Source organism: Antechinus flavipes, chromosome 1 (genome assembly GCF_016432865.1).
Source record: "Antechinus flavipes isolate AdamAnt ecotype Samford, QLD, Australia chromosome 1, AdamAnt_v2, whole genome shotgun sequence".
Taxonomy (NCBI): Eukaryota; Metazoa; Chordata; class Mammalia; order Dasyuromorphia; family Dasyuridae; genus Antechinus; species Antechinus flavipes.
This window is the reverse complement of record NC_067398.1, coordinates 550964274-551036362: the sequence shown is the minus strand read 5'-3', so window position 1 is coordinate 551036362 and position 72089 is coordinate 550964274. Positions and strand designations below refer to the sequence as shown.

General features: G+C 35.5%; 2 protein-coding genes across 15 annotated transcripts in view; one reads left to right on the top strand and one right to left on the bottom strand.

Moving 5' to 3' along the window:
- PHACTR1 (phosphatase and actin regulator 1) overlaps positions 1 to 8474 on the top strand; it is a 635610-nt gene extending 627136 nt beyond the window's left edge. For all 13 annotated transcript variants that reach the window (XM_051970672.1, XM_051970675.1, XM_051970671.1 and 10 more), the window contains 2 exons: positions 5288 to 5364; positions 6906 to 8474. In XM_051970672.1, the coding sequence (XP_051826632.1) occupies positions 5288 to 5364; positions 6906 to 6921 (93 nt within the window). In that variant the 3' untranslated portion in view covers positions 6922 to 8474. The remainder of the gene's footprint in view (positions 1 to 5287; positions 5365 to 6905) is intronic.
- A 24975-nt stretch (positions 8475 to 33449) lies between these two features.
- On the bottom strand, positions 33450 to 61076 carry TBC1D7 (TBC1 domain family member 7). 2 transcript variants are annotated; one of them, XM_051970666.1, is made up of 9 exons: positions 60969 to 61076; positions 59537 to 59607; positions 58031 to 58148; positions 54128 to 54208; positions 51478 to 51665; positions 45126 to 45263; positions 40540 to 40685; positions 35682 to 35811; positions 33450 to 33716 (listed from the first exon to the last, which is right to left on the bottom strand). In XM_051970666.1, the coding sequence occupies exons 3-9, from the start codon at positions 58140 to 58142 to the stop codon at positions 33630 to 33632; spliced, it is 882 nt and encodes a 293-aa protein (XP_051826626.1). In that variant the 5' UTR covers positions 58143 to 58148; positions 59537 to 59607; positions 60969 to 61076; the 3' UTR covers positions 33450 to 33629. The 2 variants fall into 2 exon arrangements, with proteins under 2 accessions (XP_051826626.1, XP_051826628.1); XM_051970668.1 differs by lacking the exon at positions 59537 to 59607 and having other exon boundaries at positions 60969 to 61066.
- Between the last annotated feature and the right edge of the window lie 11013 nt (positions 61077 to 72089).

Genomic DNA, 72089 nt, shown 5'->3' with positions numbered 1-72089 from the left:
AAATGACTTGCTCAGGGTAGCACAGCTAGTATCTGAAGTTAGATTTGAACTTAGGCAGCTGAATCTTCCAGACTCCAGGCCTAGCACTTTATCCATTGTACCGTGTAGCTGCCCTAAAAGTAGCAATAACAATAATAATAATGTATATCTTGGTAACACAGTTGGCTCTCAACAAATGAGATATTAGGAAAGTCTTCAACTTAAGGTTAGATGACCACTCATGAATTGTAATATAGTGTGGATTCCTTTGCTGGTACAAATTAGGCCAAATAGACAGAAGGATCAGAAACAAAAGGAAAGTTTTGAGCTTAGGTAACTGAGAAAAAATGGTTTCATAAATACAAGTATATAATATAAATAATGTAAAATGATACAAATATTAATATAATATATAATGATATTAAGATATTGGATCCAGAAATAACAGAATTAGAAAAAGTTAGAAGATATCAGCTGGTATTGAAGAAAAGATAATGATCCAAATTCCAGTTTAATGTTTTATATTTTAGGATATAGCACATGCTATGTTGCATGGAATTTACCACTTTAGGGACTTGAGAGATAACTCATGGGCCACCTTCCATTGTTAAAGAAATGACAATCTGGTCATAATAAATATATAAGAAATATATCAACACATGTAGCAGAAATGTGTATATGGTTGCAATTAAACTTCATTCTTTGGAATTAAAGGGAAAGGAAAAAAGTATATTTTGCACAAGAAATATTGTGAATCTAAGTACCCTTTTTAACAGTTGATAATAACTAACATAGTAATCTAAGGTTTTTATATACATTATCTCAGTTAATCTTCACAATAACTCTAAGACAGTGATCAAGCATTTCGCTTTTAATTGTTTCCTATTATCCTATATATAAATTGCTTTATATGTGCATATTATCTCCTCAATTAGATTATAAACTCCTTCAAGGCAGGGATTTTTTTTGTCACTTTTTAGATTCCCAGAGTCTAGCACAATGCCTGCCATATAGTAGTCTCTTAATAAATGTATGATTATTTGATTGAAAACTTTAACCAACCTTTTATCTTTATTGACACTAGTTTCATAATTAGTGGAATTTCAATGAATTTTTACTGTTATTTTAATAGTAATCTTGTTTGCTAAGGAAATACTAAATGGCCAGATGAGCTTAGGATAATACCCTGACTATCTTACACTTTGCTCTTCTACTTTATATAATTTAATCAGTTAGAAATTCAACTAAACACCTTTTTGTGTATATACAAAAAGTCTCAAAAGTCTCTGTTTTCAAACTTAAGGCATTTTCATACATCCTATATTACACTAGGCTACTTGTTATATAAAAACTAATCTTTATTTAAAGGATATGCTTGCTAGGAGCCCCTCTGCATTCTAGTTCTTCACAGCTGTTCACTGATAGTCCAAGACTGCTCCATGTATTTTTCTCTTCTCTCTTCTTGCCAACTTTCTGAATAAAATCAGTGACACATAATTACATAGAGCACTTTTAACCTAGGCAGCTTGAGGCAGTAGGACCATATCCTTATCCAACCCTAATGCTTAAAGGATAAAGCAAGTTACAGTAATTTCTTCAGAAAAGCATACATTGTATAAGTTGGTGCCCACCCCAATCTGTGCCTAACTTCAGATGATCAGTATTAGTCCTTTGAAAGTAGGTGCTGTTTCATTCTTTGTACTTATAGTTCTGGCACCTAATTTGACACCTGATGCCTAATAGGTACTTAATAAATTCTAAATAAATTGAATTATAAATCACCAAATAAAAATTCAGTATTTTTTTAAGATTGCCAATCACTTATTGTCCTACATACATCTGTCCTCATCCTGGCCCTTAGAAGCATTGATGTGATGTTAGCTCTGTAAAACTTGTCTATCTGTGCTTAGATTGCACTGGTCCTTTTCCTCATAGAGTTAGCTTAGATGACTTAATATGGATAAAGTATTAGGCCTAGAATCAGAAAGACATGAGTTCAAATCCAGGCTGAAACATTTACTGGCAGTATAATCTTCAGCATATTGCTTAACCTCTGTCTACCATCATTCCCTCAACTCTAAAAGGGGATAATAATAGCACCAAGCTCCCAGAGTTGTTGTGAAAATCAAATGAAATAACAATCATAAAGCACTTACACAGTGCCAGGTACATAGTAGGTGCTTAATAAATGATTGTTTTCCACCTATATTAGTACCTTCGCTTTTAGCACCTACTGTCTCCATTAGTTTGAAGACAAGAGAAATAAATTCCTAAAGAATAACCAAATATTGCTAGTTCTAGGTACAATATAAGTGAGAACACTCTTAACAAGCATTTGGCTCCAGTGATGCCCATAGTACATCCTGTCCTTCCCACATTTCAGAGCAGAGAGAGTCAAAGACAGAGAGACAAGGAGATAGAGAGACAGAAATAGAAAGACAGAGACTAGTCACTCTGCGCCATGTCTTGTATTAGTGAAAGAACTCTAGGATATGCACTGATAAAAATGGCAACATCAAAACTTTGTTTTTGTTTAGGTCCTCTTTGGCCTTGTTCAAAGAAGAAATTCTTCCATATTTCTACTTAGCATTGCAGGTACTAAACATTTAGGCAAATTGGATCAGAGCTTCTGAAAGTAATTCCATGTCATGAATTCTTAAAGAATTCCTTATAAGAAATTTCTGAAGAGTAACTTCTTTATGATCATAGAAGTAGATTGTGGACAACCAGTACTTTCTGCATGTACTTGTCTTTTCTTTCTCTAATACATACCTATTATTGTGTGGAGCAGAATTATAACTAGGACAAGGTCATTGTCTAGAGCACCAAAATTTAGAGTGCACAAAAAATTAACACCTGCTTACTCCTTCAGGAGCATAGAAACCAATATAGTGACTGACCACTTCTCACTCCATCCCACTCCATCCCACTGCCACACACACTTAGTTGAATTTGTCTTAATTGCTTCTTGTATTATTTTCTTTTTATGTATTATAAGCTTTCATAAAAGGCCATCAGTCTTGTTCCTTTCCGGGTGAATTTATGAATGCTTTTCCTAAGTGTAAAATTTCTAGTTACATCTCTATATGAAGTTATGAAAGCAAAAGAACAAAATAATTTTTCCTTTCTATATGAGGAAAGCAATTTATATGGCCTATGTCTCTTACTAGCTGACACAGTAAATAGAGTGCTGAGCCTGAAGTCAAGAAGACTCATCTTTCCCAGTTCAAACCCAGCCTCAGATACTAACTAGTCATGTGACCATGAGCAAATCACTTAATCTTGTTTGCCTCAGTTCCTCAATTATAGGAAATGGCAAACCACTCCAGCATCTTTGCCAAGAAAACTCCAAATGGGATCACAAAGATTCAGATTGAAATGACTGAACAACAATAGCAACAGTCCTTTCTTACAATGGCTTTTGGACTTGGAACAGGTATTAAAACTGAGCTGCTCAGTGCCCAGCTCTCAATGTTCCTTCCTCTCACTTTTCTCTCACTGGTAAACTACCAAGAAATACTAAGAGCTCACATAAGATGGAATCATAGATTTAGAACTGAAAGGAACCTCAGAAGTCTAGTCCAAAATCCTTTGCTTTATTTTATTTGAGATTAAATGACTTGCCCCAGGGTCATACAGTAAACTGACTGAGGTTCAATTTGAATTTAGGTCATCCTGATTCTAGGGCCAGTGCTCTATCCCCTGTGCTATTTAACTGCCCCTTCCCCAAACCTCTTAATTCAAAAATAACAAAACTGAAACCCACAGAAGTTGCAGTCACATAGATAATACATGACAAAACTGAGCTTTGAACCTACATTCCCTGACTCCAAATCTAGCTCTGGAGTTTCCTATTATTTTAATTACTATAACACATAATGCAGATATCATCTTTTTTGAACATCATGACAACTTCCTAAGACATGTGGTATGAGAATTTACAGCAACAGAAACAGCTCAAGGAAGAGGCAAATGATTTACTAAATATCATATATTAGTATATGGTCTGGACTCAAACACAGACCATCCAACAGTTCCAAGTTCGGTATTTTTACAGTCATAGTATAGTGTGTCATTAGTCATCTCAAATCCAGGAAAAGTACCCTTCAGGAACAGGCTTAATGTCATTGATGTCATCATAAAACACATAACGACATTTCCATATGAATATGGAATGATAAAATGATGTATGAGTATTTAAGCAATACGATAACCTACTTCCTCAAAAAGTCCCCATTTGGCTAGGGACAGAAACATGAACAGGAAACAGAAGAGGAAACAGTAACACTCTGACAGATGAGCACACATTTGTCATAATCAGTTTGCTAGCTAAAGATAATGCTCTCTCTGCCACCACATCCTCCCCCTTTCTGCCTCTTTCTCCTTCCCTATGGGTCTGCTATAATCAAGAGCATGGTGGTTTTCCAAACTTCCATGCACTCAGAATATCTGTAAAATAAAACATGAAGGCCATATCTATTATGGTAGCATCTGTTTAAAGTCTTGACCTCTAAGTCTTGAACAGCAAGAAACTCTCATTGTTATTTTCATACTCCACTGCTCCCAGGCTCAATCCATCCTCTCCCCATTACACCCAATACTACCAGCCCCCCTAGGCACCCTCTGTTCTAATCTCACTATTGGACAGGGCAGTGGGAATGAATTTGTTAAGATTTATTTTTCCCCTAAAGATATACCTGCTTCTAGAAGTTAATGACAGTATCTTTACCTTGCAGCTGATAAAATAACGAGAGAAAGTATTCATAAATAAAGAGTGGGGGAGGAGGGTATGTGACAGGGGAACGAGGCGTGGAAGCAGTTGGTGAGCTTCTTGCTCTTCGCAATATATTTTTGCATTTTGTTCGTGAAGGAATCCTGGTGGTTGCCAAGAACTTTTTTTATTCACTTCAGTAAGAAGACGGGTTGACATTTAAGCTTGTGCATGCTTGAGACTTATCTCTGTAGATGTATATCCATTATTGATTTAATGACTATATGCTGTAGCAGGTCTCGAAAGAGACAAACAGACAGAGGCAAAAGGTGAGAAAAAGACAGAAAAAGATAGAAAAAAGAGAAAAGGGGGGGAAAAAAGAGAGAAAAAAGAAAACATTCTCCTCCATGATTTGCAATTTAGAGTCTACGTGTTCTTTTGTGGGTTCTAAAGGCTCCTTTCATATTTTGCTGTGTAAAGGAATCCATTTTATGGTCCTTTTATTGCCATTACTTAAGAAAATTTATTATTTTAAATTTGAATTTTTTTCTTTCCATCTTCCTTATTTACATATTTACGGACTACTCTTCATTTCAGGCTGCCATTCGAAAAGAACTCAATGAATTTAAAAGCACTGAAATGGAAGTTCATGAATTAAGTAGACATCTAACAAGGTAGGTAGTAGATGCTTTTAAAAACTTTTTAAAAATCACCACTGAGCAATGTAAGCTTCTAAACTTGACAGTTTTCCCATTTTCAAGATTGATGTTCTTGATGTGGGTTGTGAGCAATGATAATAATCATTGTCATTATTAATAATAATTGGTATTTAAAGCATATAGTACTTTTAAGTTTGTTGAGTTGCTTGACAAGAATGACTGTCTTTGAGTCAGTTAATCAATAAGCAATGTATTAAAGCACTTAAAACCTGCCAGGAACTGTACTGAGCACTGGGGGAATGCACAGAGAGGAAAAGAAAGGGACTGCCCTCAACAAATAGGCATTCTAATGGGAAAGAAATATGTGGATATCTTAGTATATATAAGATCTGCGGAGAACAGGAAGGTAAGGAAAGGAAAAGGGAAGCCATTAGCAATTGGGAAAATCAGAATGTGTCTCCTGCTGAAGGTAGGATTTGAACTGAGTCTGGAAGGAATCCAGGAAAACAAGTGTTTTGATTTGTGCATTATAATTTTTAAAATCTAATCTAATTTGACTATCCCAATAGATAATATAAAAATCAAGGTAAATAAGAGAGAGACAGATATAGAGGGATGAAATGAGGATGGAATATAAATACAAGGTTTCAAGGATCTTACATTTTAGAATAGGGAAGGAAAATATAAAAAGGATTCCAAAAGTTTGGGTGGGGGGTGGGGAGTGATATGTTGAGAAGACAACAAGGAAGTGGCATAGAATCCTGCTTCCCAGCAAAATAAGGTGTAAGTTCCTTCTATCAGACGTGGGAGATATCCAAGGTTAGATTCTTAGCTTCCAATGGGTTGCATATAAAGATGGCGGAGGAGCCAGAAGGCTTGTTGTATATGGGCCTAAGATCACTAGTAGATATTTCTCTTTACTGTGTGACAAAGAGAAAAGCTGAGGCTCACAGAGGGTAGTGACTTTTCCTGTGGTCCATTTCTTTGTCTTTAGTCACAAAGGAAAAAAGGCAAAAATGTCTTTGGCAGGTATTCAATATTTGGTGTTCCCTGACCTTAAAGAGTGATCCATCAGTTTTCTTTACCATTCCTTGGGGGTATTTGATCTTCCTTCAAACACAGAGTCATTGTGAGCCGCCTTCTTTTTTACACATTGAGCTAAAAATTGGATTCAGTGACAATCAACAATTATTAAATACTTTGTCTTTGAACCATGCTAGATGCGATACATAAAAAGTAAAGGGGGGGGAGGATTTTCACTTTAGTCATTGTCCTTAAAAAGCTTTATTATCCTATATTATTAATGCAAATTTCTCATCATTAGAAGCTTTCAAAGGCCGGATGATTGTTTTTTGGAGATTTTAGAATGTAGGCTTCCTGAGAGCAAAGACCATCTCATTTTTTGTCTTGATATCTCTAATGCCTGGAGCATTTAATAAATATTTATTGATATATAGGACAAGTATGCCTAAGCCCCATTTTGAGGAGTTAAGGGGTCATGTCATTATCTGTCTATCCACTCACTTCCCCTTTTTTTTTGGCTTTTGTTTCCTTAGGTTTCATCGACCGTAGCAGTTGAATTCCACTTGAGTACTATGCTGTCTTCAAAACATGAATTTATAAGAACCATAAGTGCTGGTATTATTCACTTCTCCCATTACCATGTAAATCTTCTGAACTGCCTTTTTTTAAAAGAAGAGAAAAGAAGAAAAATAAACATAATGAGGATTATATATATATTATACATATCTGTAAACTTGATGGTTACCATTCAGTCATCAGACCTGCTGACATAACTTCTGACAGTGAAATACCCCCCACCCCACCCCTGGCAGGGCCAAGGACAACAGCTTGGCGTCCTCATTTTAAGACTTTCTGGCATGTGGATGTGTCCTATTTGTCCAAGCCCAGCTGGTAACTGCATTCATTCTGTCTTCAGCCACCCTCATTCTCGCAAGTTTCTGTCACTCAACTCCAAAGAAAACTGAATGACTGTACAGAGTAAAAAAGTTCAGATTAGCCTTTTAAGTAAAATCCCAAGCACTTAAACCAAATGTGGCTTCTGGTTTGGGAAGCACCTTAGGAGGAGGAAGCAGTTGGGGAGTGCTGCTCTTAGTGACCCCTTTCCTTACCATTCCTTCCATCCCATACCTGTCTCCATCCTCCATACACTAAACACAAAGGAAAGCCCTTTTCTACCTGAGTTTATAATCAACTATTGGTCACAAGAGGGGTGTGCACTTTGAGGAGCTGAAAGTTCATCCTGGATAACTGGTAGAATTATCTCAGACCAAAGCTGTCTCCTTCCAGCAAAATTTGCTTAAAATGAATAAAGTCAGCATATTTATTTATTAATGAAAATGGATGATCCCCAATTGTTAAGAAATCAGAATGCCACTGGCATTCTCTCTCACACATACATAATAACTGAATGTTATTAAGGTACAATGGTTATATAGGCATGTATTTATAAAACTTGCTTTATGGACACAATGGTCTACCTAGCCACCCTGCTTGGCTTCTGTTCTCAATTTTCCTAATGTGCTCCAATGTTGGTTTTTGTAAAGTGCACCATTTCAAGATTATGTATGTCTTGGAAGTGAAGTGGGCACAGCAACAAAGCCTGAAGGGCTGGAAACAAGAGTTCATGCCGCCACCATTGGTCCTTAAATAACAGATGGGCCCCTCCTCCAAAAACACCACATTTGGCTTTCAATTCCCTCATCTTTTGCTTTGAAGAGTTCTCTTGGAGGCACATTGGTAATTCTATGTGAGCTCAGCATGCATCAGAACTGTACAGCTAAGAACACCAGCCATCCCATGGTGCACCCTCTTGATCCTTTAAAATCAGCATCATTTTTTTTCCCAACTCTTTTATAATGCAAATAAGAATGAGTTGATTTACAAAATGCTTGGCCTAATTGGCCAGTAAAAAAGAAAATGCACTAATCTTGAGGGAATATGGATCTCTCAATGCATTATGATGAAAAGACGCAACTCTTAAACAATCTCTGACAGTGGACATAGCTACTGTCCTTGAGGGAGTCATATTTACTTTAATTTTGTTTCTGAGAGAGCCAATAAGTCCGGAATAATAAAGCTCTCTACCCAGATATGTGTGAAAATCTGCTTGTCATTCTAATAATTTAATGTGATCCTTGCATTCTACACCTCATGTATATTTTACTTAGAGGTAAACTAACTAGGCTTACACACAAACAAAAAAAGAGTTAATCCCATCACCTTCCCCAAACACCATCACAATTGCCACTATCAACCCTAAAGATACCATATTTGATTTGTGGCAGGAGGAAGTCCTTTAAATTCTTGCCAGCAGCTGGGGTCATGCTGCTTTCAGGGGGACAGCACATATCTGGACCAGGTAGGAAGCTCCTCAGGGTAGAGTTCACCAGCTAAGGGATCCCCACTCATGAATTCCTCCAGGCCATTAGGAAAGTGCATCCCAAGAGTCAGTCTTGGTGTGTATGTTATTCCTGAGGCTTTTTGTGTTTATTTGAATGAGTTTCACTATCTATTGTTATGGGGAGACATTTTGTTTAAGGAGAATGTACCAGGATTTTAATTCAGCTGTAAATAAGATCTTCCCAAACGGTTTACTGACATGTGAATGTGCAAAGTGGCTTGATGAAAGAGTTAGGGCCATATTATTTGACTCCTATACACCCAGTATTAAAGGGTGCTGATATTGTGTTGGTTTCCAAGTTGAGGGAAATTGGTTTTTCCTACCCCTGTTAGGTCACCAGTAACTTGCAGTACTTCTTCATGATATACTATAACCCTTGGTTTTCCCTTAGAATAAGGGGGAAATTCTTCTGTGGGCTATGTTCCCCTCTCACCAATGGATTAATGTCTCCACTCTGCTTTTTAAGCCCTCTGAGGGCTCCATGTAACATTCCTAGATCTCATAAGGAGCCAACCAGCAACATAACCTGGGTTTTCTCCCTGAAGTGCCCAACTATTGCGGTCCACTTTATATATAGGAAGATTAACCAAATTTATTTTTGCCTTCCTGCAAAGCCCCTTTTCCCCAGACAACATTTGCACTGTTAGATGAGTATCATCACAACCCTCTGACAACAGTGGGAATTGTGCTTGCAGAGCCACAGTGGGATATTTCCAGCTTCACTTATGTGGCTCCTACACCACCTCACTCCCACCATCTACCATGGGTAGCATCAACAAATATGGACTGCAGGCTGAGGCCCTCTAATCTGTGGCTGTTTTTGCAATACCTTGAGTTCTTCATTGAAGTCTGTCATTTTTTTTTTACAACATTGCTTATGTCAACTGAGCCAATACACATTACTGTGAAGAGGGGTAGCCTAGATTCTGTTTAAACTGCATCTCTCTTCTAAGGAAGCTATAGTTTTTGACTGAAGGCTTCTATTATGGTAATATGAATTCCCAGTGCTCAAAAATCTATGGTGAACATCTGGATTATAATTTTTTAAAAAGATGTTATTTCTGAACACATATTTGAATATCTGGATTATTTTAAGAAGCAGGGAAAAGATGTTATATTTCTAGCCAAGGTTAACTTTACCAAACATAGACTTTCCTTAATGCTGGAAGAAAAAAGATTTCTATGTATATTTCTGATTGTTGGTTAGTTTGTTTTTGTTTTTGTTTTTTTTAATTCTAAAGCCAGTTCATCTTCAATTACAACAGGTTGGAATTGAAAAGGACCTTTAAAATCACCTAACTCTACTTTTAAATTTGAAATTCAGAGAGGTCAAAACTTTCCCCAGATCATATAGTAAATAGTGGCTCTAAGATTTGGACCCTCAAATGATACTGTTTCTGCATCCAGGACATAGTGGATCCCCTGAACTTGGGGCTTTCCATTCAATTAGCGAACACGCACAGTGAATAGTCAGTGAAATAGAAACAGTTGTCAATGTTTCATTCTTTTCTCTTCTTGAGAAAGGATTTACAAAGTGAAAAACTAATATGGTGGCACACACTCAGAAGAATGATATCTTTAACATTTCTTCATGCAGAGGATTAGCCGACGATACCTGAAATGGCTTTTTCCCATGTGTCTGTTACATCCAGAACCAGCTGCACTTTCCAGTTGCTAACCCAGTGTCTGTACATAGCTCATCTTTGTATAGGAGTGAATGTGGTGGCTGTCAATCCTGTGCTCTTCAAGTATTGTAATTGACCAGATCATGAAAAAAATTATCTGTAAATAGGAGAACAATTAAACTGGATCTCTTGTGTCCTGGGTTTTGTACATACAGAAACTGCATGGTATTTAAATTATTGTTTGTCTCTGATGATGTATGCAGTTTCTTTAACAATAACAATGAAAAAAGTTTTAAAAAAAAGTGTTTCAGTCTCCTGTCTGTTTTCCTCAGCTACGGGTCTCATTTTTTTCCTCAATAGTATTTTATATTTTCAATTACATGTAAAAAGTTTTCAACATTCACTTTTGTAAAATTTTGAGTTCCAAATTCTTCCTTCTTCCTCCCTTCCCAAGACATCAAGCAATCAGATATAGGCTATATGTGTACAATCATTTTAAACATATTTCCATATTAGTCATGTTGTGAAAGAAAAATCAGAACAAAAGGGAAAAAACATGAGAAAGATAAACAAACAAACAAAAAAAAAAAAGCTAAAAATAGTATGCTTCAATCCATATTTTGTCTCCATAGTTCCCTCTCTGGATGTGGATAGCCATTTCCATCTCACATATATTGGAATTATCTTGGATCATTGTATTGCTGAGAAGAGCTAAATCTATCATAGTTAATTACATAATCTTGCTGTTACTGTATACAATGTTCTCCTGATTCCACTCAGTATCAAATCATGTAAGTCTTTCCAGGCTTTTCTGAAATCAGACTGCTCATTATTTCTTATAGAACAAATATAATTCATTACATTCATATACCGTAACTTACTCAACCATTCCTCAACTGGTGGTCATCTCCTCAATTTCCAATTTCTTGCCACTACAAAAAGGGGCTGCATGTAAGTGTACATGTATCATTGGTACATGGAGTTCACAACTCCACCAACAAAGCTTTAGTGTTCCTATTACATCCTCTCCAACATTTATCATCTTTTCCTGTCATCTTAGTCAATCCTGATACATGTGATGAGGTTTTATATATATAGTTGTCTTAATTTGCATTTCTCTTATCAATAGTGATTAGAGCATTTTTTCATATGACTACATATGACTTTAATTTCTCCATCTAAAAATTGTTCACATCTTTTGACCATTTATCAATTAGGAAATGATTTATATTCTTATAAATTTGAATCAATTTTCTATATATTTTAGAAAAAAGGGCTTTATCAGAAATACTGAGTATAAAAATTGTTTCCCAGCTTTCTGCTTCTACAGATTTCATTCTTAACTTAGATACCTATAGGGTACTTGATGCTTTAAAGAAGGAGTTCTTAACTTTTTATGCCAAGGAACCCTTTGGCAATCTGGGAAAGCTATGGACTTCTCAGAGTAATAGTTATAAATTAATAAAAATAAAATACATAGGATTACAAAGGAAACAATCTATTGAAATATAGTTACCAAAATATTAAAACAAATTCACAGAAATGCCATCTCACCCCCAGTTAAGAACCCTGAGGATGAGAGGAGCTAATTTAAAAGCTAGAAGGGACTTCAAAGATCAATTCCAAGATCCTCATTTTACAGATAATTAAACTGAGGTTCCAGGCAAACTTTAGCAACTTGTTCCCAGTCATACAGCATCAGAAGATTTGAACCTAGTTTCTCTGATTCCATCAGGCTTCCTCTGATTAGTAGAGAAATGATATAGGTGAAAGAAGAGATACAGGAAAATTTCTCATCGAACATTCCCAGGGAAAGAGGAGAGCCATGTTCCAGATAACTGAAGCTTATCTTAAATTATTTTTTTTCATTTCATAACATTTAGGGTGGAAACTGCTCTAAAATGTATTATAATTCTTTCCTATCGTCTTTGAATATTATGACTGTAATTTAAACTTTGCTTGACATATCAGCACATCATTGTGAGCACTTGTTTTATACTGAAATAATGTGTTATAAATGCTAATATTAATAAGGTTCTTAGAACAATGTTTGACATATAGCAAGTACTTAATAAATGCTTATTCCTTTGTTCTCTCCCTACTATGTCATACAGTACTCTCAGGAGCTGTTGAATTACTGTTTTTTACTCCAGAACCATAAAATTCCAGTTTTGGAGCTAGAAAGGACTTGACTATATGTCTACTAGTACTACTACTAGGTGTTTCAAATTTTAAGTTTAAATATGGTTTTTAAAAGGTTGTTTTGTTTTGTTTTAATCTTCGCCCTTGCTGTCAGGCTCTTAATATTTACTAAGTAGGCTTGACTCAACTCAACCAACCCTCTTTCACTTCTGTATTAAAAGCACAATCTAGAGAACCAGAGAACCATGGTCTCTGTGATAACTATTTTGGCTACTGAAGGATTTTTTGGGGAAGAGGGCAGATATATATTTCCTGTTATGTTCCAAATAAATAAGGATATTGGAACTGATTTCCAGGTAAGTGGGGGTGTTCCCATGATTTTTATTCTGCCACTTTTTTATATAGAAGATTTTTGTACCAAAATCTTGCTCTGGAAGAAGATACATATTTTTTAATGAATAATTCAGATAGAAAAGTTTTTCATTTGACCTGCTAGTCACTAGCTCAGGGGAATAGATCTAGTGGGTTTGAGCTAAACAAGACCAGACCCTTTACACATAGCTTGTGACTTTGACCAAGTCCTTTTCCCTTTTTGGCTTCATTTCCTTATCTGTATAGCATAAAAACAAAGAAAAATAATATTTTAAAAATAAAATTAAATATATTTCCCTCATGTAGGGCCTTCCTATTAATTCTAAATCCCAAACCCTGAAAAATGTACTTATTTTGCTAGTCAGTCAAGGCATAACATTAAAAAAAAAAAAAAAAAAAAAAAAAAGGAAAGAAAGAAAGAAAAAGAAAAGAGGCAGCTAGATGGTGCTATGGATAGAAAACCAGCACTTGAATCAGTAGGATCTGAGTTCAAATTCAGCCTCAGATACTTAACACTTCCTATCTATGTGACTCTGGGCAAGTCAATTAACCTTAATTAGCTTGTAAATAAATAAATTATTTAAAATTAAAAAAAGAAAAGCAATTAATTAAATAGCATAGTAATAAAAGTAATAAGTTTTTCCTCCATAAACTTGGCGCACCTACTCTCCCATAAATAATCAATGGGAAGAATATGCACAATTTGGGAAGATTGTGATGGTGGTTGTGGTTGTTTAGGCATTTCAGAGCCTTTGTGACCTCATTTGGGGGTTTTTGGGCAAAGATACTGGAATGATTTGCCTTTTCTGTTTACACATGAAGAAACTGAGGCAAACAGAGTTAAATAAATTGCTCAACGTCTGAGGCCAGATTTGAGCTCTACAAGATGAATCTTCCTGCTTTCTGGCTCTAGACACTGTGTCACTTTGTTGCCCAAATGGGCATATACATAAATAAGGAATTTATGTGAGAATGCACACATAGAGACAATGTTAGGTTACTAATGCCTTACATCATATTGCTCCTGCTAGGCTGGTTTCCTCCTACTTTTAGTAGATTGCAAGTTCAAGATAAGTTAACACCATAATATGGCAGTCAAAAAAATCTAGTTATTCCTTCCACATTGAAACTTTCTGATCACAGTTTTGATATATCACCAGTCAGCTTGAGAAATCAAATAGGAATTTTGGGGGAGTTTTGCGAAGCCACAGACAACACATAAAGGCTAGCAGATGACATGGACTTTATGACCAAATATTTAACCCAAATTTTACAATAAGTCTGTAAACAACCTGCAAAAGAAAAAAATATTCACACTCTTTCCTCTAGTATGAAGGGAAGACCAAAAAATTTTATACAGATCTTCCAGATCATTGGGGCGCACTTTACCCTCACCCTCACCCCTACTCTCCACTCTGCCATGATGTAGAAGGGATAATTGTAGTTAACAAATTTTGATTGCCTCACCATAGTAAAAATACTGCCCTTGATGAAGTGATCAAGATCACTTTAAGATCTTATGCGTAGTTCTCAGAACTACACCAACTGGAAAGTATCCAGAGGAAAGTCTTCATAATCATAAAGAGACTCAAAGCAGGTGATAGAAAACTAAACGAAGGGCAGCTCTTTTTTTCTTTCCAGTTAAGAACAAGTCAAATTCCATTTTTACACACTATACTTTAACAAATTTGTAGTGATGCAGTTTGTCTTGATATTAGGAAAGACTTCATGGTTTCCTCAAAGAGGATTGATTGCCTCAGGATACTGAGACATTTCCTTCTTAGTGGAAGAGTTCAGGAAAAGATTGAATGTCTTTGCTTCAGGAATGTAAAAGAAGGGATATGTACTTCAGATGGGAGATGATAGACATGACTTCCAAAGACAGCTCTATACTGAGATTGTCTGATTCTAATCAGGTTTATCTAAAAGTGAATCCACAGCTGCACACATAGATTGTAAAACTTCCATAATTGTTCATGTCAGACAAGAAATATAGATTAAATACTTACAAGAATTTTTAATTATATGCAACCCAATAATGGACTGTTTAGGGAGTTGGGCTAAGAAAGACATGTTGGCTGAAGTTCAACAGGGAAGAACAACTCATCAATTCGTGTGTTTCTGTTTCCACTTCCACTCTTAAAGCCAATTGTCTACTCCTGTAAATACAAGGTTTTACTCAGACTACATGTTGTTAGTATAAATAAAGCTCTTTGTATTTCCTAGCAGAGATCCAGGACCATCAAATATGTTTATAGAGTAACACTGCCAAGACAAAAGACTTCAATGAAATTAATTCATAAACCAGTCTTTGAAAGTATATAACAAAGCACAGAGCTGGCAATTTTACTGGTAAAACTTCCCCATTGTGGACATTAGTCAAGAAAGAAGAGAAAGATATAATGGAACTCTATCAAACAATTCTTGCTATCCAATGGGCGAAGGTCCTTATAGGATTATGATTTCCCCTTTGCCAGATACAATGGAAAATGTGTTGGATTTGAAGTCAGAAGCTGCTATTTAGTTATCAGTATTATCTGACTCTGTGATCCCATTTGGAGTTTTCATGGCAGAAATACTGGAATGGTTTGTCATTTCCTTCTCCAGATCATTTTACAAAAAAGGAGGCAAATAGGGTTTAGTGACTCGACCAAGATCACAATAACTAGTATCTAAGCCAGATTTGATCTTCTAGACACTACAAAGATAGAAGGCCTGGGTTTAAATCTCAATTCTGCAGTTTGCTGCCTGTATGACATCTTGGGAAAAAAAGAAGATTGGACCAGATGATTTCTAAAGTCCCTCTAGCTCTAAATCTATGAATCACTTCTGGCAACATTCCAACACAGTCTCACAGTTCACCTATCAATTGTGTTACAGAAGGGTCTGCTGCATTGGCCTGGCTCTAGGGCTAGATGGTCTGCCAAAGATTTTATGAATCAACAGCAACCCAGGATTGAGAACACCAGGGCCCTATTCTGACTCCACAGTTGATTCATAAGAATAATGACTTTGGATTAAAGACTAGTTCAGTAGTTTAGTTTCCAAATTTTTAGATATGAGTAACACATAGGCAGCAAGAAGCATACTCTCTGCTTGGGGTTAGAGATCTAGAATCCAAGGATCACAGATACATTTAGACCAGTGCTTCTTAAACTTTTTCCATTTGCAACCCCTTTTAGCCTGAGAAATTTTTATGCAACTCCAGTTACATAAGCATATAAAATAGGTATACAAATCAAACATTTACTGATAATAAATCATAACTTTGCAACTTCACATTCAGTTACAAAATTCTACATGGGGTCAAAACCAACAGTTTAAGAAGCTTTAGCCTAGTACCACCTTATCATTATACAGATGTTAGAACTTGCCCAAAGTTAACTGAGTATCACAGGGGAAATTTCAATCTATATCCCTAACTCCAAAGTAAATTCTAACCCTGAAGGATGATGTTAGAAATAAGACTCTTATAGTTTGGGGTATTCTCTGAAGAAGAGCAATGTTGCATAATAACAATCTTCAGAGCCTTACAATTTACAGGGGCAAACATTTATAAACTATTCCTATTATGATAATGAATAGCCAACAGCAGCTTTGTGGCTTCAGCATATTATAAATTTGTAAAATTTATCTCAGTGAAAAAAATAATAAAATCTATTCCCAGCCTCAGCCTGAGTCAAATTTTCCTCCATCCATTAGAAGCTCCAAAGATAACCCTGGTTCCTTTAAGCTAAATATTTCCTTTTCAGTTTGTTCAGCAGTTCTTATTAGAGAACCACAAAGTGCCAAGGGATTCCATTGCTCCTTCTATAACACCTGGGCTTGCCTGTGGAGCGTTAACAAAGTACCCAAGGTGTAATAAACCTCCTCCTAGAGCAGAGACTGGGGTTACAATATCAAGTTCAAGTCTGACTAAGAGCTTCAGGAGAGACAGACTTCATCAGAGGCTCCAGAGAGTACTGCCTCTAGGTTGGGGCCAGTTTTCCAAGCCTTCATTAAAATGTCAACATTGGTCTCTGCCAACCCAGCCCCTTCCTTTCACGTTTCACACTGACTTTGGCAACAAGGGCTCCTTGTCGACAGCAAATAGTGTTTTTGTTTCATTTTAACTCCAGCTTCACTTGCCTGGTTGAGACAACTGGGGCAATTCCAACAATGGATGCCAAAGTGTTGGGCTGTCACCCCCGAGGCAACATTGTTACCCTTTGTAGAAAAGTACTCAGAATACAGTCCTACCCTCCTTCCACTTGGTTTATGATCATGTTCTCTGGAGCAAGGAGACCCTACAACATAAATAACAATGGATCAGACAACAGCTGGTCAGAGAAATGAACACAGACCCCAAGCTGTAATAAACCAGACAACAAAATGTTCCCATTTAGCCATTCTATAGCAGTTGTTCACTCCTGACCACAACAAACACATCTTGTGCACAGCAGGCTTTTCCCAGTCTAAGATGCGCTGCAGCCACAGGACCAAGAGGGAAGAGGGCTAAGGCTGAAGTTTTTCTGAGGGCTACATTTCATCCGTCCAATGGACTAACTCTTTGAGGAATATTTTTGGAGGAGAAAGGAGAGGGGGACAAGAAAGACTAAATCATAATGGACCTCAAGAACAAGCAAAAATCAGAAACCAGAAAGAAGGAGAATTACAGAGGGGAAAGAATGGAGAAGGAGACCAGGGAAAGTAGCGAGTAGCAAAGGTCAAGTCTGGGTGTTTTCTAAGTGGGACCTATTAGGGACATTATCAGGAAATAAGTCAAAAACATTTATTAAGCATCTACTTTTTTCAGGAGAAATTTTATATTTTTTATCATATTTCATTTTTCCCCAGTAACATGTTAAAATCATTTAAAAACTTTTTTTTGAGTTGCAGATTCTGTGCTTGTTCCCTTTTCTCCATTCTCCCTGAAATAGTAAGCAATATGATATAGTTTATACATTAACCACCTACTTTTGCCATGCTACAGAGTGAGGATAGAAAGACAAAAAAAAAAAAAAACAGCAAGAAGAAACAGTCCTTTCTTTCAAAAACTCAGTTTAATGAAAGAGATAACATGCAAAGAATATATGGAGGATAAATTAGATATAATCTCAAGGGGAAGGCACTAGCATCAAGAATAATAGGGAAAGGCTTATTTTTCCTTGCAGAAAGGTCAGAATTTAATTGAGAATTGAAGGAAGCCAGAGAAGGAAGAAGGTGAAAATGAAGAGAGAGAGAGACCAGGCAAAAGGAACATGAGTAAAAATGCCCAGAATCAGGAAGTGGAGTATCTCTTTCAGGTTAACAACCAGGAGGCCTGTATCACTGGATCAAAGAGTATGTGAAAGAAAAAAGAGGGAAAGAAGACTGAAAATGTAGGAAGGAGCAAAGTTGTAAAGGGCTTTAAAAATCAAACAGAGAATTTTATATTTGATCTAAAAGGTAGTGGGGAGCCAGTGAAGTTTAATGAATGGAGGGAGAGGGACATGATCAGGCCTGCTCTTGAGAAACATCAATTTGACAGCTCCCTGGAGGCTGCATTGGAGTAGGAAGAGGCTTAAGGCAGAAAGATCAATGCAATAGTCCAAGTATGAGAAGATGAACTTCTACACCAGGGTATGGCAAGTCAGAAGAGAGAAGGCGCCTTATTCAAGAAATGCTATGAAGTTAGAAAAGGACAACTGATTGAAGCAAAAAAAAAAAAATCAATAGTCAATAAACATTAATTAAATGCCTACATATGCTAAGCATTGTACTAAGTTTTGGGGATACAAATATAGAAAAGAAAGACACAGCATCTGCCTTTGAGAAGCTAGTAAATTCCACACATTAAAAATTAAATAATTCTTTTTAGAAGAAACTAATGGTCTAATTAGAATTTCTAATTAGAAAAAGACATAAAAGGAAGCTGAAGAAGGGTAAGTTGCAAGGTACCTGGTATAGGATACCTTGATGATGATGAAGTCCAAAGTGGTATAAAAAGATGGGAAATGAAAATATGGCTGGCCTGAAGATCTTCCTTAAATGAAGGTCTTCTACACTCCATTCTAAGGAATCCCAAGGTCAGAGGATATTTAATGTAGTCATAATGTAATGGGTACTTAGTAAAAATCGATTAATTGAGTTATTCTGAGAAAGTTCAAAATTTAAATCCTGGTGAGGTTTAGTAGCCTAATTTGCACTTCCAACATTTCAATATATGCAGGTGATTCTTAAGTGCAGTACTCAGTCCTACCCTACCCTACTCACCTTCACCTGTTTGTACCTCCACAAATTTGTGCCAAGAATAGGACCTTTTTGCTGGTAGCCATTTAATATGTGATTGAATTTTAAATTAATCAAAACTTCTTTCTCCATTCAGAAAGTCATCCTAATATTATTTCCAAATTGCCTCAAATCTCAACCTAACAACACAAAACTATATGATTTAACATAGTTCCTGCCATCTGTGATAGTGGTTTACCTAATGTCATGCATTAATGATGTTAGGCAAACTACATGGATATAAAGTTTCTAGGATATCTAGTAAAAACATAGTTTTGACCATTAAAAGAACTATAGAGAATATCTGTTATGGGCCAGAACTCTGAAACAAGGATTCTTACAAGGTGCTAATTCAGTGGAATTGATGAGACAATGGTTATCTAGTTTAGCATGGTGATTAACAATTCTCTAAGTTCAGTATGATTGATTTAATCTTACAACAAATAATGGTTCCCTAGTGATATAATGATTGGTTTATACTCAGTGTAGAGCATATAATCAGGGACTCAGACTAAAAGCTAGGGAAGACAAGCGGACTGGAGGCAGGAGCTCAAGGTCTCAGAGTCAAGGAGAGAGATTCGTTTCCATCTTCATCACTGTGTGGTGGCTGGCCTGTCCTCCTGCATTTTCTCCACTGAAACCAAGTCCCCTCTGAAGGCCACTAGAAAGCTAACTGAGCACCAGGAGACAATAAAGACTTATGGACTTTAACACCTGACTATTCTTGTGGTGATTACTGAGCTTAAAGGAAGGCTGCTCCAAGACCTCCAGAAAACCACCAAGAACACTACAAATATCTATCTAATTCATTTCTTTTTATGAATAAGGAAGGCCAACCTGGTAGGTGTGACTTACATTGTAGTAATAGCTATCTCATAAGATGAGACTATTATTTCTTGGTAATCTTCTTTATAGAGGAGGAAGAGACAGTGGGATAAATACACATTTAAAGCTTATATTAATCCCTGCTGAAAGAGAGCTTACCCCAAAGAACTTGACACAAAGATGACTTATCTTTAGAAAGGTAAAAATCACCTTTGAACCCCAGGGGACATTGCTGTCTTTTGAGCAGCCAAGGTCAACCCATGTATGTACCCAACCTGAAATTCCAAGAAGGGAACAAATCCTGCAAGAAAGATCAAGGAGAATGATTGATTATGGGCTCAATTCTGTGGCCACTATGTGGGCAAGTGACACTTTTGCTCAGGTTGTTTGGCTGTGATTGAGAACTTAACTTTGGTCTAAGGCTTCAATAAGAGACTTAAAGAATCTGTTAGTGATCTTAGGCAACTTGCTATACTGAAGCTCCAACTCTGCCACAAACCAATCAATTAATCAATAAACATTTTTAGACATTTATTATGTGCCAAGCACTAAAAAGGGTGCTAGGGATACAGGGAAATGAAAAACTCCAAGGCACTTAAATTACAAGGGGCAAGGCAGCATATACATATATGGAATGATAAATGTACATACCAAGCAGATATAAGGTAAATGGAAGGAAAGGAAGGGCTGAGGAAAGACTAACAGCTGGAGCAACATAAATCTTATATGTGACTCTGAAGACATCTCTTGCTCTCTCTGGATTTCAATTTCTTCATATATACAAGTGTTTCAGATTACACAAACTCTGAGGGCCCTCCTAGCTCAAATAGTCAGTGAATAAATGTATATACTTGAACCAAGATGATCCTGGATCCAAGGTCCCCTACTCTACAAATTGGTTCTCATCATTTTGATAGGACTGTTTTAGAACCTTTACTCAATTCCCACATCTTTCTCAGAAATGAGGCCTACTGTTGTGTCCATTATGAAATAAGGAAATTGGCCAAGGGAAGTAAAATGACCTCAATAAGAACAACATGTATAGGACAATTTGGTCACTTTCTTTCTTTAAAAATCAGATATCCATAGGACAGAAAAGCTAAATTAGTGAGACCTGCTCTCCCTACCTTTCTGTTTCTGTACCCCTTTCCCACTTTAGAGAATTCTACCTCCTTCAAAGAGTTCAGGATTCAAATCTTCTGAAAATCAGCTCTGGAAAAAGGACCAGATTTCAGTCATTCACAACTTAATGTTATGAATTAATGTTGTGATTTAATTAATTGTTTAACTGATTGAATGATTTATTATTTATAATTACAATAGTATGCATTCATTAATTAACTTAATGTTGTAACAACCAAAGTGTTTTAGAGAGCATGCTGGATTTGGGCTTAGAAGACCATGGTTACAATTCTGATCCCGCTAAATACCACCTATATAACCTTGGACAAATGACCTGACCTCTGTGGGCCTCTTATCTTTATCATGAAAGGATCAGACTAGGTGATCACTGAGGTTCCTTCCCATTCTAAATCCCACTTGAAATCAGGAGAATTTAGTCCAGAGAGTCAGCAATAAATACAGGACATGAATGAAGGGTAATAAGTCTGGGACTCTTCTCTCAAACTGAAAGCTCCAGGAGGAATTCACTAATAGAAGAAGAGGGAAATTTCAGATGAGGAAGCGTCTGAGGCATGGTGGCAAAGTCTAGAGAAATTCTCATTTTGCTGATTTATTTCTTCTGTAATCTTTGGCAGGTGGCAAAGTGTGGAGAATAAGAAATTCTCATTTTGCTGTTTTATTTCTTCTGTGATCTTTGGTAGGTGGCAAAGTGTGGAGAATAAGAAATTCTCATTTTGCTGCTTTATTTCTTCTGTGATCTTTGGCAGGTGGCAAAGTGTGGAGAATAAGAAATTCTCATTTTGCTGTTCTATTTCTTCTGTGATCTTTGGCAAATGGGACCACAATAGGTTTTTTTAAAAAAAGGCATTTAGCTACACACAATAGTGCAATTTACCAGATCAGACAAACAATATCATAGAGCCCTGAAAAAACTGGGCAGAGTGATTATATACACAATTTCTCTCAACTCTAAAAGTTCATGGAGAACAAACCATGTCTTTTTGTTCTCCTAGGACTGGGAAAATCCTCCTAAAAGGTAAGAGGATGGAGCCTTCAAACTAAGAAGACAAGAGAGATTGATTCCAGTTCCAGGCAAAATTTTATAACACATTATTAATGGAATGGTTCACAGAATTTGCAGAACTTCAGAGGTAGAATAGTTCATAATGGCCATTAAATCCAACCCATATCATTTTATGGGTACTTAAAATGGGAAGTAGCAATTCCTATGAGACAATATGGTTTCGTGCCAAATATATCTCTTAACTTTTTTTGATAGAATAACTGGAATAGCAGATCAGGAGAATGTTCTAGGCATAGTATGCTTATATTTCACTAACAAAATCTGCCTCATCCTATATATATGGGCAAGACAGGTAGATGCAAGTTAATTGATAATTAAGGTTAAGTGGATTGAAAATGGGTTAAGTGACTCTAACCAAACTATAGTCAATTATGATTCAGTGTTAACTTGGAAGGGAGTCTCCAATAGAGTGTTCAAAAGAGTGATCACTCACTGTAATGGCACTTGTTTTTCAACATTTTTATTGGTGACTTGGAAAAAGATATACATGGGCATATATATCATATCTATAGATATCACAAAACTGAGGAGAATCTCTTATATTTTAGATGACCATGTTATGATTCAAGTAAATATCCCAACAGTTTAAATCAATGGGAACAACTGAATGACTTGTAATTTAATAAGAAAAATGTGAAGTCTCTCACATTTGAAAAACCAACTTCATATGTACAAGACGGGGGAGATATGATTATACCCAGCTCAAAAAATCTGGGGGCTTTAGGGGATTACAAGCTCAAAATGAGTTCAACAGTTTTTAGAAGCCAGAAAAAAATTAAGTTAATGCCATCTTGAGCTGTGTTAAAAGAGGCAAAGCATCGAAAATAAGGGAGATGACAGTCCCTTTGTCTTCTGCACTTGTTAGTCCCAGATGGTACTTGAAGTATTGGGTCCAATTCAGGGCATCCTATTTCAGCTAGAACACTGACAGGTTGAAACATTACTGATGAAAATAACTAGGAACCTAACATACCATTTTACAAGCACTCAAATGAAGAAGCAGGGACCATCATGAGACAACATAGCTTCACCAAGATAAGGTCATGCCAAAGTAATCTCATTGCCTTATTTGAGAAAACAATTAGACTTGGCAGATCTGACCAGTTAAAACTGTTTAGAATTGAAACTACCTCGGGAATAGGAGATAGAAAGAAAGAAGAAGGGACTTGATATAAAGATGTATAAGCCAAAGGAAATTCACTACTTGTTGGGGATATTGAAGATTTCCTGTTCTTGTATGGTTTAGATTAGATGGTCTCTGAAAACCCTTCCAATTCAGAGATTCCATGACATTACTTCACCTCTGGGAATCTCTTTTTCCCATGCTAAATGAGAAATTTGGATCAGATAACCTTCTATATATGTCTATAACATACACCTTTACATTGAAACATGGGACTGGGTCTAGAAAATAGTCTAATTCAGGTAGTGAATTATAAGTACACCTCTATAAGCACACCTCTCCTGCCTTTTCTACCTACATCCACATCCCTTTAAAGGCAATTTGCTTAACTCCTAGAGTCTAGGAGTTGATGCATTCTTAGTCTAGGTTCATGAGGATCCTCTAAACCTATGATAATCTAAGTTTGTCCCTCTCAAGAGGGACCTTTTCCCTCTGTCCACTACCTTTCTTTGCTTACCCTTCTCACAGAAACATTCATTAATCCAACACCAAACCAACCGAAAGGAATTAGAACACTATTAGGAGAACACTATTCACACTGTCAACTGTCTATTGACATTCAACTCCCTGGGTTAAGTATCACAGCTACTACTACTACTATTACTACTAATAATAACAATAACAACAACAACAATAAAAATAACAATAATAACATTCAAATAGGATCTGTGATTCAACTGATTTGAGAATTCCCCCCAACAATTCAGTTGCAGCCCATCTGCACTTGACATTTCTGTATAACACCCATGCTCTTCCAAAAATTTGCCATAGAGGGTCTACACGATGTGCTGGAGGCCTTCCTCATGTTCTCCTGATAACTCCAGGGTACCAGGAAGCACTCAGACTAATCTAGCATCCTCCCTTGCCCTGAATATGTGAATAGACTATCTTCTCTCCCTATTATATATTATATATTTTATATATATTATATCTCCCCCATATATTACATATCTCCGCCTTTTCTTCTTTGATGAGACTCATTGGTTATATGTTGCACCCTATTCTGCATATTCCATGTTTCTCTCCAGTGACCTCTGCATGATTATTTTTCAATCTTTTAATTCTTCCAATACTATCATATTTCCTTTCTCATGCCATACAGAAAAATCAGTAGAATGCTAGTATTAACAGGGTGAATTTTTGTTTTCATAGAGAACTAGAGGCAATTAAAGAAGCTTTGCAATTTCCCACAGACAATCCAGCAAAGTCTCCCTTTGTACTCAGCTATAGGTCCAAATCATTTTCCATTTGTACTCTCTGTTTCTAATTAACAACTGATAAACGTCATAGATCATTCATCCAAATGCATGTCAAAATTTATTCTATATATAAACATACACACACACACACACACACACACACACAATCTATTTGGTCTTTTCTGAGTGGATAGTCAAACCAAACTCTTTTGAGTGGTTACAGATCTCCCAGGAGCTCTATAATGTTCTGAAACTGCATGCAATAACACAATATCCACAAACAGAAACTTCTAAAGAAATTTCTCTTCAAGACCTTTGTTGAACTTATTTCTCCCTGTTCTATCTATACATGCCTCCTCAGATGTGTAGTCATTGAAAAGGGTTATTTCTACTATTATAGTTTTTAAAGAATCTTGAATGATTTTGATGGATAGACAAGAGATACTTTGTTGTAAAAGAGTTTTTAAAGACAGTTTCACTCTAACAAATCAAAACACTTCCTCATAATCAACATCTGAGAGAAGTTATTTCTCTCATATTAATAATAAATTTTTGAATTACATTGAACTGAAAGGTATAGTTGATGGATGACATTACCCAAACCTCCAGGATATATTGGGTATATGTCTTCTGATCCTGGGTGGGAGACCCCACCCAACTGGAGAATATTAAAAAGAATTTAATCTAACTTGAATTCTATCCCATTGTGTTCCTCTCAGCCAGGTCTAAGGAGGGGAGGACCCCTTTTTCTCTAGATTGTCCTAGGCAGGGAAATGTTGGATAACAGATGTCTCCTAGTCCAAGACTTAGTGCTCAGTTCTGTCCCCTAGCTGCTCATTAGAATGAATCCACTTCTTATTATAATAGTCATTCTTCTGATCAACAGTTAACCAATCAGAGTCAACTGCTACTCTCAGAAACACTTACTCTTCCAATATGAGTGGGTTCCATGAAGAGTCTTTGGGACTTGACAGTGACACTAGCCCCTTCTATTAATTATTGCTTATATGATTAATAAAATAATTGATCAAAAACTGTCTTTCAAATTTTATATATATTATATAACTTCACCATTCCATGATTGACTAAAATGCATAAAGAAATAATAACAAGGGCAGCTAGGTGGCTCAGTGGATAGAGCACCAGCCCTGAAGTCAGGAGGACCTGAGTTCAAATCTGACCTCAGACACTTAACACTTTCTAGCTGTGTGACCCTGGACTAGTCACTTAATCCCAATTGCCTCAGCAAAAATAATAATAACAAAAATAGTTATTATTTTATTATAATCTTTAGAATTTCCCTCAATACAACTCCATGAGGAAGGTATCACAAGTTGATTATCCCCATTTTGCAGATGAGGAAAATAACATTAAAAATAATAAAAATTATTTTAATATAAACACATAAGTGATAAGTGGTAGATTTGAGACATGAGCCTAATACTTTTGGCTTTAGAATCTTTTGACCATACCAAGCAATCCACAGTAAAAGAGCAGAAAGCAATCAATTCCCTCTCCTCTCTTTATATTCTGAGCCAACCACAGAAACATTAACTTTGGCAAAGTAACATTTGATTTAGAAAGATATAGCTTATTCCAATATCCACAGGCCAGTTTCAATTGGCCACAAGTCCCAGGGAGCAAATGCTCTTTGTTTCATCCAGCAAAAGGAATTCTCCTAAACTCTACTATAAAAATTCCCTTTATCTCTTACATGCCTGGGGCAGGAAGGTGACATTTGAAATAATTTAAAAAAAAAAAAAACAACAACAGGAAAACAAAATAAAACAGATCCCTGCTCGAATACCAAAAAACTTATTAATCTTAATAAGCTGTAGCTTATAAACTGTGTATAAGCTTGTAAGCTGTGTAGACTCAAAGGCTGATTCAAAATGGAAAAGCAGGCTCCATTGTCTGCAACTCTGATTGAAATTAATGGGACCCAAACTTTTTGCAGTGCCAAAAGCTGAGTCTGACTCTGTGAGCCAGCAAAAGCAAAACTGTGGTTATAGATTTGGATATACATAATGACATGTGTAACTATCTCACTGGGAATCGGAGATATCTCTTAAACTCCAATCAAGACAGATGTGGTTCTTTTTCCAACAAACTTTCTCCAACTGGCACCGTCTTCTTAGAGAGTGATAAAATTCTGTTACATAAACTGGACAAACAGGATGGTTCCATTATGTAAGGGGACAGCACGTGTATAATAAAAGATAGGGAGTGGTTTGTGAGCCCTGTGTCATAAAACCTCAAGTAACTCTTTGTCTAATATTGTAATTTGGGATTTCCCTACTATTTAATAGTCAAATGTCTAATACAAGAAATGCACTATTACATCTCATAATTCCACAACTTCTGCAAAAACCCTGTTTTGTAATTTGCTGTCAGCTAACAGTTTGGGAAACATCCATTGTCTTTATTAGTAATAGTTTTTATTGGCATGTTTTGTTTTTATATCTACATTTCTTTCAATATCCCTTTCCTTCCCTCCTTCCAGAAAACTAGCTTTTCTAACAAAAAAATCAAAAATTCAGAATAAGAGAAAAAAATTTAGCAAAGCCAAAAACACTTTGAAAAACCAAACATACATATTGTTCTATACCTATGGACCTTCACTGTTGCGAAGGAACTAAAGGAGCTATGTTTTCATATCTCTTCTTTGCCTGTAGCACTCTTAGCAGAACTCTTTGGATTTGTTCTAGCCAGAATCTAATAAGCAGTTAATGAACTAGAAATGCCAAATAAAGTATATGAGAAGAAAATATTGACACCATGAAAAACTGACATGGTGGAAAGAACGCTGGAAGTGGAATATTATTATATAATAAATAATAACAAGTATAAAGAATCCAGAGAAATTTGAAAAAACTTGTAAGAATTGATGATGGAATAAATAGAGCCAAGAAAACAATTTATAACAATGACTATAATAATGTAAAGGGAAATCACATTGAAAGATATCAATACTTGTGGATTCAGTAAATCTTGACTTCAGAGATACTAAATATCTTAAACACAGGTCTCCCTTCCACAGAGAGGTGGTAGACCATAGGACGAGAAAGTAAGACAAAGCTAATGTATTGCTTCATTTTGTTTAACTATTTTTCTTTGTTATAAGGCTGGACTTTATGGGAGGAAGGGAAACGAGGAGTGAAAACTGGGAGGTGATTGCAATAGGTATAAGAAAGTAATGGGTTTTTTAAAAAGCCAAGACAAGAAAAAGAATGGACTTTAGATCCAGCTTTCTTCCAGTGAGTTATTTAATCTCTCTGATTCTTAGTTTCCTCTTCTGTAAAATGGCAATAAACTATTTACCTTACAGACTACATATGTAAGCACCTTATGAAAACCAGAAGATTGTCACATTGCAAAAATTTAGCAGCATGTGAGAAACATTGAGCAATTGAAGAAATTGTGACCATGCTTTCAAGCAGAAGGTAACAAAAGTTTAAGGAAGTCTCTCTGAATCACATGATTTGGTGTTTCCCCCACCAACTTATCAGTCCAACAACTAATCCAAAAACTGTCAAGTTCTTTTCCTCAGTAGAAGCAAGCTTCTAAAGGAAGCCTATTTCACTTTATTTTCCCAATAGCATACACAGTGACTGGAACCAATGTTCTAGACTAGGGATTACTTACCATTTTTGAATCATGGACAGCTTTGGAAGTCTGGTGAAGACTATTGCTCAAACAGTATTTCTCAAAATAATACTCAAATACTTCAAAAAATACTTTTGAAAGAATAAAATAAAGTATATAGGATTTACAAAGAAAACCAAATTATATTGAAATGCAGTTATTGTTATATTTTTTAGAAGAAGTTAAAACTTCACATTAAGAATTTCTTAGTGAGAGCATAAATAAATGCTTGTTGAATGAATGAATTATAATTTAATTTATGGCTTTCTCTGAATCTCTGAATCTTTCTCTGCATTTCTCTGCATTGCAATTCTCTGAATCTTTGGAATTTTCAGTCACCCATCCAAATTCTAACATAAGGAGTAATACAGTAAATATATAAAGCTATCTTTATCTCTCTTATCTATCTGTAAGCCATTAGGAGTCTAGAAGGGGAAAAAAAAAAAACTCCCTATAATTTTTGGGAGAAACTAAAAGAGAAACCCATCCCTCATCTCTGGCCCTTCACTCCTACAAATGCTTAGATAAAATCAGATGTTTCAACTTTTTCCTCCAAAGAATCTCCCTCTGGGCATATAATGAACACACCTTACCCCCAACTAGTTCCATCCATACAATTATTTTCTAATGGTTAAATTTTGTTGAAACAAAGCAGACAAACATAAACATGCACATAAATGATGAAGTATAGTCCTCCTAAAATAGCACAATTGTATAAAACTGACATATAAGAGACTGAGACTAAGTTTAAAACACTCTGTACTTTGGTAATTCACCATTTGTTCCAAGAAAGGAAGACTGCACATGCTCTCAGTTGAAAAAGGCAGCACCAATATTATACATTGTCCTTGATCTGAGTTTTGTGGCTATTTAATGCTATCTTCATTGACACAAAGATATTCAGCACGTACTATTCCTTTAGATTTCCTCTCACAAGTTTCCATCACTTTGCTGGATCTTTATCTAGGTAACACATACTAACTGTAAGGTGTCCCCCAAAGCTTCATCCTGACCCATATTCTCTTTTTTGCCTCTATACTCTCTTAACAATCATACCTGTTCCCCATGGATTACAATATCATGTTTACATAGATGATTCCTAGCCTTAACTTCTCTCCTGAGTTCCAGTGCTGCCTTTTGAGCATCTCAGAATGGCTATCTTCTAAGTAACTCAAAATCTAAACCAAAACTCAGTATCTTTCATCCTCCCTTTTTCCCCAACTTTTCTATTATGGTCAAATAAGATGTCACCACCATCCTCCCAGTCACCCAAGCTCACAATTTTAATGTCATGTTCATCTCCTCATTTGTACTCACATTACATATCCAAACCATTGGCAGACTTTCAAGTCCTTCCATCTTTATATCTCTTCTATAAATCATTTTTTCTCTGCTCATTTAGGTCTTGTTCATCTCTCTTCTATATTAAATCAATAGTCTTCTAAGTTTTCCTGCCATACTCAGCTGCCAAAGTGAGTTTCCTAAAGTATAGATCTGAACAAATCAAATATATACTCAATAACCTTCATTGGCTCCCAAAAGCCTACAAAATCTGCCTTCTTATCTACCCAGTCTTTTCACACCGTATTATTCCCTTCCATGTATTCTAAGATCCACTTATACTGGCTTCCTTGCTGTTTCTCGAGCATCATGTTTGAGAAATCTCCCATTTCCATGTTTATGCACTGACTGTCCCCTATGCTCTCCTCACCAACTACTCTTCCCTGGCTACTTTAAAACTTAGCTCAAGACAGATTTCAGAAAAACCTGGGAAGGCTTTTATGAATTGATACAAAGTAAAATGAGCAGAACCAGATTATTATACATAGTAACAGCAACATTGTGTGATGATCAAATATGATTGACTTAGCTCATCTCAGCAATGCAATGATCCAAGACAGTTACAAAGGGCTCATGATGGAAAATGCTATTGACATCCAGAGAAAGAACTGATAGTCTCTGAATGCAAATCAAATCATACTATTTTCACTTTCTTATTTTTTGTGATTTTATTGGTTTATTTCTTCTTTTAGAACTATGAGTAATATGAGAATATATATTACATGATTGCACATGAGGAAAAAGAGAGGGGTGAGGAGGGAGAAAAATTTGAAACTCAAAATTTTGGGAAAAGTAATGCTAAAAATTGTCTTTATACATAATTGGGAAAAAATAAAACACTGTTACAAAAACACTTGGCTCAATATCCATTTTCTAGAGGAGGTTCTTGTTGATGTGTTCTCCATCTATTCGACCAGGGTCTTCTCTATGAAATCACCTTCCATTTACACTGGATATATCTTGAAATGTATATAATCTTATGTTGTTGTCTCCTCAGTTAGAGTCTGAGTTCCTTGAGAATAGGGACCATGCTTTTCTTTTCTTTATAATCCCCAAACTTAGTAAATGTTTAATAAATGCTTGTTGATTGACTGATTAAGTTTGATCTCTGCTGTTACTATTAGTCAGATGCTATGTATCCAATGCAACATTTCTCCAGTAAACTCAGGTTCATGTTTCTACCAGGAAAGTCCATGCCCTTGCAATGATGACCTATTATAATGGTATCTTGGAGGCAAAAGTTAAAGAGATTTATCAGAATATGAGAGTGCTAACTATCTAGAAGTACCAAGTTCATTTGCCTTGTGAGACAAGTTCAAACTACAATGACATGAGTATAAGATTTTAGGGCCCTAGGGATGGTAGTCTTCTTTAGAGAGGGAGAAAAATCTGATGATTGTTTATAACTTGCTGAGTCCCTTTGTGTGTTTTCTGCTTTATGGGCTCCTGTGAATCCTTTATGTTGTTTTTCAAATTTTCAGTGAGGCAATATAAAGACTGTTCTATACCTGACATATGCATTGCTAACTTGTGTGCTTGAAGACTTGGAAACCTAGACACAATTTAAACACAAGCTATAATTCTGGGAGAGGATAAAATGTCAGAGACAGACAGTGATTTTTTTAGGACGGGGCTCAAGATTGAGTCTAATTTGTATAAGCTTATGGTAGAAATTCCATTTTGGGTCATGAGTTACACCTTAAAGAGATTCTTTTTTTTTTTTTTTTTAAAGTGGATGGGAATGATAAGTTATGGTAAATGAATATAATGGAATATTATTGTTCTATAAAAAATGATGAGCAAGCTGATTTCAGAAAAGTCTCATAAGGCTTTCATGAATTGATACTAAGTGAAATGGATAGAACCAAGAGGACATTATACACAGTAACAAGATTATATGATGACCAATTCTGATGGACTTAGCTCCTTTCAGCAATGATGCGATTCAATGCAATTCCAATAGACTTGTAAAAAGTACCATCCACATCCAGAGAGAGAACTATGGAGACTGTGGATCAAAGTATAGTATTTTCTCCTTTTTCTTGTTGTTGTTTGTTTTCTTTCTTGTGTTTTATTTCCCTTTCAATCTGATTTTTCTTGCTCAGTATGACAAATATGGAAATATCTCGAGGATTACAAATATTTCATCTATATTGGATTATTTGCTATCTTGGGGAGAGGAATAGAGAGGGAGAAAAATTTGGAACACAAAGTTTTGCAAAGGTGAATGTTGAAGACCCATGTGCAAAGATATTTGTAGCAGCCCTTTTTTGTAGTGTCAAGAAACTGGAGAATTATGATAAACCCAGTTTGCATTATTTTTTAAACATTTCTTCTTTTTTGGAGGTGGGGGGGGAGGTTGGTTTGCTGTCCTATGTTCTCAAAGAGGACCAAAATGACATCACTACATTAGAGACAACATACAGCATGTCTAATTGTTACTGATAAGACTGAAAGCTTGGAAGGCTCTATCACAGATTGGGCACAAAGTTTTGGGGATTTTTTTGAAAGATAAAATTCAACTATCCAGCCTATCATATATCTGATGTCTGGCTTAATATTTCTATATGCTGTGATCTTTTATACTTAGGTACAGATAGGTGGCACAGTGGATAGAGCACTGGGTCTGCTGAGTGGATAATGGATTAAAGTGGACACTCAAAAAGACCTGAACTCAAACTCAGCCTCAAACACTTACAGCGATGTGAATCTGGGCAAGTCTGCCCCAGTATCCTCAATTATAAAATGGGGGTTATAATAGCACTTACCTCCCAGGGTTCTTGTGAAGATCAAATGAGATAATATTTGTAAGCATTTAGCACAGTGGCATACGGCAGGTACTTGATAAATGACTACATCCTTTCTTTCCCCCACCCCCAATCTCAAGTCTAAAGGAGAAAAGGCAAATTTTCATTCAGCTCTGTCTCATGCTCTGGGCAGCCTATTCAATGCACAGCTGTCACCACAGGCACAATGCATCTAAGGGGTTATTAACCTCAATTTGCTTTCTTTCATTCTTGTTACATGCTGGGTATATCCCTGGGCATTTAATTATCTATCAACATAAAGTCTCAAACTGGACAAACAACAGCTAGGTGGCTTAATGGATAGATTATTAGACCTGGAGTCAGGAAGTCCTCAAATGTGGTTTTAGATTTGAGAAACCTAGTTGAGTGGCCCTGAGAAAATCACTAACCTCTTTCAGCCTCAGTTTCCTTAACTGTAAAATGGGGATAATAATAGCATCTACCTGCCAGAGTTGTTATGAAAATAAAATCAAATATTTATAAAGTGTTTTACAAATCTTGAAATGCTATATAAATGCTAGCTATTTTTATTTATTATTATTATTATGTGGGTTACATAGATTATTTCCAAAGAAGTAAATTTAGATTTAATTTGGTAAATGTTTCATTTCCATTGCAACTCAGAAGAGGAAAAAATGTAAATTTATTATTTTTTAAAAAAGCCTCTTTAGTAAGCTGAAACTTCCAGAGAGAGCCAGCTCCTTTCTCAAATAAGCAAATACAAATAAAGAGCCAAATTCTGAAGCATTAATAAAAGGAAGTAGCTTTTCTTTCCTGAAATAGACCTTAGAAAGTAACTAGCTTGATGCTAATCAGAGTGCCAAAGAAGTTTCATTCCTGACTCGCTTATTAATTTATCCGTTCTGATGGGGCTACGTTCCCCACCAGCCTTTAAAAAATACCCCTTCAACAATGAGCTTTGTCAGTTTGCCCATAGTGAAAGGTAAGCTCCACAAGGGCAGGAACATATCTTTATTCCCAGTAGCTAACACAGTGCAGCTGCAAATCCTGGGCACAGAAAATTGAATTTGTTTCTGAGTTTCCCAAAAGTATTCTGATCCATATTACAGAAATAACAGATGTTTTAGTTAAATAGTTTTATTGAAAAAATATTTACATTTCAACATTAGACCATAAAAAAAAATGAAAACAAATCCCAAAGCATTTTTAGTCAGTTCAGGAGATTGTTTGCAGTGAACTGTAGTCACCTCTGAAAAGCCCATGTTCAGTCAGTATACCATGTCTATGTTTAAAAGAAGGGCTCACATGGAATGCACTGGAGTACCACAGTGTTTATGCCATAAATCAATGGCTTTGCTCACAATTGCATCTGAACTATCTTGAGGGATCTGTGAAAAAATAGAAAGAAAAAAAAAAACATCTTGTGAAATCCGTACTTTTGCAACAGATAGAGCATTGGACCTGGAGTTAGGAAAAACTCATCTTACTGAATTCAAATCCAGCCTCAGACACTTACAAGCTGTGTGACCCTAGACAGTCACTTAACTCTATTTGCCTTAGTTTCCTCATCTGTAAAATGAGTTGAAGAAGAAAATGGTAAACCATTCCAGGATATCTGCCAAGAAAATCCCAAATGGGGTCATAAAGAGTCAGTCTCACCTGAAAAACTACTGAACAACAAATCACACTGTTAAATTGTATTAGGACTCTAGTGCACTAAAACCCCTAAGTTTTTTTCAGATAAACTGTTATCTAAAAATACCTTCTGGATCCTCATAAAGCTATTTTTGTTTTTGTTTTTAGAACAATAGAATTTTTTTAAAATTTTATTTTACCTAATAGTATTTTATGAAACTTTTTTAAACTAGCAAAGAAGTTTGCATTTATATTAATATATCAAGCATCTGTGATCCCATCTAAGTGGAGAGGAACTGAATCATCAAAGCAAAGGCATTGTTTATTGAAAAGTGACTTGCTCGTGGTTGCACAACTAATAAATACTGGAAGCAGGACTGGGTACCATCATCTGAATGACCGCAAGTTTAGCACTCCATTCATCTTCCACTCTAATGGTCCACATTTGGCATTTATCTTTTATTTCATTTCATCTTATTAGATTCATTCCAATGTTTCAGCTTGTCAAGACCATATTGGATCTCACTCTGTCATTTATTTAACACATTAGCTATCTCTTCCATTTTTGGGACTCTGCAAATTTGATTAAAAAATGTGATGCATGCCTTTTTCTAATAATTGATATGAACATTAATTGTACAAGGAAATGATGAGGGCCTTGAGACAATACACTCATAATTCTTTGTGAAACCAATAGTGACCTATTAAGCTACTTTGGGACTAGTCATTCAACTAGTTTCAAATCCACCTAATTACAGTAGCATCTAGCCCTCAATTTCCTTAACAAGATTTTGCAATATCCTATAAGTTCTCATAACTGAATATGCAAAATTGTTACTAATTATCAATAAATGTTTGATTTGTATATGTTATATACCTAGATACTAGAGGTCGTGTAAAAATTTCTCAAGAGAAAAGGACTAACAAATGGAAAAAGTTTTAAAAGCCCTGATCAAGCCCATCTCTTGTCATTTTATTCACAAGAACAGCACGAGAAATTTTGTCATTTGCTTTGCTCCCTTAACTACATACTTTATCATCCAATAAATACTATAATTTATTATTGGGAATAATAGTTTGTATACTGAGAAAATCTAGTTAAGTAGAGAATCTACTTTGTTTTGTTGGTCAAAATAAAACAAATGCTTCTATAAAAACCAAAGGACTAGACCAGAATATCTCTAAGGCTCTTTCTAGTTCTCTGTCTTTTGTCATCCATTGTTTTTGTCTCTTTAGTGATTCCATGAACCATAGTATGTCAATACTGTCCAAGGCAATTTTTTGGCAAAGATACTAGAATGGTCTGTCATTTCTTTCTCCAGTGAATTAAGGCAAATAGAGGTTAAATGCCACATAACTAATGACTGTCTGAGGCCAATTTTTTTAAGTTTAAAAAGCCTTGATCAAGCCCATCTCTTATCATTTTATTCACAAGAACAGCCCAAGAAATTTTGTCATTTGCTTTACTTAAATCCAGATTAACAGTATCTGTAGTCTTCTCCTTAACTATATACTTTATCATCCAATAAATACTATAATTTATAGTATGTATTATAATTTGTTATAGTATAATAGTATTATAGCATAATAGTCTTTTTTGAATTTAAGCCCACTTCTCTGTTCTCTAAGCCACCCAGATGCCTCCAGTTCTCTATCCCTGCTCCTAAAATTCTATGAAAGAGTTGCTGAATGAGCAAATGAAGGTAAAGTATACTTACATTTTCCAAAAACTTTGTGATTTTTTCAGAGTTGTTCAATGCCATTACTTTTATTTTAAAAGTTAATAAAATTTCCACAGCAACAAAAACTAAGATCTTGCAGGAACCACTTATAACTTTGTCCCAAATTCTACAAAAATAAAAATATTCAATGAAGTGATAATGCTGAATTTTAAATTATTAAAATTTCTTCAAAATCCAAAATAAAGTTATTCTTTATTTCCACTATTAATCTTGTCAGAGAATCATTTATAAATGGACATTCATTGGGGCAGCTAGGTGGCATAGTGGATAGAGCACCAGCTTTGAAGTCAGGAGGACCTGAGTTCAAATAAGACCTCAGATACTTAACACTTCCTAGCTGTGTGACTTTGGACAAGTCACTAAACCCCAATTGCCTCAGCAAAACAAATAAACAAATAAATAAATAAATGGACATTCATGAAGTATTTCAAGTTCAACTGAATTTATCTTAGATATGATTAGAAATAAGAAGAAAAGGAAAATACATTTACATACCAGCCTATAATAAATCTATTAAAATTCTTACCTCTAACGTTCCCCTTTGAAATTAGAGATTTACCTTCCCTCATTTCTTTGCAAAACTGGAGGATTACAGGGGTTATGCACTGTATATGTCAGAATTTTTTTCCATATCTTGGTTAATTTTACAAAACAAGTTTTCCCCCTCTTTTTTGTTCTTTGTTTTAAGGATGGTTCTTTGTAACAGAGAAGGAAAAGGGATATATGGAGAAATTTAAGTGATGTAAAAATAAAAAGCAAAAAAAATTATTTTTAAAAATATAATTAATGAAAATCAAAAGAAACTGATACTTAAATTAATGCTATAAAAAGCAATAAAGAAGTCATAATCTTTGACTCAGTGATTCCATTGCTAAAGAGGTTAATGATAGAAAGTTCTCATATGCATAAAAATATCCATAACAACTCTTTCTGCAGGACAAAGAACTAGGAGCAAAGTAGATGTTCATTTGGGGAATGGTATATGAACATAATGGAATACTACTGAAACACAAGAAATGTAGACTACAAAGAATACAGAGAAGCATAGGAAGGCTTATATGAACTGATATATAGTGAATTAAGCTGAACCAACAAAATTATACATGTCTACCATAAGGTAAATCGGAAAAAGTACAAAACTAAACTATATACTTATAATGACTCATCCTGGCCTTGGAGAAGAGTTTAGAAAACATACTTCCCTCCTTTCTTTGTAGAAATGGGAGATAACAGATGGGAAGCACTACATACATCTTCCAATGTTGTTGATGAGCAGGTTAATTTTGTTGAACTGATTTTCAGAAAATCTTTCTTTTCTGATTCTTTGCTACAAAAGATGGATCATTGGGTATGGCAAAGGATGTATTCAGACACAAAAATATTGTAAAAATAAAGGATACAAATAAAAATTATATTTATAGTTCAATACATGGGGATTGACTAGTATGGTGTTTGGAAGTGCAGCCTCAAGTTCAATTCATTTTCTTTACAAACCTGCTCATAGTGATACTGCAATGAAGTCATATATTTCTGGATCCATTCTTAGAACTGAGCTCCATGATATTTATAAGAAAAACTGCTCTTCTATTTAAGTCCTCAGTGTTGTGAGTTTTATAATTTCTTGTTGAGTTATTTCAGTCATGTCCAACTCTTCATGACCTCATTTGAGATTTTCTTGGCAGAAATACTGGAATGGTTTCCATTTCCTTCTTCAGTTCTTTTAATAGATAAGGAAACTGAGTAACAGGGTTAAGATACTTGCATAGGGTCACCCCAACTGTAAGTATCTGAAGTCAAATTTGAACTCAGGAAGAAATACTGGAATGGTTTCCATTTCCTTTTTCTGCTCTTTTAATTGACAAGGAAACTGAGTAACAGGGTTAAGTTACTTATATAGGGTTACCCAGATAAGTGTCTGAGGTCAGATTTGAACTCAAGAAAATGAGTCTTGCTGACTTCAGGACCAGCACTTTATCCTATTTTGCCATCTAGCTGCTCCTTTATGATCTGAGGACCCTCAAATAAGAAACCGTAATAAATCGTGCTATGCTATACTATCTTAATTGGAAGGAGAAATAGCATTGTTTACAAACAATGATGCTTCTAAATAATTTTTTTTTCCTTAGGAGAAAATTCATACTGTATTTAAGGAGCAGGAACATGTAGTTTATCTTCTTTTCATTCATTCATTCTTTTATTCATTTAATAAACATTTACTAAGTGCCTATTTTGTTCAATACACTGTGCCAGGTAATGAGGAAAATAAAATGACAAATAAGAAACAATCCTTTGAGGTGCCTGTTCAATCAAGCAATGAATTATTTATTAAGCTCTTACTATATATCTGGCATATAGGAGATTGGGACTACATATATAATGAATGATTATTATTGCTAATAATAATTAATAATAGGAATGGTTATATTTCTATTTTATTTATTATTTTATTAATATCTATACTGATATTAAATATAGTAAAAACTACTATTTATATAGTGCTTAAAAGTTTGCACAGTGCTTCATAGATATTAATTTCCTCTGATGCTCACAACAATCCTAAGCAGTAGCTGCTGTCATTATAATCCCCTTCTTACACATGAAGAAAAATGAAAGGGGTGAGCCGCTCACTGTTACAAAATTAGTTAGGGTCTGATGTAGGATTTGAATAGAGGGCTTTCTTCATATCAGTCACCCGAGCTCTATCAACAGCACCACCTAGCGACTTCCAAATGAAACAATTTTTATTCTCACTGGGTTTACATTGTAACAGGGGAAATAACAGGCACTTAATAAATAGTTACAGAATAAATACCAATAAATAAGTAGTTAAATAAAAGATAGTTGAAGAGAGAGGGCAGTAGTAGCTAGGGGGAAACCAGGGAAGGCTTCCTGTAGGAGATGGTGTTTAGCTGTGGCTTATAGTGAGAAACTAGGTAGCATGTACTTGGAATCAGGAATTTTTGAGCTCAAATTTGGTCTGGCACTTCCCAACTGTGTAACCCTAGATAAGTCATTAAACTCCCTGTTCGTAAGTGAGTTTCTTCATTTGTAAAGTGGGATCATAACACCTACCTCCTAGGATATTTGTTTTTAATCTTTTTTTTTTTTTTTTGGTAAGGCAGGTGGGGTTAAATGACTTGCTCAGGATAACACAGCTAGGAAATGTTAAGTATCTGAAATGAGATTTGAACTCAGGTCCTCCTGACTCCAGGATCAGTGCTCTAGCCACTGTATCACCTCGCTACCCCATAAATGACATATTTGTAAATCATTAAAGGTCTCATGCAAATTCTGGCTGTTATTATCATTACCAGCATCATCATCATCAAGGGATTTTATGAGGTAGAGGTGTGGAGACTGAATTCCAGGCATAGTCAATCAGCAAAAGCAAAGAGATGAGAAAAGGAATAATATAAGAAACAAAAATAATATAAGAAGCAAAGAGAAAGCTGTTTGAGCTGGTTCTCAAGAGTGTGAATTAGGGAGCAATGTCCAATGAAGCTGGAAAAGTAGGTTGTGGCAAGGTTGTGAAGAGCTTTAAAAACACTAAATAGAAGTGATTGTATTTGATCCTAAAGGAAAAATAAAACCATTTATTAAGTAAGAAAATACATGGTCTGTATTTAAAATCAACATGTATTCCTCACTTTGTGTCAACTTCCATGTCCAAGCTGTTGCCAAGGTTTGTTGATTTCAACTTTTCTATCTCTCCAATATGGTCCTTCCCTCCTCTGACACAGCCATAACTGTGGCACAAGTTCTCATCATCTCATGCCTTGATTATTGCAATAGCCTCCTGCTGGGTCAGTTAGCCTTAAGTCTCTCTCTACTCCAAACCACTCTCCATTCAGCCATCAAAGTGATTTTTTTCTAAAACATGTCAGTCCCCTACTCAATAAACTCCAGAGTGCCTCCAAGATCAAATACAAAATGCTCTGACATTCAAAGTCTTTCGTAATCACACACACACACACACAGACACACACACCCCTTCCAATCTTCTTATACCTTCTTCCTCAGTGACACTGGTGTCCTAATTCTTTCACACACAAGACACTTCATCTCTCAGTTTGGGCTTTCTCTCTAGCTGTCCTCCATGCCTAGAATGCTCTCCCTCCTCAGCTTTGAGTTTGACCTCTATGTTTTCCTTTAAATCTAACTTAAAATCTTATCTTCTAAGGAAGACTTCCCCAAGCCCTCTTAATTCTCATGTCTCCCATACATTAATTATTTCCTATATATCCTCTCTTCTCTCTCTCTCTCTCTCTGTGTGTATTCCAGTGCCTCTTCTGCCAATTTTTTTCTTATCTAACATGTAAATAGCTTACTTCCCATACATTTATCTGCATGTTGTTTCCCCTATTAGATTAAAAGCTCCTTGAGGACAGGAACCATTTTTTTTCCCTTTTTGTATCTTCAGTGCTTAGCACAATGCCTGACACATAGTAAGCGTTTATTAAATGATAGATGTTTATCGACTGACTGGAGTAGAAAGAGACTTGAGACAGGAGAACAATTAATAGGACTTGTTTGCAACTGTCCAGTGTCAGATGAGAATCTGAGCTAAAGTGGTCATTGTGTGAGTAGAAAGAAAGCGTCATATAAGAGAAACGTCATGGAGACAGAAGATTTGATAACTAGAAGAATGAGGAATTGAGAACAATGATGTTTATGAAGAGAATGGAAGAAGCTTTTGTCAGAGAAATCCAGAAGTGGGAAGGGCTTAAAAGGAAAAACAATGAGTTCTGTTTTGGACATGTTAAGTTTGACATGCCTAATACAAGCAATGTTGATCAACAACAGAGTCTTTACAATCTTCCAAAGAAATACTTGCCTCTGTAAACTGGATTCAGGTAAACAACCGGCAAAGCACTTCTGGAACCAGAGATCATAAGGCAGTTTGGTTATCGCAGAACACATCTTCATGTGATTCAGGAGACGGCTATCTTCAAGATTCAAGTACTGTTCAAAAACCTTTGGCTAAAGGAAACAGAAAGAGAAAGGATATAAATTCAATGATGTAAATTATATCAGCTGATGTATAGGACATGCTGAAAATCTTCTAAATGTTAAATAAAAACAAGTGCTATAAATAGCTAAAACCTTAATGTTATTCACACTTAACCTGGGCAGACATAGTCCCCCAAGCAAAAATCTATCAATTGGACTAAACTGATTTAGCAGTCCTTTTTTAAATTTCTGAGACTCAAAACTAGGGAAAGATATAAACAGTACAGAAGAGGAAACAAGAGAGAAAAAGATAAGAAGTGAGACATGAGAAGGGAGGTCTAGAAAAATTGGAAAAGAACAGAGAAACAATGTGGTAGACAGAATCCTTTTTTAGCCTCAGCAGCATCATCTATAGGGTGAGATGGTTGGAATAGGTGACCTGTGAGGTCTTTTTTGGCTCTAAACCTATCATTCTAAAATTCTACTGGATAAAGACTTAGAATCACTGGTGACCATGTCTTTGTCCCAGTTTAGACAGCAACTAGCTATGTGACTTTGGATTAATCACTTAATCTCTCAGATCTTTAAATTTCCAATCTACACTAAATTATGTGATTATGGATAAGTCATCTGATCCTCTGAGATTCAGTTTCTGCACTGAAAAATGGGGCTAGATTTTTGACCTTATAAATTTTGTCCTCATATATCATGACAAAAAAGTTTTTAAATTTGTAGAGTACTTTGTAGGACTTTAAATGCTCTATAATTCTATGATCCCAATTTGTATCTTTTTTATTTTTTTTTTTTAGGTTACACATGTACATTCATTTTTTACATATTTCCATATGAGTCATGTTGGGAGAAAAAATCAGAACAAAAAGGAAAAAAATCATGAGAAAAAAAAAAAAACAGAAGAAAAAAGGTGAAAATAGTATGCATTGGTCCACATTCCATTTCCATAGTTTTCTCTTTGGATACAGATGGCATTTTCCATCCAAAGTTTACTGGGATTGCTTTGGATCACTGAATTGCTGAGAAGAGTTATTCTTACATGTAGACCAAAGCATCTAAATCTATCATAGCTGACCATCACACAATTTTGTTGTTGCTGTGTATGGTGTTTTCCTGGTTCTACTTGCTTCGCTTAGCACCTGATTTGTATTTCTTAATTATAATTAGCACAAAGAAAACCACCAAAAATTAGCAGACCTCAGCAAGACATAGAGAAGAGAAATTTTAAAATGTTACAGATTTAAGAATAATTTAAAATGCATTTTTTAAAATGACAAATTAGCACCTTGAAAACAGTGAAATTTACACATTTTAGTATTCTAGTTTGGCCAATAAATAGAGAGTTCTTCCCAAAATTATATTTACTATGGTCTCAATAATATCTCCCATGCTTTCAAAGATTTCCTGAGTTTGGGCATAAGCTGCTGTGACTTCCAATAGGGTTAGCTTTAGTCGACAGTTTCCTGAACTGCCGCAAGCAAAAATTCATCACCAACTTCTAGTGATGAGCACAGCCTTTGAGAACTAAAGGTCAAATCCACATCACTTTGAAGCAATAGAGTATAATTTTAGCATAGGTTTTCAATGTCATATATTTGCAGTTTCAGGAAGAAGAAATGAGAGGAATTTAAGAAATTAATAATAACTTCTTCACAAAAATGATCCTATTAAAGCCTTATAAACATTAATATGTAAATAATTAGATTAGGAATAGTAATAGAAATAATAATTAATAGTAGCCAGCATTTATATGGTGTTTTAAGATCTACAAAGAACTTTGCATATTTTAATATCTATTTGTCATGGCATATGAAAACAAAAATCTAGCCCCATTTTATCAATTAGGAAACAGTCTTCAAGGAAGAAAATGACTTAGTTATCATTACACAGCTACTAAGTATCAGAAGTAAAATTTGAACCCACAGTTTCTGCCTCAAGATCTCTATCCACTATGCCATCTCAATGGCTGGTTTGGGGGCAAAGGATCAGGAAGATGAGAAGACAGGAAATAGTTTGAATTGCATGGAGTCTAATTTAGGTTAACCTCTGACTTCTCTCTGGCTTATTTTACTACTTATCTTGAGCTATACATATTTGTGCACATGTTACATTCCCTAGCAGAATATAAACAGGACATGTTTCATCCATCTTTGTACTCTCCCTGCATATGTAGCACAGTACAATAAACAATGATGCTGACCTAATGTTTATTGACTATAACTAGGAAAAAAGTCAATAAACTCATTTACAAAAAGCTTTTTTATCATGAGAATTTTTCAGGACTTAGAATAACTATGGCAAAAGGGAGGCATAGCCATTTTATAGCCTGAGATAATATAACTCAAAGGTTCTTAACTCTTTTTTGTTTCATACACCCCTTTGGAAGTGGAGTAAAAATTGTGGACCCTTTCACAGAGCAATAAATATATAATGTATAAATGCAAAAATATAGAAATAAAATACATAGTTTTTCAAAGGAAACTAATTATATTGAAGCAAACATCGAAATATGGAGGAGAAATATTTAAGGATCATAAGTTAAGATCCCCTGGTTAGATTACCTATGAAATCATGTTGTGCCTTATAGCTTTTTTGCAATTTTGACAAAATCCTTGTATATATGGCAGTGAGTTTAATCTATGAGAGAACAAGATTTCAGTGAGCCTTCTAAAGAGGAGCAAAGGTGTTGGTGGGATCCAATGATTCAGAACACTGAAATATAGTTAGGGTGCACATCACCCTGGTATGTGCTGTCCTTATTCCGATGACAAAAAGTCCTTTTTCTATCCATAATCCTTTAGATTTTGGAAAAATCTTTGCTTTGTGATTGCAATTTTGTTTGGCAAGGCTTTAAAAACCTAAGAAGATAACTTAAGAAGTTAATGATAACTGTAAGAGGATGGGTAGGAAAAATCCATATTGTAAATTTTTTAAAAGTTCATACTGTTTAACTGTGAGAATTTTTAAATCAGTGATATTTAAAGAATTATAATTTCCAAGGGGAAATAAATTTAGGACAAAGACAAATCTCAGCACAATCACTGGTCAGCTTTTATTTATGCTTAGCAAAGGCTTTTCTAAAAACTTCATAACTATTTAGTTCTACCAATATTAGATTCCATTGGAAATTTGAAACCTGTGAAATGTCTTGAAGAAAAATGAAATTACCATGGATTATAAGTGTACTACCTTTCTGATAACATATTTTCCCCTGTTCTTCCTTTAAAAGTGCTGACTATACCATTATTTCAACTTCAAGAATCTGGGAAGCGTTGCACTGTCCAAAGTCACTGGAGTAACTAGAAAAAGTAGCTAAGGAAGCACAGGCAAATTCAGGAGATTATAATTGAGTTTAGAAGTAAGAATTCCATTATATAAGATCATACTTAATAAATACAATCAATAAATATCCTCAACCTTATTTGGTATCCTTATGTAACAGTGATCTTTATACATACATATATACACATATATACATATATGTCCTTATACAAAGCAATCATGTCATTTCTCAAAAGGTGTTAATAGGAAAAAAATGAAAAGAGTAAGAAACAAAGAAAAAAAAGGCATCATGGCATAGTGGAATGAGTAATGGCTCTTGAGGCAGAAGACTGGGTTCAAATATTGGCTCTACCTCTTATTAACGATATCACCCTGAGCAATTCACTTAACATATCTGCATCTCAGTTTCCTCAACTATAAAGCAAGAGGGTTAGTTTAGCAACAGAATGACTTGTTCTGTTAGTTTGGTAGTCTGATTCTTTATAACCCAATCTGAGGTCTTATTAGCGAGATTCTAGAGTAGTTTGCCCTTTTCTTCTCTAGCTCATTTTGCAGGTAAAGAATCTGGGACAAACAGGATGAAATGACTTACCCACAATCCCTTAAGTGACCTTAAGGTCGAGTGATTTGTCCAGAGTTACACAGCTAGTACATATCCGAGACCAGATTTGAATTTATGAAGGTGAATATCCCCAGTTCCAAGCCCAGTGCTCTCTCTATTGTGCCATCTGTCTGCTCTAGTGGAATGACTTAGAAAACCACAAATGGACATTATTTTGCATTTTTATTTATTTTGTTAAACATTTCCCAATTACATTTTAATCTAGTTCATCTGTACTTGGGAGTTTTTCAAGCCTCAATCAACCTGACTGAGATAATCTCAAAATACTTTCCAGCTCTAAATCCAAGATACAATGATATTATGAAAAGCAAAAGGAAAAGAATCATTCCTCATCCTGACCAATATAAAAGTAGCCACTTAGTTGTGTATCTAATATTAGACCCCTTCTATAGGCACTTGGACGTGAGCCACAAATAATAGTTATTGGGGGAAGCAACTCTCGCCAGCAATAGCCCTAAAGGATCATAAGAGCTCTAGGACACCTGTTAGCCTCAGTGTCTACGTCCTACCCCCTCCCCAAGACCAAAAAAAAAAAAAAAAAAATCACTTCTCACCAGCTGGGGTAAGGAATCCCGGAACTTGTTATTTAATTGATTCACAAAGCATCTGATAAGCCAATAACAATCAACATTATCTTCAACCATCTCTTCCATAGCCTTGGCAATGGCAAGAAACACTTCATCTTCTGGTTCCTAGAAGAAAAAGAACACATTAATTAAATGGGAAGGAGGGAAAGAATATATATATATTTTTTAATAAAACTGCATTTTCTTTAATTTAATTGATTGGGCCTCTCAAAATGTATGTAAACAGAATGCTTTTCCTTGGTGTTGAGTTTTTGATCTTCACTCTCTTCCCTGTGAAGGACTTTACTCACTATCTCTCACTCCTTCTCACACATTAACTTCTCATACTCTTAACAAGAAGGAGGCCATCTCTGCCATTGTACTAAAACAGTTCTTTCTAATGCAGTGAATGACTCTTTATTGCAAATTCTAAATGACTGTTTTCAGTCCTCATGTTCTTGATCTTATTGTAGCTAATGATGATAGCTAACATTTATATAATATCAACGATGTGCCAGGCATTCTGCTAAGCATTTACAAATATTGTCTCATTTGATCATCACAACAAATATGTGTGTGTGTACATGTATAAACATGCATGAATGTATACATATATGTGTGGATACATGACATGAAATGTGTACGCATTATGCAATGCGTATATTGTATGCATGTATATGAGATATGTACATATGTATATGCATATAATGCCTGTTTTGTATGTTTATTCACACAGCATGTGTGCACTTATATGCCATTTGCAAGTACATGTGTGTACATGTATGTATGTATGTCTTATTGTATACCTATATATATCTATGTGTACTGTGTATGTGTATGTATGTGCACAGCTACAATCCTACACATATGTGATTGAATGAGTATGTGCAATGTGCACATGTGTATATCCATGCATGTTATATGCACATGTGTAAATATTTTTATTGAGAGACAAAACAGCGAATTTATATTATTCAATTGCTTAAATCATATGATCTGTGAGAATTTTTAAATCAGTGATATTTAAAGAATTATAATTTCCAAGGGGAGAGAAAACATTTTCAGTATGTTTTTGTTACAGAAAATACACTTGAACAATGATAAAAAGAAACACTTAAAGCTAGAAAGCACTTGACCTCTTTGGAAATGAAATCATCCTTTCATGGCAAAAAATAGAAAACTAGCTTAAGAAAATAATATTATTAGGAGCAGCTAGATGGTGAAGTGGATAGAGTGCTGGCCCTGAAGTCAGGAGGACCTGAGTTCAAATCCATCCTTAGACACTTAATATTATCTAGCTATATGACCCTGGGCAAATCACTTAACTCCAATTGCCTTTAAAAAAAAAAAAAAGGAATATTATTATCCCATTTTACAGATAAGGAAGGTGAGACAAACAGTTAAGTGGTTTGCTCAGGGTCACATACCTAATAAGTGTCTGAGATGCATTTGAACTTAGACCCAGTGAGAGCATTCACTGCACCATCTGACTGCCTCAGTAGCAGCTGTCCAAATTACATTTGCTGCTGCTGACAGTACCGTCTGTTCCCTGAACATCTGTGGCACTATATACTGTTATGAGTCTCCTAACTCTTTGCTTACTCCTTTTCTGTCTCTTTTGCTGGCTCTTCATCTTCCTTTTGACCCATAAATATGAATGTTCTTTTAAGAAGATATCTTTGGTCTTCTGTTCAAAAGAAAAAAAAAAATTCATGGCCACTTTACTCATTTAGCTGAAAAATTTAAATCAATATATCCACCAATTAAAGAATTGTAAGAATAAATCATAGTATATTAATGTAAAGCAATTATATGCTGCCACAAAATTATATGTATAAAGAATATAAGAAAACATGGAAAAACTTGAGGAGCAACAAACCAAAAAAAAAAAAAAAAATCCACCATTAAAAAAATAAAGATAACAAAGCACAAAGAAATGACATTTGGGATGGAACTGAAGGCAAACAAGGTAACCTTCTTTCTGTCTGTTTGTTTGATCATAGAATTACAGAATTAGAACTGGATGAGGATTAAAAACATGTTTTCTGGGACAGCCAGATGGCACAGTGGATAAAACACCAGCCCTGGAGTCAGGAGGACTTGAGTTCAAATCCTGCCTCAGACACTTAACGCTTACTATCTGTGTGACCCTGGGCAAGTCACTTGACTCTAACTGACATGCAAAAAAAATAAAATAAAATGGTGTCTTCTGGAAAACTGACCCTGACAGGTAAGGATAAAGACTCGACCCCAAGGAAAGGTACAACCCCAAGAAAAGGCACAACTTGAGAAGCCCAAAAGGACTATGGTAGTTCAGTAGGGATGAGAGGTCAGTAAAGGCTGGGTGACTTGACCAATGTCACATCAAATAATAAATGAAGAGAGATGGGATTTGAACGTAGAGTATCTCACTCTTTAATCCAGAAGTCTTCCTATTGTTCCATACTTTCATTGACTATACTTCATTAAAATGCATATTTTAAATTATCAATAGTTAAATTAAAGGCAAATTTATATAATATTTATCTATGCATAATTAATCCCAATTGAGTTTGCCCACACATACCTTAATAAAAATTAAAAAAAAAAACTGTTACAAATATGTGTAAAATTCAGTAAAAATGGGGGAGGAGGGGTGGGAAGCATGTTATGATATTGTAGGAAATAGATAAGGTGAAGAACTTACAGGAATGTATGAATTCTTTTTCTGTATTTTATTATTTCTGTGTCTCCCCTATGACCTGTATAATATGTGCAGGCTCATATCTACTTGAGCCTTGGCCAGATAGAAACATATTTACTTAACCTGAGTTGATGACGTTTATTGGTATTTGACATTTATCGATATTTAGTCTATTAGCTGGACCACTGTCTGCTTGATTAAGCCTGAAGGCCTGACTTTCTGTTTCCTAGAAATCAGGAGATTTCAGGGAAACAGAAACCTTCCATTCTCCCCAAAAAGCAACAACCAATTAGATGCTTCCCCCTCCCCTTCTAAGTGCTCTCTTACTTGTGATGTAATTTCTTGTATAAAAGCTATGTATCTTTACTACTTCTTTAGCCCTCCTACCGCGAGCTTTCTCTTTCTTATCTCACGATGGGACGGCTCATCCTCCAGAGGTTTTCAATAAACAACTTTTCTGCTTTCTACTGAGTGATCTCTGAGTAGTCATTTTGGGTAAGGGTCTTCTACATCCCTCACAATATCAACATTTTCTTTCTCCCTTCCTGATTGGTATAGAAATGTTTCAAATTGGAGAACTTTGGTTGGAAGTTGATTGCAGTTTGGGTATGGTAATTGGCTGAACAGTGCTTGATATAGCTGGGTTTATAGTGATAAACTTTTTTCACATCAAGTTCAACATTACAAAGAAAACTAAGGAAGGGTGTAAGAAGAATTAGAAGTTATAGAAGTCTAAGACAGTCTTGTAAACACTCTAAGCATTTGGTAAACCTAATACAAGTTCTATAATAGGTATACCACAGATAAATCATCAGCAATTCATTTATGTTTCAGAGATCATCAGGATTCCTTTTTTCTTTGTATACAGTTTAATTATGTTTACCTGTATACATATTCTTTCCCCCAACAGAATGTAGGCTGCTTGAGGAGAAAGATATTCAGGGGCTTGTTGGGGTTTGTTTTTTTGTATCCCCAATACAGTGCCTGACACATATTGATGGTCAGTTGTTTTCAGTCATGTTCAACCTTTCATGATCCCTTTGGGACATAACTGGCAAAAATCTACAGTAGTTTGCCATTTCCTTCTTCTGTTAATTTTACAGATCAGGAAACTGAGGCAAACAGAGTTAAGTGATTGCCCATACTATTACGTATCTGAGGCCAGATTTGAACTCAGGGAAATGAATCTTCCTGACTCCTGGCCCAGTACTCTATCTATCAAGACACCTAGCAGATTCTAGCCAACCTATAAGACATTAAATAAGTGCTAGGAGCTATCTGAATTACAAAAAGGTTAAGTGACTTAATTTGCTAATAAGTATCAGTGGAGTCACCTGTCAGTTGTACCATGAATCTGAAGACAGGAAATGGGGAACTGAGACATTTATTAGCCATATGATCCCTTGCAACTCACCTAGCCTCTTATGCCTTAGCTTATTCATCTATTAAATGGGGGCAATGGACCAGATGGCTTCTAAAGTCCCCTCTAATCTATGATCTGATGAATTCAGGGATTCTTTTTTTGGTGGGGAGGCAAGAAATTGGGGTTAAGTGATTCATTCAGAGCCCACAGTTAGTAAGTGTTGTGTTTATCACTTCAGGGCAAGTGCTTCAGCCACTGACTACCCCAAATTCAGGTCTTTCTGATTCAAGGTTAGCGCTCCATTCACTATGCCAAAATGTCTCTGTTATCAATATTATAATCAATGAATATTATATACTATCATGAGAACAAATAACAATATTTTAAAACAAATATAAAATAAAATATTTATAAAATTTTATTTATAAAGTAAAATAGTTTAAGAATATTTTAAAGTTTTACTTCTAGGCATTAATAAAGTCTATTTTATGCTATCTTTAAATACAAACTTAAAGTGACTTTGATCTGATAGACCCTAGAACCAAGATTATACAGATCAAAAGAATGACCATTTCCAAATCTTTCAAAATGACGTTCAAAACATGATAGTAAATTCCTTAAGTAAATTTTAGCAAAAGACTTCCGAGAGGCAAGAAAAATACATGAAAATCTTTTGTTCTCAAATATTATCCCCTGCTGAAAATGTTTTGGAATCTTATCTGAGTTAAACAGTAATGCTTCAAAGTTAAAACCAAACTAAATATTATCTTCTTACTCTGGAAAATATTAAATCCTTTCATTCTTTCATCTGTAGGCCTCCTTTTAATATGTTTCTGAGTTGTATACAAATTTAGATGTGTATGGAAACGAGCAAAAAAACACAACTTTCCTAAATCCATAATAGCATACTCATAAGACAGTTTTCTACTTAAAACGGGGGGGAGGGGATACCTTGTTTCTGACGGTATTCGATGTGTAAAAGTGGAGTGCTTTATGCTGGAGGTCCATAGGACCATTTAAGTAAAAAAGAATTTTAAGTAGAGATAGACCAAAAACTTTAACAGGTCTACCTACGACTAAGTATGTACTACTTGAACCAAGAGAACATTGTACACAGCAACAAAATTATATAATGATCAATTTTGATGGACATGGCTTTTTTAAACAATGAGGTGATTCAGGCCAATTCCAATGGTCTTGTGAGGAAGAAAGCCATTTGCACCCAGAGAGAGGAGTGTGGGGACTAAGTGCAAATCACAACATAATATTTTCCCTTTTTTTGTTGTTGTTGTTTGCTTGCATTTTATTTTCTTTTTGATCTGATTTTTCTTGTACAGCCTGATAATGGTGGAAATATGTATAGAAGAATTGCACATGTTTAATATATATTGAATTACTTGTCATCTACAGAAGGGGGTGGGGGGGAAAGAAGAGAGAAAAAATTTTGGAACACAAGGTTTTGCAAGGGTGAATGTTGAAAACTATGCATATAGTTTGAAAATAAAAAGCTTTTAAAAATATGTACTACTAATAAAAAATTAATCTTAAGAAGCTATAAAAGATATTAATTTCATTTTATTAATGCTAAGTAAAATTTAATGGAGATTGCTGAACATTCCTTTTTCCCTTGATGAAAATAATAAAGAATAAAGCTTTAATAAAAAAAAAGAAAAGAAAAAAACTATTATTAAACATATATATATATGATTTTTTTCCCTTCTTCTCACAGATTAGATAGCATAATCACTGGGAGAGACTACTAAATGCAGTGATTTGACTATCAGTTGTAGTGCTCTCCAGAATCAATTTAATTTTTTTTTAACAACATATTTGCCATGTATATTTAACTTGTTTTTTTATTTATAAAGTAAATGATGCAGTGCTACTGCATAGATATATAGACTTGTAGCTACTGATAGTTGCAAACCTTTATTATTTTCATCAAGGGAAACAGGAATACTCAGCAATTTCCATTAAATTTCACTTAGCGTTAATAAAATGAAGTTGATACCTTTTGTATAGGTTCTTAAGATTAATTTTTTATGAGTAGTACATATTTTTAAAGCTTTTCATTTTCAAACATAAGCACAGATTTTTTTTTAACATTTACCCTTGCAAAATCTTGTGTTCCAAATTTTTTTTCTCCCTCTATTCCCCACCTCATTACTTTCCTTAGATGCCTAAAAAGCTTTCCTACTTAATGACTTTAATTTTGTGATGGCCTTAAGATGGGTCCTGGTTGCTTATAAATATTTAAAGGCAAAACCAAGTGTCAAAGCAAAGCAGTCACCAACCAGAGGAAAGGAAGGACTTCGAGGCAATTTTCCAGATTCTAGCTGATACATGCGCAGGTAGACGTCCACCTGAGGAGTAGAGTCACTGACAAAACGGATGACTTTCAGGGCATGCAGGACATCTGTGTACTGTTCCTTCCGGTACATCATGACCTGAGTATGGGATTCATGATGAGGAGGCAGGATTCCTAAGAAAGAGGAGAAAGCCAGAGCTAGAATCAGAAATCCAAATTCTTTTCAAAGGGGCTGCTAGGAGGAAAATCCCCTGAAAACAAAAACAAAAAAGGTTAGTTCTCTTTGTCGAAGAAATCCAGGAAGTTATCATATTCTTAAAGCACTGAGGCTTAAGTTAATAACATCATTGTTGATATAGTCTTAAAATTACATGATACCAAAAAGATTCCATGCAAGCTCCCTGAGGGCAGGAACTTAAGTTTTATCTCTCTTTGTATTCCCAGTGCTTAGCACAGTGCTTGGCTCATAGTTGGCACTTAACAAATGCCCATTGACTGATTGACATATTCATAGGATCATAGATTTATAGCTAGAAGAAGATATCTAGTCCAACCTCATTTCTGTGCCTTAGAAAAGGTATTTTGACAGCTGTATGGAAAATGAATTGGAAAGGAGACATTAAAGCCAATTCAATTGGGAATAACCTAGAGAAGCAGGAAAGAGTCTGAACTTTGGTAGTAGAAGGGCAGTAGAGAGAAGGAGAATACTTAGGTACAAGGTTTGTTATGGGAACAACAATAATACTTAGCTTCTGATTAGTTACTTTAGGATGGTCCATAGGTAATATAAAAATAAAAGCCATCAATAAATTAATCAAAAAATGTTTTTTCTTGTCTTAGAAGAGAGGTAGAGGCCTACTGGGAGCTATATGCTACGCTGTTATTTTGTCATTTATTGTTGAATAACTTTTTTTCCTAGTTACAACTGAAGGATCAATAATGAAGAGGACATATAAGGAAATGACTTTGTTGTAAAAAACAAAAACCAATAATAAAAGAAAAAAAGGAATGAAAGATAATATGGTGGGGGCAGCTAGGTGGCACAGTGGATAGAACACCAGTCCTGAAGTCAGGAGGACTTGAGTTCAAATCTGGTCTCCGACACTTAACATTTCCTGGCTGTGTGACCCTGGGCAAGAAGTCACTTAGCCCCAATTGCCTCAGCAAAATCCCCCCACACACACACAAAAAGAAAGATAATGCGATAAAGAGAAAATAAAATTGATTAGAGTACCCCAGGATCTAGGTTCTACTCCCAGTCTTGTCATCATTTGCCATATAATCCTTGGCAAGAAACATCCTCTCTTCAGTTTTCTTATTTGAGAAATTAGGATGCCTTCAAATTCCAAATTTGTGATTCTACTTTTGAACACTATGGGCAATAATGTTCTGAATGTTCATTTACCTAAACATAATCTTTATTTACCTTAGTCATCTACATTTTGTCAAGCTGTGATTAAATCAAAAGAATATTAAAATATTCTCTAAGTTTATCTTATTATAGATTTAAAAGCTTCATTTGAACACCAACATAACCCCAAGTTCCTTTAAGTCTCTAACTCAACTACCTTCATACAAACACCAAATATTATTTGTGTATAGATAGTAAGATTGTTATCTAAGTGTTGAGTCTTTACTGTCCCTTTTTTGCAGCTTAACCCAAATTAGAGGAATCTTCATAAAGAAGAAATGCCAGGGTCTTTGGACAAAAATTTTTCCTTTGAAGAATTAAGAGTCAGCCTGTCTGATACAGAGTGAGATGTTTCTCCATCTATGACTCAAAACACATAAAAAAAAAAAAGATGTTTCTATTCCAAAGTTCTTGTTTTATATACAGTTTCTACATATTCATATATTACACTTAGGAAGAGGCATTTCTTTGAGCCTTGTATCTTTTTATCAGTTTGAATTTAAGCTCTTCTTATTACTACCTGTACAATTTTGATTAACTTCTCTAGGTCTCAGTTCTGAACTTATGATAGAAAATGAGGATCCCATTCTTTCTAGTTTCTGATGAGAGTCTGGGCAAATTTGGTTTCATCCATCACTGAATCTATATGAGTAACCATAGTGAACTTAAATGAATTACCACTGGCCCAGAAATGTACTAGCACCAAAATTTCTGCTGTTATTCACAAAACTGTCCAACACCCAGAACTCCCAGGAAATTGAGTCTAGTAGTGATTCTTCTTTCAAAGGTCTGATAAAATTAAAACTGATTATTTCCCATCTTATTAATACTCTGTACCAGAAACCAAAAGATCACCACCCCAATCTTTGAATTCCTCCAAAATTTTCCAACATTGCCACCAATTATTTCATCTTCTTCATGGAACTCCAACTTCACCAAGTTACAGTTACCAAACACAAGATGAAGGGGTGGCTGTTCTACATATCCTAACAGTGGCAAAAAGTTCATATGTACCTCTAGGCTTTTGAGGAATTCTCTTAGGGCAATGAAAAGACTAGAGTAATTAAATGACAAAATGGATAGAAGGCAGGGCTGGAGTTAGGAAGACTTCCCATGCTTAAAGTGGATCATTGCCCATTCAAGTCCATTTTCAATCTGATAAGAAATCATCCTAGTGCCCAATATGTCCCAAGATTAAATCTCTTGCAGCTCTTTAAAGTCCTACCTAAAAGCACCTTCCACACGAAGCCTCGGTACATGGATGGGAGAGGGAATCTCTGACTAAATGTACAAAGCTTCTCAATGTCTAGAAGAGAAAAAAAACAAAAAATTAGAATGAGACTTATATGAAGTTACTAACAGAATTAAAGAAGAAAGGAGTTTTTCCTTTCTTTTTTAAAAAGATATATTGATTTATTTTTTTTATTTTTATTTTTATTTATTTTTTTTTAATTTTTATTTTTATATTGATTTGAAATTTAAATGCAGAAATAAGAAAAAATAAAATAGAAAAAGGAAGAAAGACAGGAAAAAAAAAAACAAAAAAACATTGTCAAGTGCCCAGCAGGACATCAGGAAGAATTCAAAATATGTAACAATAGATTTCCATTTCAAGACATATATAAAAATAGAAGACATTATACTTATAACTGTCATCTTTTCTTTGCTTTCTTGTAGGTTTTCTTTTATTCTCCTTTGTGTATTTTTTATTTTATTATTTTTCCCCTTTTCTCCCCCCACTTCCTCAAAGCAGACTACAGTTACACATGGATATATTTATGTACATATGTACACACACGTACATATTTATAAATATACTCCTGTACAGAGACACACATATACATATATATGCCCACAATACATAGATTTAGATATATAGACATATGTACATTTTATACACACACACATACACACACATATATATACAAATATCTCTAAAACAATATTGATTTGGCTGATATAATGTACATTTCTCTGTTGATTGAATATTTTTGAAGTATAGTTTTTTTGAACAACTAAAAATATAATAACTCATTTCCTTAGACAAAGAGTTATTATCTGGGTAGATATGGAATTTTTGGAAATAGGAATTTTTGTATTCAGGGCACATAATACAATGAATATCAGTCTGATTAGGTATACACTTTCAGGGAAGACACAAGTCCCAGGTTAACACAAGGCCACTGCTATGGAGATACTTTACCTCCACTCCCAGAAGAATTGGTCTATTTGGTAACTTCCTAGGTAAATTAATTATTCTGTATAATAAGTTGATAAGGTCAATTGTTTCTTCAAATCTGATATACAAGAAAATTGATTATTTGGGAGTAAACTGGAGTGGCAACCCTTACAGAAAGTCAAAGATCCCTTAAGTTCATTTCATTCATAATCTATGACATTTCCAAATGAGCCCTGTTGACTGATGCTCAGGTACTAGACCTTAAAAAACTATGAAAAAACTCAAAGAGCAAAATCTGGAGAAAAGACAAAGTTCCCAAGGATCAAGAAAGCAGAAGTATTCTCAAGAAGCTCTCCAGCAGAACAAAGGTATTCTCTTTCTCCTACCTTGTTTTCCTCCTAATCCATAAAAATACTCCCCAACAGCATAGTCAGTGATATAAAAAAGCCTTTCCCAACCTTCTTCCTCTTCCCTGACAATTGAACTGCTAGATGGTCTTGGAATCACCACTCAGCAATGAGAAGATAATGAACTTTCTGGGCCATAGATAGGCATCTTTCATAATTTGGGTTCTACAAGGGCTGACTTTTATTTGAGATTCTTCCCCCGTGGGCCCAACTGTTACACCCCTATCATACTAGCACCTTCCTCTCAATACCGGGTTTCTCCTCATCTCCTCCCAAAATTAAATCACAGACTTTGCCCCATCTCTTTATTTATAAAGTTTTTTTGCTTTGTTTTGTTTTGTTTTGTTTTTAATCAGTAGCCCTTTAAATGTCCTCTCATGGGCAAATTTCAAACTCTTGGGTAATTTCTCCAATTTGAGACAAAAGCCCCATTTGGCTACTCTAATCTAGCTCTGCGGCTAACGAAATCTAGGCGCGTCCATATGAGGCAATTCAAAGAGCACAGCAGTAGGTATTGAGAAAACCAAATTCTAATTTTCACTCTGGCCTACTGCTTACCTCTCTGGGCCTCTAAGCTCAGCTCTCTTGTTGCCCAAATAGAGATAATAATTTTTATTCTGTAAACTGCTCAGAGATTGCAAAAGATCAGAGATGCAAGAAAGCCTTTTGAAAATTTTAAAGCACTGAAAAAGTTAAAGGTTTAAGTAATGTTGTTTATCTAGGTCTATATTAGGGTCTATGAACTTGTTCCTTTAACATTTTTATAATAGCTATTTCATTACAATTGGTTTCCTTTGTAAGCCTACATATATAATATATCAATATATCAATAGGTCCAAAACACACACACACACACACACAGAGAAAAGGTTAAGAATCCATGATCTCTAGAAAAACCATATACATCATTGCTGTTTGGACAGAATCCGAAATATGTGATCCACTGAACTCATTTAGCATTTTCAGAGCACAAGTCATGTCAAGAGTTACTAAAAATACACATTGTTATTGAAAACTTCCATTATGTTATATATTTACTAATGATAGACCACATCTTCCAAGGAAAAAGAAGAGATCAAGAGATATAGAGAACTGATATAGTGAGCACCTAGAGTAAATAAATGCTTATAAAAATGTTCAGCAAAAGGTTTGGCAATTGTCAATGCTTTAAATTATCCATGCATATAACTTGTAAGTAAAAAGCTATTAAAAAAAAAAAAAAGAAAGAAAGCAAGAAAGAAAAATGTTCAGCATCCCTGCAATTGTGTAGGGGCAGGTAGAAGGAAACTGGAGCTTTCTCTCTCACTAGATTGGAAGTACAATAGCCACTCATGGATGTGAGTCCATTGCTGTTCTGCATTGAAACTCTGACTTGCTCTGTTACCCCTCCTTAAGCAGCCTAGAGGGCCCCTGCTTTCAGTCAAATGCCATATTGTTACTAGGCTTCATACCAATCCGCCTTCATCTACTATAGATCAGAATTCCTAAGCTCCTAGATTCCACTAGCCTCAACTTCCCAACAGGGATTATAGTCCTATAGCACCATGCACAGTAACATAACTACATTAAATTGAAATACTTGAAGCTCTATCTCATACTCAAGCAATTAACAAAAATAAAAAGAAATGATAAAGCTCTATATTATGTGACTCTAAGGCAGGTAGGTGATGCAGTGGATAGAATGCTAGGCTTGGAGACAGGAAAATTCATCTTCATCTTCCTGAGTTCAAATCTGGGCTCAGACACTTGCTATCTGTGTGTCCCTGGACAAGTCATTTAACTCAGTTCCTCCTCTGTAAAATAAATGAGATGGAAATAGGAAGCCACTCTGGTGTCTCTGCCAAGAAAACCCCAAAACAGTGTCATGAAGAGTTGGATACAACTAAATTGACTCATCAATAGGTGTGATCCTGGTAGGGAAAATGAAAAATGCACACTTATTCATAGATAGATGTGAATGTACAAATTTACAGTCTTAGAGAAAAGGTAGTCAAATGCCAGAGAATTATTCTACCAGATTCGCAATATCGTATACGGGCAACACCCAAGCAAGAACCATAAAACTAGCCATATCTTTTAATACAGGAATCCTACTGCAAGTCTAGCCCAAGGGGGAATAAATGTAAAAATCAATTTTACAAAGATGTTTTCAGCGATACTGTATATATGGTTGGGGGGAGGGAATCGTTATTTTTGGTTTTGTGTGTGTGTGTGTGTGTGTGTGTGTGTGTGTGTGTGTGTGTGTGTTTGTGTGTGATTTCATCAATATGGGGAATTTCTGGCAAGGAAATGTCCTTTACTAATGCAGACTGGGAAATCATCTGAAACTTCTAACCCTAGGGCATTAAAGTACCACATAGTCTTTATGTATCAGAAATAATATTAAAAATAAAAGCTTGACCATTCAACTTTCCTTTCAAGATATAAACCTGTGGCTATCCTTCATTCAAAAACATATAAAGTGGCAATTATGGCAGATCTCTTTTAAGATTTTCATAGGATAGTTTGTCTTCATTTAGTTGAATTATCTTTTAAAACTCACCCAGAGGATCATCTTTGAGGAGTATTTCCAATGATTTCTTTTCTTCAACACCACGAAATCCAACTTTCTCATAATATACTGAACGAAAGTTTCTCTGAGAGTCTTCAGCCATGTTTTACTGTGGAAAGAGAGCAGAGCACAGAAGCACTGGAGAAGAGTCATATGAAATAAAGAGAATGAAAATTCTGTCATAACTAACTTCAACTTTTCAATCAAATTGAAATATGATAGCAATACATCTGCCCTTGTTTAAGAAATTTGTGAAAAGTTCCTTTCTTTTTCAAAATTACTAAATGTTATTTGCCATTTCTTTCTTCAGATCATTTTAGATGGGGAAACTGAGGCAAACAAATCATTTATCCAGGGTTTCACAACTAGTAAGCATCTAAGGCCAAATTTGAACTCAGAAAGATGAGTCCTCCTAATTCCAAGTCCAGTGGAATTCATTGTACCAACTAGCTGCCTCAAAGTCACACTGGCATTGAACTTTATCATTTCTACTTATTTGTATTAAATACATGAGTGTGAGATAGAACTTCAGGTATTTCCATTTTAATGTAATTATATTACTAGACATGCTGGTACAGGACTATAATCCCTATTACTGGAAAGTCGAACTAGTAGAAACTAGTGGATATTAAGAGCTCAGGAATTTTTATCTGTAATAGAGTGAAGGTCGATTGCATATTTCTGCTAAGACTAGTAACAATATGGCATTTGCCTGGAAGCAGAGGGCTCCTCCACTGCTTATGGAGGGGTACAGGTTGGAAACAGAGCAGGTCAGAGTTTCCAGACTGAACAACAATAAAATGAACAATAAGCCATGAGCGGCTGCCATACTTCCAAACTGGGAGAGATAGAAAGACTCAATTTCCTCCCACTATCTCACATAGATGTTCTTTCTTTGTACAAATACATTAATATCTCACTTAAGTGGAACTCAATTATCCAATAGCAGAACAGCCTCAAACCAGGAGGTAATCAAGGCCTCTTAATTGTAGTATATATTTGTTACATATTCATATATTTAACATAAACTCTAAATAATATGATATATGCTTATATTAATTTATATAGTATATGCATATCTATACATGTACATATATATAACATAGTCCAAATATATTGTCTCTCAATTACAAATCTGGCCCATATAAAGCCCTAGTGATAATAACACTGTTCTTATAATAATGATGATAATAACAATGTTCTTAAAAAGAAATTGGCAAAAGTGACAAAAAATGAAAAATGAAGAAGTGATGACAAAAAAAAGAAAAAAATCTTTATTTTAAAAGTCTAAAAGAATTTTCACAGTAAATGTACTTTTAAAATAATATTTTATAAATTTGTTCCGTGTATAATAAAAGATTTATATAAAGAAAAATAGCTTTTTCCCCCTTTCAAAGAGACACAAATTAAGGCAATATCAACAGGATAGTTCCTCTGAATTAAGTGAAAATCTATTTACTATTACTTTACTCATAGTTAACTGGTTTCCAAACTCACCAAAAATCAAAAGGAGATAGAAAGATTGCTTAAAGGCAAGTTCAATGTGAGCATCAAGCAATGACAGCTGGCTGGGAAGGAAGAGAGAAAAATTGTAAAAAGCTGATGAGAATTCAAAAAACTGAAAAAGGACTCTGAGGTCATAAAATAAAACAAGATCCTATATATGCCAATGCCCTTGGGGAATAATCATTCATCATTATGTCTCAACATAGCACAAACGGTAATTCTGCAATGTGGTATAGAAGACAGGGCAATGGATTTAGAATCAGCTCCTGAGTAACGCACTTAACTTCTTTTAGGCTCAGTTTCCTCATATGTACTGTATATCAAAGGTTTCTAAAGTCCTTTTCAGTGTTAATCTATGAATTACTAGAGTACATAAATGACATTCATAATGATTGTTGTTATAGATTCAGCGGTGTCAGACTCGTGACTCCATTTGAGATTTTCTTAGCAATACTGGAATGGTTTGCCATTTCCTAGTTCAGTTCATTTTTACAGATGAGGAAACTAAGGTAAACAGGGTTAAATGACTTGCCCAGAGTCATACAGCTACAAACTCTGAGAGTGGATTTGAACTCAGGTCTTCCTGACTCCATCTCTAGCTACTGCGCTAAGGTCCTTTAATGTTCTGTAGGATTAACATGCTTCCAGATTAACTAAAATGACAAAATCCCTTCTGAAAGAACACAGAGGATTTTCGCATGGAAAATCCATATGTGCAGCAATAAAATCAATCTTTTTCCGAGTCCCAAGCTTCCACAGGTAGGAGTAGAAAAGTGGACTTGGAGTTGGAGGACCCGATTTCAAATTCTCATTCTGCACTTATAATCGGTGTGAACAATCTTTGAGCAAGTCACTGAATCTCTCTGGGTCTGAGTTTCTTCTAATTCTAAAATCAGGGGGTTAGATTAAATGACCTTGAAGGTCCTTCCCACTTCCAAATTGGCAATCCAAAGAATTCTAAAACCCAAATACCCGCCCATTTTCTTGGAAGCCCCGCCCTCTCAAAGTATCACCTAATTTAGACAATTTAGAGATAAAATTAAGGAGGAAGCATCTTACGTTAACGGAGCATCTTGAAGACCTTCCCAAAATTTACCAAACTAATTCCCACTGCCTGAAGAACTCAGGCCACATGCAATCAGTCTAGGAAAACAACTAAACAATCACTCTAGGGACAGTGGCAGACCCAAAAGAGACTTCACTTAGTATCCGTCGCGATTATAAACCCAGAAGAAAGGGAGTGGAGGGGAAGAAAAGGAGGGCAATAAACAGGAAATGAAGGAGTGGGAGCAGATGCAGGGAAGCAGGTGAGAGAGGGCAGTCTTAAGACGCGCTCGGAATTCAGAGACTCCATCCTACACCTGGAAGAACAGAGGGACGGGATGCAGGCAAGGAGGAGAAAGCTCCCCAGGGGCTCAGTCACCTGCGGACGGCAGCGGCCCCGGGAAGCTGAGGAAGGCGAGGAGCAGGAGCAAGAGCAGCAGGACCAGCTGAGGGAAGTGACGGCAGCTCCGGGGGCTGGCCGGAGTGCGGGAGGCGGGCTGGGGGAAGGAGAGGACTGAGCCAGGTCCGCCCCTCTTCGCCCCGCCCAGCCACGATGGATAGATGGGTTGGGCTCTGGGAAGGACTGTAGCTGAATGCTTAAGATAGCTGAGGGTTGCGCCCTCCTACGATTGCTCTCCGTCTTTGAATGGGAATGGAGAAAAGTAGGTCTTCCCAGAAGACCTCTCCAGCCCTGGTCCTTCCCTGCCGGGTTCGCGCTTCCAGTTATCATTTAGTGGGGAAGAAGCATCCTCTGGGTTTGGAGTCTGGATGCTAGCAGTCCCCGTGCAAACATCTGCCAGACCCTTTGCTTAGCACCCTCTCCCGTCGGCCCTGAAACTCTAGGCAGAGCCTTATTTCCAAGGGACCACAGGAGTGGCGAGACCTCGTGGGGTTATGATTGACAAGAATAAAGAGAAAAGTTTTAACATTTTGTCCATTTGAGTTTCATCTCAAAACCAAAAAATGGTACCTTGGAAAGTGATTGAGAGGAATTGGAAGAGGGTCTGGGGGTAGATTGGTGGCAGAAAAGGACGATATATCATTCCTAAATTATGGAGCAAAGAGTATCAGTTTCTTTATCTGTGGAATGGAGATTAAATATTTGCATTGTGTCTTTCACAAATCTGTGATAAGGAAAGTACTTATTTAACCGTATACAAATTTGAGTTATTATAAAACTATAGTAATAATGTCATCAACAAGCATTTAAGTACTTACTATGTGCCAGGAACTATGCTAAATAGGAAGGGGAAAAAATATATTCTCAAAGAATATATTTCTCAAAGAAAGTCTTTTGTGGGAGACAATATACAAACAATTATTCACAAACAAGATATATACACAATAAATTAGAAGTAACCTGAGATGAAAAACAGGATAGCATTAAAGGAGGTCCAGAGCATCTTACAGAAAACAAGGTTTTTATTTGAGCCTTGAAGAAAGCCAAGGAAGTAAGGAGAGAATTCCAGAAATAGGAGACAGCCAGAGAAAAAGACACATCTTGGAAGATGGTTTGTCATGTATGAGTAACTAGAGCAAGGTTACTAATATTTTTTGGATCACACAGTAACTAAAGTGAATTAAATTGTAAAAAGATTTGGAAAGGTACGAAAGGGCCAAGGTATGTAGGGTTTTGAAAGCCAAACAGAGAAATTTATATTTGAGATAGTAGAGAATAATTGGAGGGGAGGAGAGGGAACACAGTGAATGACCATGGTCAAACTTATCCTTTAAGAAGAGTGAAGGATAGATGAGAGAGAATGAGAAATCAAAGATGACTCCTAGATTGTAAGCCTGGGTAGCAGTAGGATGATGGCACTTTTTAAAAGGTTTTTTAAACAATAGTTTTTTTTCCCCAAATATATGCAGAGAGTTTTTAACATTCACTTTTGCAAAATCATGTGTTCCAAATTTTTCTCCCTCTCTTCTTTTCTCCCTCCTTCCCTAGACAGCAAGCAACCTAAAATAGATTAAACATTCTTCTAAAGTTCTTTTTATAAAGTCCTTCTTCATATTTCCATATTTGTCATGCTGCTTAAGAAAAATCAAATCAAAACGGGAAAAAAACAAGCAAACAAACAACAGCAAAAAGGTGAAAATACTATGCTTTGATTCACATTCAGTCTCCATAGTTCTCTCTCTGCATGTGGATGGCTCTTTCCATCATAAGTCCATTGGAATTGCCTCCAATCATCTCATTGTTGAAAAGAGCCAAGTCTATCACAGTTGATCATCATATAATCTTGTAACACTATTTTCTTGGTTCTGTTCACTTTACTTAATATCAGTTCATGTAAGTCTTTTCAAGCTTTTCTAAAATCAGCCTGCTCATCATTTCTTATAGAACAATAATATTCCATTATATACATTTCCTTAACTTATTCATTCATTCCCGAGTGGGTAGGTATCCACTCAATTTTCAGTTCCTTGCCCCTGTAAAAAGAAGTGCTACAAACATTTTACACAAGTGGATCCTTTTCCCTTTTATATGAAGGACAATGTCATTTTCAACAATAATAAGGAAGTTAGGAAAAGGCAAGGTTTGAGGGAAAAGATAATAAATTCAGTTTTGGGCACATTGAATTTAAGATGTCTAAGGGATATCCAGTTAAGTTGTCCAAAATACATATGGAGATTTATTTTTGAAGGGTCACAATACAGATGAAACTTGATAATTAGATGTGAAAACCCTGCAATGTAAAACTTAGTTTTTTCTAGATTTAATAATGGCATATGGCAGGCCTCATTGTAATAAATTGCTTTGTAATTTTGCTGCCCTCTGGTGGTTAAACTTTTTAAAAATAGGAATTGTCATTTAGACAATCTTAGAGTCCTGAGATTGTATATAGAAGACTCCTTAGAAATTGTCTTTCAAAGATGATGAAGTAAAGGCAGGAACTTGCCAGAGCTTTCTCAAATTTCCCCTCAAAGAATTTTAAATAACACCTCAACACAAATTCTGGAGTTGCAGAATCCACAAAATGATACGGTAAAACAATTTTCCAGTCCAAGACAATTTAGAAGGTTGGCAGGAAACATCTGTTTGGTGAGAGAAGAATGCAGTCCAGTGTAGACCCCAGGAAACTAGCAATTTCACCTTGAGGTAATTGAATCAGTAGCTGCAGTAAAGTCTTCTGAAGATAGCCCACAGATAGTAAGGTAGATTCAAACAATTGGTCAGAAGGAGATTCCAGGGGCCCCTTTGCTGGCACCAGGGGCAGGACTCTGTTGCATTTCCCATAATTGGATTCCATCTTCTAACACATGAGAGCTTGCAGTGCCAAAGGAGCAGGTGTGCTGATCACAGATGAAGAGCAGAAAAGGACATTTGTGATCACTCAGAGGACAGTGCACAAGCCAGGAGAGTAGTAAACACATATCTCCCTACATCACATCACCTTGAAGAATCAAAAACTGATATAATCCTATAATTATTTCTGAAAACAGCTGCACAAAAACCCTAAAGCTTGGGACACTGCCCAAGCTTCACCCCTGAAACAGAACTCCATTTTAGGACAGAGATAAAAGTCAAGAAATAGGCTAGAAGAATAAGCAAACAACAGAAAAGGATTTTGACTATAGAGACAATATGGTGACAACAAAGATCAAAACACAAAGGTCAGAAGAATTCAATAAAGTCAAAACTACTAAATCCATAGTGTCTCAAAGAAAAATATGAATTGGTCTCAGAGCATGGAAGAATTCAAAGGGCTTTTTAAAATCAGGTCAGAGAGATAGAGAAAAAATTGGAAAGAGAGATCAGAATCACGCAAGAAAATTGTGAAAAAATAATCAACAGCTTGTTAAAAGAGGAACAAAAATATTGAAGAAAATAACACCTTTAAAATAGAATAAATAAAATGGTAAAAAGAGATACAAAAAATTCAAATGAAGAAAAGAGTGTTTTGAAAAGCAGAATCGACCAAATGGGGAGGAAAAAGACAAAAATTCATTGAAGAAAAGAACTTAAAAAGTAGAACTGTCCAAATGGAATACAAACATAAGAACTCACAGGGGAAAAAAAAGATTCTTTGAAAATTAGAATTGGAAAAATAGAAGCTAATAACTTTATGAAATATCAAGAAACAGTGAAAGAAAATCAAGAGAATGAAAAAAGAGAAAATATAAGATAGCTCATTGAAAAAACAACTAAGCTGTAAAATAGATCAAAGAGAGATGACTTGGGCAATTAGGTGGCGCAGTAGATAGAGCATCAGCCCTGAAGTCAGGAGGACCTGAGTTCAAATTTGATCTCAGACATTTAACACTTCCTAGCTATGTGACCTAAGGCAAGTCACTTTGACTTTTTAGCCAAACAAAAAACAAAAAACAAAAAACAAAAAACAAAGACAGATGATTTGAGAATTATTGGGCTAACTGGAAGTCATAATCCAAAAAAAAAAAAGAATCTCAACATCATTTTTCAAGATACTATTCAAAAAAAACTTTTCCAATAATCTGGAACCAGAAAATAAAATAGAAAATGAAAGAATCCACTAATCACGTCCTGAAAAAGACCCCAAAAAGAAAATTTACAGCAATATTTATAGGTGTATTCCAGATCTCTCAAGTCAAGGAGAAAAAAGAAACAATTCAAATATCATGAGGCTATGGTCAGTAAAACACAAGATCCGGCAGTTTCTACCTTAGAGATTAGAAAGCTTGGAATATGGTATTCTAGAGGACAAAAGAGCTAGGATTACAACCTAGAATCATCTATCCAGTAAAAGCATAATTTTTCAAGGAAAACAAATAGATATTCAACGAAATGAAAAGACTTTGAAGCATCACTGATAAAAAGATCAACTAGAGCAGGATAGAAAATTTGGCTTTCAAATACAAAAGAAGATAAAAAGGTAAACAGGCAAAAAAAACTATAAGATATTCAAGGTTAAACTATTTGCATTTCTACATCAGAAAATGATACTTGTGGCTCCTAAAAACTTTCTCATTATTAGGGCAGTTAGAAAATATATATATAAAGAGAGAGGACCTGGGTGTGAGTTGAGTATGATGGGATGATTATCTTAAAAAAAAAAAATGTAAAGGGTGAGAAATAGGAATGAACTGGGAGAAGGGGAAAGGAAGAGGTGGAATAAAGTAAATTATCTGGCATAAAAGAGATCTGAAAGAGCTTTTATAGTGGAAAGGATGATAGGGGAAGGGGAAGGGGGAGCATAGATGAACCTTACTCTCTAATAGGCTCAAAGAGGAAATAACATATACACTCAGTTGGATAAAGAAATCTATCTTACCCTACAGGAAAGAAAAAAGGGAAAGAGATAAGAGAAAAGGTGAGTGGGGAGTGGGGAAGAGAGATTGATAGAAAGAAAGATGGACTAGGAGAGGTAAAAGTCAGAGACAAAATACTTTTGAGGATATATAAAGAGAGAGAAAAGACAGAAAAAATAGCCAAAGAAACAGGCAGTTCAGGAACAGAGACAGAAAGGAAGAAAAAATAGGGAAAATAGGATGGAGGGAAATACAAAGTTAGTAATTATAACTGTGGGGGGAAATGTTATAATTTTTTTCTGAAAAAAAAACTCATTTATGGAGCAACTAGGTGGCACAGTGGCTAGAGCACTAATCCTGAAGTTAGGAGGACCTGAGTTCAAATGTGATCTCAGATACTTAACACTTCCTAGCTGTGTGACCCTGGACAAGTCACTTAACCCCAACTGCCTTAGCAAAAAAAAAAAAAAAAACACCAAAAAACTCATTTCTCAAATATATAGAAAACTAAGTCATTGAAACAGTAAAGCATTTGTTGTGGTGGTTATTATTCAAGTGTTTCCAGTCTTGACTGACTCTTTGTAACCCCATTTTCTTGGCAAAGATGTCAGAGCGATTAACCATTTCTTTCTCTAGCTCATTTTACAGATGAGAAAACTGAGGCAAACAGGATTAAATGACTTGCCTAGAATCACAAAACCAGTAAATATTTGAGACCACAATTAAATTCAGGAAAATGAGTCTTCCTGACTCCAGGCTTGGCCCTCTACCTATGGTGCCATCTAGCTGCCTTTTATAAATTCTTAAGAATGTCACAATTGAACTGTTTGAAACTGACTATTTTTCTAGATATATCAATGTACGATCCTTTATATGTCAAATACTTTTTTAAATTTAAAAAGGAATAAACCAAATCTGTCCTAAGATAAAAGATAAATAAATATAAATCAATGAATGAACAAATAAATAATAAAAGGATAACTATAATACTAAGTAGGAAGCAATGGAGTAAAAGGGGGAAAGGGTCAGAGATAGCTTCAGAGAGGATATGGCAACTGAAGGGAAGAAATCTTGATGTTAAAAGAAAAAAAAAGTATTCTTTTCACAATATTGCCCTAATTTAGCAGATTAGTAACTCGATTTACTTTTTAAAGGGTATGTAATTAATGAACCTTAATCCTCATCTGTAAACTGGGATAATGATACTTGCATTATCTTGCAAGACTAACATCTAAGTGGCTATGTGGACAGAGTGCTAGGTCTGAAGTCAAGAAGACTCATCTCCCCCATTTAAATTTGGCTGTGTGACCCCCCCCCCATCTCCATCCTTCACACTATCTTTCATCTGCTTTCTTGCCCTAGAATCATTCTGTCCCTGTGGTTATCTCAGCTTGGAAAATCCCTCTCCCCATCCATCTCTCTCTCTTTTCTGACCCCCTTCTGACTCTGGACTGTTGACCACACCCCGCTTTTTAGCTTTCTTTTATGTGTTATCTATCCTCATTAGAATATAAACTCCTTTTTGCCTATTTTCCAGTTCATTTGTTTTGTTATGAGATACCCTACATTTTATTCTATTTTTTTCATCTTTTAACTTAGTTTCCCTAATTCTTGTAGTCTCATGGACATTGGCTTCTATTTTATCTAACTTTTATGAAGAAGTGATTTTTATGAAGCAATGTTATGAAACTTCTGTACTACACAAGGAATTCTCTCTCTGATTCTTTTTTCTACAGTTCTCATCTTTCTTCCAGCTGCCAACTGTACACCAGCAGCTAGCAAAGCCTGTGGCTACAGAGGTTACAGAAAGATATCTAGATATTGATCTCCATCACTCCATTGCTCCCTAAGGTGCAATGACAGGCAGTTTTCTGCTTTGGCTACACATATGGTATGCTATAAATTCACCTGTGCAGTTCCCAATAGCCCCAAGGAGTCATTAACTGTGAGAATTACCATGTACATAGTATGTACAAAGAAAAACTATAGGTATGAGCAATTGTACATATAAAAGGACATCCACTAGATAAATGAATGGTCCCAAACAGAACCCCACAGCCGGTTAAAAGACATACACTAATCCTACATATAAGCACCAGCAGTGGTATGCCATAGTTTAAGTTTTATCCTTTGGCTGCCCGTCATCCTGAGGGATGAATTTTTATTTGGAGGATCATGAAGAAAGCAGTTCCTGAATATGAGACAAGCTTATTGGAGGTAATGTGAGAAGGGATGTTGTAGAAAGGAAAAATTCTTTTTGAGTACACATAATGAGCCAACTCAATTTTGGTGAGAAGTCCAGTGCAGGGAAAAAGTGGATCATCTGGATCTGAATGTCAAATGTTATAAATATAGCCTGATAATTCTGGGCCAAAGGCACATCCATAACGAAAAAGATTGTCATAAAGTATTTGAAAATCTTCTAGAATCTAAATAAAGACTTTATGTGGGATATTCTTCCTCCAATAGATCCATTTTAAAAGAGCTTGGCTGCTTCATTTTCAGGGGTAAACATAGTTCCTGACTATGGCATTTATCTAATGTATGTGTTACACATATGGTTATGGGCAACTTTTTGTCCAAAATTCTAGCACTTTCATGGCTCACCCACTTGGCTCCCTTTGCTTTATATGTCTTTTATATTTGATCTTAATGAATAACATATGCAAATATTTTTCCAATTAACTGCTTTCTTTTCTAAATTTTGTTATATTGATTTTGTTCATGAAAAAAGCTTAAAATTTTATATGCAATCTCAACTTCCTACTTTATCTTCTATGATTATCTCTATTAATATCTAACATTTATATGATAAAGGTTTGCAAAATACTTTACATATGTTATCTCTCTTGCTCCTTATAACAACCCAGTAAGTTGCTAATCATTACCATTGCATTTTACAGGCCAGAAAGCAGATATTGAGTGGTTAAATCAGATATGAAATTAATAGAGTGCTGGTTCTGGAGATAGGAAGACTTGAGTTCAACTCCAGCCTCCAGCACTTAACATGAGCAAGTCACTTAACTCATTTGCCTAAAACAAAGCCCCTCCTGTTTGACTGCCTTGATATGGCAGAGGAGACTGGTATAGCTCAATGAAACTTTAGAACTATGCTAAATAGGGATATTCAAGATACATAGGTCATAAAGGAGAACTCTGACCCCAAAAAAGAAAAAAAGTGATCCATTGGAGAAAAAAATGTCAAACCACTCCAATGTCTTTACCAAGAAAGCCCCATGGGAAAAAAATAATAATCCATAAGGTCACAAAGAGTCGGACTTGACTGAATGACTGAACAACAATATGTCAAGGACTGTGCTAAGTGGTGGGGATACAAAGAAAGCTATGTCATTTTCTACCTTCAAGGAGATCCCAATATAATAGTCAACACATAAATAGAAGCTGAAAATTCATCTTAAAGGGAAAGCCAACATATATATAGAAGCTGAAAATGATCTGAAGAGGCAAGAGTTTCTGAGTTGATTTCATCTTGCAGAATGATGAGTGTCTGGAGATCATGGAATCCAGGGAAGCAGCCCAGTAGAAAACAATGAGGTAAATTCCCTGGATACCCTCCTTAATGGTGAAGGATCTAGGAATAGCTCTCCAATGTCCGCTCTCCATTTTCTCTAATGAGAGAGAGAGAGAGAGACAGAGACAGAGACAGAGACAGAGAGACAGAGACAGACAGAGAGAGAGAGAGAGAGAGACAGAGACAGAGACAGAGACAGACAGAGAGAGAGAGACAGAGACAGAGACAGAGAGAGACAGAGAGAAACAGAGAGAGACAGAGACAGACAGACAGACAGACAGACCCCCAGGGGCAGAAAAAGCTGAGGAAGTTTGAGTTTCCAAACTGATGTCATATTACAGGACAAGTTTCTAGAGATCATAAAGTCCAGGAAAGTAGCTGATTGGAAAATGAAGTGTCTTGTCTAGGGTCACACAGCTAATAAGTATTTGAGGCGGAGTCTAGACTCAGATCTTTCTTTCTCCAAATCCAACTATCTATATATTAATGTTGCTTAACGACCCATCTCCAGTTTTGTTATTATTTTACCCTTAGTTAATAGTTCTACCCTTAGTCTTGCCCCTTAACTAACCCTTTAGTTGTGAAGAATTCCTCTTTATAGTCTTCTTTAATTTGATACCAAAAGTTTGACACTAAACTTGAGTTTCAAAGGAATTTCGTCATAAAGACATATAAGGGGAATATTTCCTTTAAAGTAGGGACAGGACCAGTAGACAGATAGCCCCACTAGATGAAAAACCACAAAAACTAGCTGAGGGGGAATCACCACAATGCCAAATATAACTAATTTAGTTTCATGGGGCAGCCCTTCAAATACTTAGAGATTGACTTCACATCCTATCTTTTCAGGAGAATGCTTGATACATTGCTAATCTTACATGTTAGAACCAACTTGACTGAACAAGTTGTGGTATATTATTGTGATAGAATGGTGCCACAAGAAATGATGAGCTCAGTCATCTTAGGAAAACATGTATAAACTTGCACAAAATAATAGACAATAAATGAGCAGAACCAAGAGAATGTTGTATAGAGCAACAGTAATATTGTTTTAAGATGGCTTTGAGCAAATACATTATTTTGACCATTACAAATATCTAAATTAATCATAAAGGATCTATGAAAGAAGATGCTATCTGCATCCAGTGAAAGAACTATGTAATTTTACAAACATATATGCATATATATGTATATATGTTTATGCATAACTCTTTTTAACTAATGGTTGCCATCTCTAGGTTAGGAGAGAAAAAAAGAAAAATAAATATACATGATATTGTATATAATAAAATTGCAGTTCTATGTGTAATCATCTTTTAAAATTATATTACATTATGGAAATGTTTGTTTTATTCCATAAATTAAAAACAAATAATTTTTTTAAAAAAAGAACAACTTTGAATAACTATGAAATGTATATAAGCATTCCTGAAAGCTGCATATTGACTTAGATAATCACATATTAACATTAAATGTGTTCTATTTGTTGTCAGCCCCTAGCCATAGCTTTGACATTTGCTCTCTAGTCCAGCCCATATCTGAACAGATAATCCTTTCTGCAACATCCTTGACCAAGTCATCTAGAATGTGTTTGAAGACTTCAATAACAAGGAATCAACACATTCTTTGGCAGCCAATTCTAGTAGTGAAGAGTTTCTTTCTTCCTTCCTTCCTTCCTTCCTTCCTTCCTTCCTTCCTTCCTTCCTTCCTTCCTTTCTTTCTTTCTTCTTTCTTTCTTTCTTTCTTTTTTTCTTTCTTTCTTTCTTTCTTTCTTTCTTTCTTTCTTTTTTTCTTCCTTTCTCTTTTCCTTCATTCCTTTCTTCCTTTCTTCCTTCCTTCCTTCCTTCTTTCTTTCTTCCTTCCGCAATTGAGATTAAGTGACCTGCCTGGGGTCACACAGCTAGTAAATGTAAAGTGTCTAAGGCTGGATTTGAACTCAGGTCCTCCTATCTTCAGAAGTGGTAGTCTATCCCCTGTGCCATCTAGTTGCCCTTTTTTTCTTTTTAAGAGTAGGTATCGCTATCTTGCCCATGGTGAAAATACAGCAGATAGTCACTGCTGGCCAAAGATCCTTCTCTGTTTCTGGCCTAGGCTAGTTTGTCTCTTTTTAGGCAGTCTGGTAGTCCCCTGCTCTCAGAGATATCCATTCATCTTAGCCCATTGCAGCTCAGAATTCCTGAGCTAAAATAATCCACTAGCCTGGGCCATCACAGCAGGAATTCCAAATTTGAAATTTTGGGATGTTTCTCCTTCCATAAAGCTAAAATTCTGCCTCATTGCTCTTGGTACTATCCTCAAGAGTTTTAACAGAAAAAATTCAATCCTTCTTCCAAGTGAAAGCCTATCAAATATGCAGCAGTTATATGTCTAGGTACCTATTAATGCTAAAAAGAGATAATTAAAAAAAACTATGATGTTTCAAACAAGATGTATTTATTAATTACCTAGCCTATTAATTACCTATATCAACTATAGGATGTCCTATAGCAGGGAACCTCAAAATATGGCCCGCGACCAGATAAGGCAGCTGAGGACGTTTATTCCCCTCACCCAGGGCTATGAAGCTTCTTTATTTAAAGGCCTACAAAACAAAGTTTTAATTTTTACTATAGTCTGGCCCTCCAACAGTTTGAGGGACAGTGAACTGGCCCCCTATTTAAAAAGTTTGAGGACCTCTGCCCTATAGGTTTAGATTGATGAGCCTATTACTCATGTGTCATGTATTATGCTAGATGC

Bases quoted from the DNA above. Each gene is read 5' to 3' on its own strand.
- TBC1D7 (XM_051970666.1), bottom strand. From the start codon at position 58,142: ATGGCTGAAGACTCTCAGAGAAACTTTCGTTCAGTATATTATGAGAAA. The intron at 45,264-51,477 runs GTTGGTGACTGC...TTTTTCTTCTAG, and splicing joins GAAGTCCTTCCTTTCCTCTG to GAACCAGAAGATGAAGTGTT. The intron at 33,717-35,681 runs GTAAGTATACTT...ATTTTTTCACAG, and splicing joins TCACAAAGTTTTTGGAAAAT to ATCCCTCAAGATAGTTCAGA.